A 72,089-nucleotide genomic window follows, 5' to 3' on the forward strand; every position below is an offset into this window, starting at 1 on the left:
TTTAAATACCTAATGGGTCTGTGGGCTCCTAATAGACCTAATGTCCAATACCCTCGCAGTCGTAGCGGAAGGAAACAAGACGCTGAGATTGAAAAAAAAAAACCATGATAAGATAAACATGTTTCGATCGACTCGAAAATCCAAACTTTTTGCCATCAGATCCATATTGTGCTTGATGTTGCATCCTTATTTTGTATGATTGTGCTATCCATAGTCTTTAAAAAATGCATAGCAATGAACCGTAGTCATGATCTTCAAAAGCATGTGACTGTGGGGCTTGTTGACACGACATAGTTGTAAAACCATCACTCTTCAAAAAAATATCACAAGTTATGTTAGGATTACGTGGTTGTAGTTCATTGGTTCTTGGTTTTGGAATGATAAACACAATGACTAGAGGTCAATCGACGACTGATGACCATAGTCATGTGGCGATATGTCAAGACTAATAGGCGCTTGTCTCTTGGATTCGTTGATCAATAATAGATTAGATTTGTAGATCTAAAAAGGAAAAAAAATAAAAGCAAAGTCGATGACTATGGCAAGCGACAACTTCTTTAATCCAAAGATCAAGGGTTGGGATCCGTATATCTAAAAAATAGTTGATCTAATCAAATTGTAGATTAAGATCGTGGCCATGGACCATGAGCCTTGATGTGGTTAAAGCACTGATAAAATAATTAAAGGAAAACGAAGTGGTCACAACAATTTAGCAACAAACCAATAGTATGAGTAGAAAGATATTTTTCCTATGATCACTCACAAACTTGACAATTATGTATTGATTGTCAAGGCCAAACATATAGGTTTAAAAGGGTAGGCAAGGGCTTAGGGCCATCAAAATAATATGGCTCTCAATTTTTAAAAGAAAAGTTATATATGTGTATTGGACTTGGATAGCAAGAAATAATCTTCATCTTAAGTGTGTAGAAGACCAAAAACAAATGGAACTGAAATCAATAAAATAAAACCACGACTCACCTTCAGACGAGAAATCATACATTGCTACATTGCTATTTATCATTGTTAGGACGCTATGTATACATGCTATCATCATTTTTATGTTTGCTATACACTTAATTGATAATTATAATACAAAATGTATTACGTTTGTTATTAGACTTTTTCATTAAACTAATTTATTATTGCTATTTCTTGTTATTAGCTCGGGTGAATTAAAAGGGTTTACAATATAAAGTTTTTTAAAGGGCCCCACTACTTTTTACTTTGCTTAGGGGCCATTAAAAACGTTGGACCGGCCCTGTTGATTGTAATGCATGTGTCTTCTTTTTTGTGATCGATCCAAATCCTATAAACAGGGAGTCCTTCATAGTTCATACTATATTAGACAAGCGATAACTATGTAGTTTAACTCGTTTTTCTTTTCCTTTTTTAAATAAAATAATCTTAAATTGTATAAAACCTTCTTATTATCTTTTCTATTACACACGTTGATACTTGAAACCATGATACCGAATATTATTCTGTGGTTTATAAGAAATATTTATTTCTTTTATATTTTAAACCTAATATAAGTGTAAGAAGACCGATGAATTGACATATATTAAAAAAAAAAAAAAAAAAAGCAGACTGTAATGTGGTAGTGATTCTATTAAATTACTACCTACATTTTTCACTATGATTAAAATAAAATCACGTAAGAAACCACATGTTGGCTCATATGACACCTTACGGTGTTACACCTTCAAGAGCTCATGCACTTATTACTTAACATTAAATGGATAATGAGTCATTTTCATCTCAACTTTAAGTCTCTTTGTGTATTATTTAAATAAAATAACTTTTCTACATTTAGAGACCGGGGAAAAGGTTTCCCACCGGGTATTATTTTGAGATCCAAAATTGTTAATAATGTCGTTAATCGTTATTTGTTATCTTATACTAAAAGATATTTAAAGATCAGGAGACACATAGCTTTCTTCCTAAGTAATGAGAAAAATGATTAACTTTTATGTAATAAAATTATTGCTAATCTACATATCTATATAGTAAATTCTGGAGTCGTTTATATAGTTATATGTCTTTTGAAAAGGGTGTCTCCGAGATTTTGAGTGCCTTAAGCGGTACTAAATATCAGTGGTTATGATTATTATTCCTTTTTTTTTGACCAAAAATCCAAGTATATTACAGCCTTCAATTTACAAATAGATCAAAATTAAAAATGAAAATTTTTTTTTGAAGAGGCAAGGATTAGAACTTGCGTTGCGTCAAACGAGTAGTAATACAAGTTTTCAACTCGTTGTCTCAATCAGCTACACTAGATCAATACTATTATTTCATTTGCGTTTGAATATATATATATTTTTAAATTATGGGCATCCAACCAAGATCAGGCCCTAGACGGTAGCCGAGCCCCGTAGTCCGTATGGGGTCTTGGCCGGCTCTAACTGTGAGCCTTTGCATTGGTGTCTGTCTGAGTCTAATGTTCATAATATAATTGTCATTTATAGACTTACGAAACCGAGAAACAATAACGAACTAGAATACGCCATTGAAATTGAATAAATCATACACACCACTTGAATATTCAAAAATTTATATTTACGTCAAAATTTTATAGAAAACGCTTGTCGAGAGTGTCAAAAAGCCAAGTCAAGCTTGAAAACCTTCATATAACCCAAGTAGAACTTTGGTCATACAATTTGAAATGGGACAAACTCAACATCTGTTAAGCTAAAGAAGACGAGCTTAAGTCGAGTCGAATCATACACACCCTTATCAACAAGTGGTAAAATAACAACAATCAACTTCGTCGACTAGAAACACCTGGATGTATTTTGGGTCATCCATGGGCTATGGCAATGATGGTTTTTGTCATCTTATTTCACACTCAATAATAATGAAATATAATAACCATTATTATTATTATTATTATTATTATTATTATTATTAAAGAAACATACCGCTACAGTATATTTTAAAATTTTGCATCTTTAGTCCTTAAAATTTGGATTGTTTTAATTTAGTCCTCACAAGTTTTAAATTGTTTCAATTTTGATCCATGACATTTCTTTTTGCTAAACTTTGTTTACTTTTTACTGTAGCATCCCAAAATTTTCATGGTTTTAGTATGTACTTTAACATGTGTTTTTCTTCCCATATAGTTTTTTTTTATTACTTATAAATTTAAGTTATTGATTCTTTGGTAATGTTTAGCATATGATATTTTAAGAACACTAGTATGTCGTTACGACATGCTTATATTTTTATATGTCATGCGTTTAAAACGAAGTTGTATTCGCAACAAGTTATTTAAGTTCCGATGAAAACAAAGTTTCTTTCACAATATAATATTTTTTTTGTATTGTAACCACATACCGAGTGTCGGTACCACATCATTGCCGTAATGAGCCGAACCAATACCAACCAAGTTCTTTTGATTGTTAGATCAACTTTTATTTTATTGTGCCAAAGTGATATTCGTTACGATGTGTTTACGTATTCATGCTTTAATATGCGGATCAGTTATCGAGTTCCCCACGCAAAGCACGTTGGAAACATTCTAGTTATTTTTATTTCATAATAATTACATAAAACTAGAATTAAATAATAATAATCCGTCTTTTCACATCTTCATTTAATTTATATAATGTTGACTGTTGAGAGTCATCTCCCCCACGTCTAAAAACTGTTCTCATTCAGTCAGTTGGTTTTTTTCCATTAAAACCACTCTACTATCTTCTTCATCAAGTCACCAAACCCTAACCCTAATTTCAATTAATGGCGATTGATCTCTACTCCGATAACTCCGCCGGCATGACGGCAAGCCCCAGGATATCCTTCTCATACGATCTCTCACAATCCGACACCGTTCCGGTGGAGCAGCTCCTCCGGTCATTCTCATCGTCAAGCGTCGACTTCAATTTCTGCGTTAACGAGAACTCCGACCACCACCACGCTGCAGACGAGCTTTTCTCCGGCGGTAAAATGCTTCCGACGGAAATTAAACAAACGACGGAGACGGCGATGGTGATGGTGACGGACACGCCGCCGCCGCGGCCGGAGAACGAAAAGCTACGGTCGCCGGAGATTCTGCCGGCGGAAGAGGATGAGTTGAAACCACAGAATTCGAAGTCGTTTTGGGGGTTTAAACGGAGTAGTAGCTGTGGAAATGGTTACGCTCGGAGTTTATGTCCGATTACGTTATTATCACGGAGTCATTCAACCGGTTCTTCATCTTCAACCGCTTCGAAACGATCCTCCGGTTCGGTTTCGTCGAAAGACGGGTTTAATCAAAAGAGTCGAAGCTTCCAGAAACCCTCGGTTTCTCAGAAGCCTCCGTTGAGGAAAAACGGGTATGGGTACGGAAACGGTAGTGGAAGTAATAGGATTCGGGTCAACCCGGTGCTGAATTTGGGGTTTGGGTCATTGTTCAACAGCAAGAACAAAAGCAAAAAGTGAGAGTGGATAGAGCATTTGGATAATGACTTGATTTGGGTGTTAATGAATTAATTAATTAATGGTAATCAGTGATATATAATATTTGACCGATATTGGACTAATATTTGACCGATATATCACCGATACTTCCGATATAAGTGTTTTAAGTCTTGAGTATAAACTTTTAGTGTTTAATGTTATTGTTTTACGTCTTAATCAATTATTACTTGCTACGATTGTTAGTGTTTTGCGATTTGCAAAAGGTTAATTTGTTAATGATAGGAGACTATACTTAATTATTATTGTTAAAATGTTATATATATGAATTTTACATGATATTAAAATTACCGATATCTCACTGCGATAACTGATATCTGATATCAGTTATCGGTCAACTATTTTTCCGCATTAATTGGTTAGGTTATTTTTAGGATTCGTGGGTGGGGGTGGGTAGGGTGGGGTTGATGGATAATTGAAGGCACATGGTGTTCTGGGTGTTGAGAATAACAGGTAAGATCGCTTTCATGGGTTACTTTGTCTCTATCATTATGTGTTACTTTTAGGTAACCCTTTTCATATCTTCTAATCCAAAATAATATTATCAATCTTTAGAATTTTGTATATTGTGGATGCTCCTCGTTGTATTGTATGGGTTTTGTTTGTAATCATTAACTCAAGTTTTGTTTGTAATCATTAACTCAAAAGTTTTCAATTTGCATGTTTCTTTTTTCTTATTATTATAAAACAAGTATTCAACTATGTATTTGCGAATCTAAAAGTGTGCTGAATTAGTGAATTGTTTATATATGGCTATTAAATTTACTTTGTACAATTGACAACAAGGTTAAAAGTCATGAGCGACATTATGATTTATGTAAATTGTAGTTATCGGTAAACGAGGTCAACGCTCCGTTAGAGTGAGATTATTACTCTATGTAAAAGATAAAAAATGGGCATCAAATAACATATCATTTTATCACATAAAGTCAATTATCTGACAGGAGACTCGGGAAATATGCAACGGCTACAAAACGTGAAAACGGGTTACATTTGCCACTTAGCTCACCGATGCCGGAAAAGTGGGTATGGCTTGCGACAATGTTCCTCGGTCACTTGTTGCCGAGTTGATTTGGTGATTGTGCTTTTGTAGTTGTTAAAAAGAAAGTTAAAATTTTCCTCTTTTAAATCTGTTTCATATTTTATTTTTCATTCGTTTCTTTTCTCTTCTAACCATTACAAAATCATTTGACAGCAAAAATGGAATTTAAAATTAAAAGTGTATTTGGTCAAAAAAAAATATTATTATTATTATTATTATTAACACTATCTTCAACAGTTCTAAAAAAGACAGAATTACAGAAATTGTCCTTTATCTTTCACTCAAATTTCACTTGTGGTCCCTGATCTTCAAAATTGATCTTTTTTGTCCTTTACGTTTCAAAATCCAACAGCGTTCGTCCTTTTCGCCTAACCCAGTTAGATTTTCTCGTTAAGTCAGGTCATGTGCCTTGCACATGAGGGCAAATTAGTCATTTTACCTATTAAATTAAATTAGTCTTCTTCCTCCATAGCCATCAAGGTTTCCGGCAGCCACCACCAAGCTCTCCGACAGCCACTGCCGCCGCCGTCTTCTCCGACAAAGAAAACCACCTCCACCTCCACTCCCACCGGAAACCACCTTGGTCAACCGCGTTCTGGTCCACCATGTATATATATATATATAATATGCATTAACCCAGTCACTCCACTCTCCTCTCCCCTTTGAGTTGGTCCACAACCACCGTAGCTTAATCTCCGGCGAGCCATCACCACCATTTTCTCCGACAAGCCACCACCACTGCCACCGGAACCCACCATCACTAACCACCCTTACACCACCGCTGCCATCACTAACCATCGGCAGCCACCTCTGCCATCCTGTCTGAGCCGGATTAGTCTCCTCTGAAGAAATACCCAATTTTTAGGGTTTGTGGCGGCAGGTCTACTAGAGACATAGGAGAGATTCCGGCCGTCTTTTCTCCTCCCAGAGGTTGGGCGTCGCTGCACAAGCTCGCCGTCTATTGCTCAGTTCGTCATCATTGCGAATTTATAAATAAAACTAGGGCAGTTTGTTTGTTGTGAATGTAAGGACATAAACAGCCAGATAACATTTGCTCCTATTTCAAAATAACGGTTCCGATTGCAGATATAATAGCTAGGTCAATGACATATATACTAATAATTATGAATCAGTTTGTTTGTTGTTAATAAGGAGCGGTTTTATGCATATGAATTATTTATAGATCGGGATCCATTAGCATACCTACAAAGTTTCTGATGGAACGGAGCTCAGCCGTCGGTCATAATTCTGGCAACAACGATCGGAGATATAGGAATTACGGTGATACACTCCGCGTAAATTCTTGATTCGCGATGATGATGAACTGATGGTGGCCGGCGGGAGACACGATGATGGTGACGAAGAGGTAATAAAGCAGTTTTGTGGTGGTGGCCGGAAAGCTTGACTATGGAGGAAGAAGAAGGGGGAGGAGAGAGAGAGAGAGAGAGAGTAATATATATTAAATTTTTTATTGTTTTTGTTTATTTATTAAAATATTATTTTAATTTAATAGGTAAAATGACTAACTTGTCCTCATGTGCAAGGCACATGACTTGACTTAACAAGAAAAATTAACTGGGTTAGGCGAAAAGGACAAACATTGAAGGATTTTGAAACGTAAAGGACAAAAAAGATCAATTTTGAAGATTAGGGACCACGAGTGAAATTTAGGTGAAAGATAAAGAACAATTTCTGTAATTATGTAAAAAAAAAAAAAGGTAACACAGCCTTCATTATAAAATGAGAGGTGATTTTCTCAATCATTCGGAATGGAATTCTTTAATTTTTTTTATTGGAAAACTTTAAGAAGTCACATGCACACATCGACTTAAGGTGCTATTTGAAACCGACCGTACATAAGTCACCTTCTTCGCCCTTTCTTAACCCACAAATCATTTTCAAGATCAACCGACAATAATTCAACTAACTAAATTTTAAGCCCTATTTTATATATTTATTTGAACGAACATTCATTGCACCAGTTCCTTTCGGTTTTGGGGATTTTAAAATGTTGACTAAACGGCTACCCCCTATTTTACAATGAAGTTTTTATTAACCAATCAACGTGGTGACAAGTCTTTGGAGTTTTCCAATTATACAAGTCAAAACATATTTTACTTTATATAAAAAGTAATAATATCCTCCAAAATTTAATAAAACTTATAAGTTTGTAAATGTTTACGTTCTCTTAACCTTTTCCATAGTTTGAAAGTCACTTGACATATTTGCCACAATAACCTTTTTCTCTTAAAATTAAATTAGGAGTTGTTTGGTTGTATTTTAGTGATATTATTAAAATATTATATCTAAATCAGTCCGCTCCTAAATGTGTTTGGTTCACTAAAATGACATATTTGAATTGGTTAACAAATTATCTTACCCATTAAGTTTCAAAATGATGCTGAATGAAAATTTTATAAATTTGTCTCTTCATGGATGTTCATAACCCTCATAATCCTCTTAGTCTACCGTCGGTGCACCACCTCCTCAACCCACCACCACCTCTACCATCAATCACCACTACATTGGCGTACTAAACACTTACTGAATCATAGTTTCTTAACCATTTATACATCCTACTGACTATCACTAACTGGTGTAGAGATTTGCCAAACGTCCCCTTAATTTATATATTTTATACTTTGAGATATAAACTCAACCCCAGAACCGGAAATGGAAAAAAAAACCTGGAACTATGTTTTTTTATAGCCGGAATTTTAATACCTAAACCCACACCTGACCCTACCTCGTAGGGTACGGATAGGGTATGTATTTCGTGTGCAAACCCCGTACTCAGAACCGGATCCGATTTCTACTCGGAAATACCTGAAAACCGACACGGTTACATACCCTAAACCGGGTTTCTCAAATACCCGATCTATATCCAAATTACATGAAAAACACCAGAAAAATATCACAAAAAGGTGCAGCCTGATGTTCGGTTTATTTGTACATATATTAGTATGTTAACTTAGTCGTTTTACTCGTTTAGTTTAGAAACTTTGGTACTTCATATGTGTTTATTGTGTTTCAGGTCACAGGTACTTAACGCGCTTAATTTGAACCTGTACGAGCACGAAATGAAGATGTGACATTCGTCAATTTCTGGTCTTGTTTGTATTCGTTTTTGAATTTGTTTATTATGTAAACCGACCCGATTTGTAAACCGAAGCTTATGTTATAATCAAAATGATGGATTTATGTTACAATATTGTTTCACACTTGTTGGGTCTTGAAAACATCCTACCTTTATTTTTATTTTTATTTATTTATTTATTTATTTTTTAATTATTTTTTTTTGTTGTTTTGTGTTTTTGTCTTGATCCATTTTGCATGAAAACTCTTGTGTCTCACACCCATATTTGACCACCAACATTACCCTATATATACACCACCTTTCCTCTTCATTTTCCCTTGCTACAACTCAAAAAAAAAAAAAACTCTCTCAAACATCAAAGATTCAAGGTTATCTTCTTAAGTGTTCTTGAAGGTTTTTAGTCTTTCATCTTAATTAGTTTATGCAGCCTTATTATTACTTGTTTATGGTTGTGCAACATATATATAACATACACCCATTGTTTACCTTTGGTAGTTACTTCTCCGATTCCGGTCTGTTAGGTTTCGAACTTCATAAGGCAAGGCTTCATGGAGGACTTCATGTCCTTGATATATATACATCTATATAACTTGTTCATACATATTAATCTTGCTTATTTTAGTTTGTTGGTCATGTTTACAAGTTCCATGGTTATGGGTTTTTAAGAGTCTATGCTTCAGTTTAACCGTAAATAGCTCTAAACCGTAAACCGAACTTTGTTACTAGTTTTGTTAAATAATTGTTTAAACATACTTATTGTTAGATCTAAGTTTCTAAAATCATTTTTACAAATTCTATGGTTATGGGTTTGTAGAATCTTACCTCGGTCTTAACCCGAAATACGATTCGAACCGAAAATCGAACTTTTGTTTAAAGACTTTATTGTTAACTTTGGGTTGTAAAACTTATAGTATTTTTATATTTGTACATTATTATACAAGTTCTTTAGTGTTTGGACATGTGGAAACCAAACCGATTCTTACTCGCTTAAGCCACACAAGTGTGTTTTTTTAGCCATCAAGACGTGTATATTTCTTTAAAAATAGTTACAAATTGATTTTTAAATATTTTCTTAAGTACTTGAAAATGTTGGATCCAACTTGATCTCATAACAAAGTTTGGACCGACAAAACCGAACACTCGCTTAACGTGCGTTGTTAGTTCTAAAACAATGGAATTACATACTTGGTTAAGTCTTATTAAATTTTATTGAGTTATCTCATAAAATTCAATATTTTGGACAGTTGACTTTGGGTTTGACCAATTATCAAGACCCGAACCGACAACCCGAACACTCGATAAAAAAAAACCCATTTTAGTATCTTTATTCCGAAGGGATTTGCATTCTTGCATTTTATCCACCTTATTACTTAACATAGGTTGAGTAAATATTAAGGTTAGATACTTTAACCTGGTTTCGAGCAAACTTACATTTTTAAAGGGTTATTATTATAAATTCTTAAATAGTTACATTTTAAAACCTTGAACTTTAATTATTTACATTTCTCAACATTTATTTTGTTTAAAGACCTTCAAGACAACCTTTCTAAATTCAAGACTTCTTTTCTTTTTAGGCATTGTGCGTTAAACTCGCCGTTCCGACAAATCTTCAAATTATCATCTTTCAAGTTTACTACTTGAAGGTGAGTACTTCATACCCCATTTTCCATCTTTTATTTTGGGGGTGACATTTCATACTTATTCAACAAAATGGTTTATATTTGAATCTTAAACCACAAACGTAGTTGTATACTTACATAAATAATTGCTCGATTTGGTGTTCTATGCCTATATGCCTATGTGTTTATCGCCTTTGGTTGGTGGAACTATAAAATCCTAGACTATTTGGCATCCCCTTATAGCAAGGTGTCGTTAACGTAATGCAATTAACGATAACTATAAAATCCTAGACTATTTGGCATCCCCTTATAGCTAGGTGTCGCTAATGTGTTTAGCGATATCTATTTATCCAAATTACCACTTTTATTTATCGTTTCGTATGCAAGTTTTGTGGCTATTTTTATTATATACTAATATGATTAAACTTATGAATTGCTCACCAACCTTTGTGTTGACAAACTTTATTTTTTGAAATGTTGCAGGTTTGCATCTTGGTTGATTTATGATCGTGAAGAAAACGACATCAAAGACCTTAGGATATTAGTAAAAATGAACAACATCAAATTTGCCATATTTTGTGATATCTTGTTTATGGTTATTTTATGGATAATTGTTATGTGACATTTTCGATGTTGTGAAATGAAATGAGTTTATTAAATACTGTCACTTTAATTAGTGTCATGTGCTTATGGACAATTGTTACACCTCGGCATGTTCCGCCGCCCTTGGTCGGGGTGTGACAGATTGGTATCAGAGCCCTGACAATAGGATAGGTGGTTAGACGTAACGACCTAGTACTGTTATGCTTAGGGTCCTATACGTGTGCTCATACGTGTTTACTCTATTTTGATTGTTCATATCGCATATTATTTATAAACTTGTTTAGAATTCACCAATATCCCAAATGTTCTCATACACACACTTTCATAGTATTTCCAAGGTATCCTTAACTTAAAACGCAAAAAGTAGATTTTCATTGTGTTTTATGGATTACAAGATTAACTTGGATCCCGTTGTTTATAATCCATTAAAGGTTGCATTTATATTGGGTTCGTAGCCCTCATTGGAAGCGAGACATTATAAAACGACCATTTGACAAAAAGATTCCAAGAATCGAAGGTGATTTACTTACCTGGAATGGTGGGATTATAGTGCTCGTTTTCTAGGCCACAAACCATGTTATACATGTCAATACTTTAAGTAGTCGAATGCGAGCGTTCCGGTCGCCATCCTAATTTTTCGGTGTCAAAACAATAGAACTACGGTGATTCGTGGACTAGTGCTTTGACATGACGCTGTATCCCGATTTATGGTGTTATTATCGTTATTTGAGTCGAAAACATGAAAAAGTTGCGGTGATTCGTGCACATGTTTAGACTCCAACGTTGTGTTTTATAAAATTTTTTTTGAGTTGGAATATCAAATCATGGTGGTTCATGTACGATTTTCCGACTCTATAAACCTCAAAATCTCAAATTTTTTAAGCTTTAACCCCTCAAAATCTCAAAATCATTTACGATTGTTTCCGGTTTGTTGTTTATATACAAAGATTTATATTTTATCTAACACTAACATCTACTTCTCACTAACTCTAGGATTCACAATCAAAAAGAAAATTTAACTTCACCTTATTCTTATTTTATACACTCTCATATCCATTTCTTTTTACCTAAAACTTATTCCATTTTAATATAATCTTTTAGCATGCCTCCACTAAGACCGCGCAAGAGCACCAACCTACGTATGGCTGCTTTTATCGTCAAGCAAATGGCCGCTGTGATTCCCGAACTTGTAACTCAAATCCAAGCTACCCAACCTCCTCCACCCGTTGTTGCACCCGTTGGACCCAAACCCGTATCCTACCCATATAAGCAATTTACTAGTGCCAACCCGACCGAATTCTGGGGTACGACTGTGCGACTACCTTGTTGCAATGGTTCGAGTCTATGGAGAATGTGTTTAGATATAGCGAGTGCCCCGAAGCGAAAAAGACAAATTTCGCTTCAAGCATGTTTAAAAAAACCGCTCTAACATGGTGGGGTAGTGTCATGCATCTCCAAGGGTCGGAAACGGCTATGGCTCTTCCATGGTCCGACCTCAAGGCACTCATGATGAAGAAGTTTTGTCCCAAACACGAACTTCAAAAGCTTGAGGAGGAATTTTGGAACCTCAAGCAAGATAGTGGTGATAATGCCGCTTACTCACTCTGTTTCCACGAGTTGAGCATTCTCGTCCCTCATTTGGTTACCCCGGCTGAGCGTGAGCTTGACAAATACATTGGGGGTTTACCTATGCAAATCCGGGACTCAGTCATGAGTAGCAAACTCGTGAATCTTGAGGATGCCATTACTCTAGCCGGTGCGCTATCGGAGAATCATGTGAAAGCGGTTACCCTAACCCTCAAGAAACCAAACGAAAAAGCCAAACCCGAGCCCGCAGAACAAGCCAAGTTTGAACCCGCACCACAAGCCATTAACTACTCCAACTCTTCCCGTCACAACAATAACAACAACAACAAGAAACCCAAAACCAACTACCGAAACTATGCCGTTACCCAACCCCAACCTCAACAACAAACCCAAATTCCACCCCAAACCCGAAAACCCTATACCGGTACCGCCCCACTATGCAACATTTGCCAACTCCATCACCCACCAAACATGCCTTGTCGCCATTGTACCATTTGTAACCGACTTGGTCATCTCAACACCACATGCCGATCCACACAACGAACCCAACCTAACCAACCAAACCAACCAAGAACTTTTCCCTAAAATACTCAACATCAATATGCACCCTACCCACCAAACCAACCTCAACAACCCCGAGCTTGCTACAACTGCGGTGACCCTAACCATTTCCGCAACAATTGTCCTCGCCTCATCCTTACTAACCAAACCATGACCGCACCTTACTACCAAACTCAAGCTTACAAAGTTCAAACCTACCAACCTCAACTTTCCCAACACAATGCACCACTCATCCAACCCATCCAAGCCATACAAGCACCACCTCCTCCACCACCGCAAGCACCTCAAGTCAACCAAGGCAATCAAGGACGAGCTTTCATGATGAATGTTAATCAAGCTCAAGCGGCAAACGATGTTGTGAACGGTATGTTTTTAGTGAACCAACATTTGGCTTCAATTTTATTTGATACGGGTGCCGATAGAAGTTTCATTTCTTTGAAATTTGAGTCAAAAATTGTCGTGTCTCGAACCAAGCTTTTCCAGTCCTTTTCTGTTGAAGTCGCACCATAAATTCCGTCGTCCGCGATTGTACTCTCGTTCTTGCTAACCATAAATTCTCCATCGATCTCATCCCGATGCAAATGGGAAGTTTCGATGTCATAGTAGGCATGGATTGGTTATCTTTGCATCGTGCCGAAGTTGTTTGCTTTGATAAATTCATTCGCATTCCGCTTGTCAACGGTAAAATCCTTAAGGTCTTCGGAAAAGCTACTTCGAGAAGTCTTAATCTCATGTCGTGCTCTCAATCGCAAAAATACTTACGCCAAAAGTATGCTCCGCTTCTAGCTCTCTTGGCTACAAAAGACAAAAAGGAAAGGAAAATCCAAGATATTTCTATTGTTCGTGATTTCCACGATGTCTTTCCCGACGGTGTCACCGGTCTTCCACCCGTTCGTCCGATTGAATTTCGAATCGATCTTGTGCCCGGCGCGATGCCCGTGGCCAAGGCTCCTTATCGTTTAGCCCCGTCAGAAATGCAAGAATTATCGAACTAACTCGAAGAACTTTCCAATAAAGGTATTCGTCCTAGCTCTTCTCCTTGGGGCGCTCCTGTTCTCTTCGTGAAAAAGAAGGATGGTTCGTTTCGTATGTGCATCGATTATAAGGAACTTAACAAACTCACCATCAAAAATCGTTATCCCTTGCCACGAATCGACGACCTATTCGACCAACTTCAAGGTGCAACTTGCTTCTCCAAAATCGATCTTCGATCAGGTTATCATCAATTGCGTGTTCGCGAAGAAGACATTCCAAAAACCGCTTTCCGTACTCGATATGGACATTTCGAATTTTTGGTTATGCCCTTCGGGTTAACAAATGCACCCGCGGTGTTTATGGACCTCATAAACCGCGTTTGCAAACCATTCCTTGATAAATTCGTTATTGTCTTTATTGATGACATTCTCATCTTTTCCAAATCCAAAGCCGAACATGAGCATCATTTGCGTTCCATTCTCGAACTTCTTAGAAACGAACGATTTTATGCCAAGTTCTCCAAATGCGAATTTTGGCTCGAGCAAGTTCAATTTTTGGGACATATCGTAAACAACAAAGGTATTCGTGTTGATCCCGCTAAAATTGAGGCCGTTAAGGATTGGAAAACTCCAACGACTCCCACAGAAATTCGATCCTTCCTCGGTTTAGCTGGATAATATCGACGTTTCATTCGAAACTTTTCCAAGATCTCTTTGCCTCTTACCTCCCTCACTCATAAAGGAAAACCATTTGATTGGGGTTCGAAGCAAGAAAAAGCCTTTTGTACTCTCCAGGACATGCTTTGCAATGCTCCCATTTTAACCATTCCCGATGGAAACGACGATTTCGTGGTATTTTGCGATGCCTCTCATCAAGGTCTTGGTTGTGTCCTCATGCAACGAGGTCAAGTCATCGCTTACGCATCAAGGCAACTTAAGGTCAACGAGAAGAACTACATGACTCATGATCTCGAACTTGGTGCCGTTGTTTTCGCTCTCAAAATCTGGAGACATTACCTTTATGGTACGAAATGTGTGGTTTTTACCGATCATAAAAGCCTTCAACACATTTTTGACCAAAAAGATCTCAATATGAGACAACGACGATGGGCCGAATTACTTAGTGATTACGATTGCGAAATCGTTACCATCCCGGTAAAGCGAATGTTGTCGCCGACGCCCTAAGTCGAAAGGTTAATGTTAAATCCGTTCTGCTTCTAAGCGTTGTCGTTCAAACCGATCTTCAAATTCGAATCTTCCAAGCTCAACGTACCTCCGTTGAAGAAGGTAACATTTACGACGAAATGTCATGTGGAGCCGAACTTCAACTCGAAACCAAACCCGATGGTCTTTTGTACTTTCTCAATCGTTTGTGGGTTCCAAATCGCGTGACCTTCGTACTTGTATACTCGACGAAGCTCACATTTCGCGGTATTCCGTTCATCTCGGTGCGGATAAGATGTATTTCGATCTCTGTGCTACCTTTTGGTGGCCGGGTATGAAAAAGGACGTAGCGTTATTCGTATCTAAATGTCTTACTTTCTCAAATGTTAAAGCCGAACATCAAAGACCTTTTGGTCTACTCGAGCAACCACTGATTCCCGTTTGGAAATGGGAAGACATTGCTATGGACTTTATCACTAAATTACCCAACACCCAAAAGGGCAACAATAGCATTTGGGTGATCATCGATCGTTTGACGAAATCTGCTCATTTCATTCCAATCCGCGAGAAGTATTCTGTCAAGCAGCTTGCTCAAATCTATGTTCGAGAAATCGTGTGCCGACACGGTTTACCATTGACTATTATCTCTGACCGTGATGCTCATTATACCTCTCATTTTTGGCGTTCACTTCAAGAAGTTTTGGGAACACGTCTCGATCTTAGCACCGCTTATCATCCTCAAACGGACGGTCAATCCGAACGTACAATACAAACTCTCGAGGATATGCTACGAGCATGTGTTCTTGATTTCAGTGGGAATTGGAATTCTCACATTCTGTTCATTGAGTTTTCTTATAACAATAGCTATCATTCGAGCATTGAGATGGCTCCTTTCGAAGCTCTTTACGGTCGTAAATGTCGTTCTCCGATTAGTTGGAACGAAGTCGGCAAAGCTCAAATCACGGGACCCGAAATGGTTCAAGAAGCCACCGACGTTATTGATCGAATCCGTAAGAACCTCCTAGCCGCTAGAAGTCGTCAAAAGAGTTACGCCGACAAACGGCGAAAACCGATCGAATTTAATGTTGGCGATCTTGTCCTTCTAAAAGTATCTCCTTGGAAGGGGGTAGCCCGTTTCGGTAAGAAGGGTAAACTAGCTCCTCGTTTCGTTGGTCCTTTTAAAATCCTTGAGCGTGTGGGAAAAGTAGCTTATCGACTCGAACTACCGGAAGAACTTACCGGTGTTCATCCGACATTTCATGTTTCGAATCTTAAAAAGTGCTTAGCCTAGGGTAATATCCATATACCTCTCGACGAAGTACTTGTCGATGAGTCGATGGTCTAGGTTGAACGACCCGTTGAGATCATGGATCGCAACAAGAAGAGAACCAAGCAGAGCCGCATTCGGTTAGTCAAAGTTCGATGGGAATCATAGCGCGGCGCGGAATTCACTTGGGAGCGAGAAGACAAAATGAAAGAGAAGTATCCACATTTTTTCGCAGCATCATCTTCGTCTTAATTTCGGGACAAAATTTCCTAAAGTAGGGGATACTGTGACATTCGTCAATTTCGGGTCTTGTTTGTATTCATTTTTGTATTTGTTTATTATGTAAACCGACCCGATTTGTAAACCGAAGCTTATGTTATAATCAAAATGATGGATTTATGTTACAATATTGTTTCACACTTGTTGGGTCTTGAAAATATCCTACCTTTATTTTTATTTTTTTATTTTTTTTTTGTTTTGTGTTTTTGTCTTGATCCATTTTGCATGAAAACTCTTGTGTCTCACACCCATATTTGACCACCAACATTACCTTATATATACACCACCTTTCCTCTTCATTTTCCCTTGCCACAACTCCAAAAAAAAAAAAACTCTCTCAAACATCAAAGATTCAAGGTTATATTCTTAAGTGTTCTTGAAGGTTTAGTCTTTCATCTTAATTAGTTTATGTAGCCTTATTAATACTTGTTTATGGTTGTGCAACATATATGTAATATACACCCATTGTTTACCTTTGGTAGTTACTTCTCCGATTCCTGTCGGTGAGGTTTCGGACCTCATAAGGCAAGGCTTCATGGAGGACTTCGTGTCCTTGATATATATACATCTATATAACTTGCTCATACATAATAATCTTGCTTATTTTAGTTTGTTGGTCATGTTTACAAGTTCCATGGTTATGGGTTTTTAAGAGTCTATGCTTCGGTTTAACCGTAAATAGCTCTAAACCGTAAACCGAACTTTGTTACTAGTTTTGTTAAATAATTGTTTAAACATACTTATTGTTAGATCTAAGTTTCTAAAATCATTTTTACAAATTCTATGGTTATGAGTTTGTAGCATCTTACCTCGGTCTTAACCCGAAACACGATTCGAACCGAAAACCGAACTTTTGTTTAAAGACTTTATTGTTAACTTTTGGTTGTAAAACTTAAAGTATTTTTTTTATTTGTACATTATTATACAAGTTCTTTAGTGTTTGGACATGTGGAAACCAAACCGATTCTTACTCGCTTAAGACACATAAGTGTGTTTTTTTAGCCATCAAGACTTGTATATTTCTTTAAAAATAGTTACAAATTGATTTTTAAATATTTTCTTAAGTACTTGGAAATGTTGGATCCAACTTGATCTCATAACAAAGTTTGGACCGACAAAACCGAACACTCGCTTAACGTGCGTTGTTAGTTCTAAAACAATGGATCTACATACTTGGTTAAGTCTTATTAAATTTTATTGAGTTATCTCATAACATTCAATATTTTGGAAAGTTGACTTTGGGTTTGACCAATTATCAAGACCCGAACCGACAACCCGAACACTCGATAAAAAAAAACCCGTTTTAGTATCTTTATTCCAAAGGGATTTGCATTTTTGCATTTTATCTATCTTATTACTTAACATAGGTTGAGTAAATATTAAGGTTAGATACTTTAACCCGGTTTCGAGCAAACTTACATTTTTAAAGGGTTATTATTATAAATTCTTAAATAGTTACATTTTAAAACCTTGAACTTTAATTATTTACATTTCTCAACATTTTGTTTAAAGACCTTCAAGACAACCTTTCTAAATTCAAGACTTATTTTCTTTTTAGGCATTGTGCGTTAAACTCGTCGTTCCGACAAATCTCCAAATTATCATCTTTCAAGTTTACTACTTGAAGGTGAGTACTTCATACCCCATTTTCCATCTTTTATTTTGGGGGTGACATTTCATACTTATTCAACAAAATGCTTTATACTTGAATCTTAAACCACAAACGTAGTTGTATACTTTACCTAAATAATTGCTCGATTTGGTGTTCTATGCCTAAATGCCTATGTGTTTATCGCTTTTGGTTGGTGGAACTATAAAATCCTAGACTATTTGACATCCCCTTATAGCAAGGTGTCGTTAACGTAATGCAATTAACGATAACTATAAAATCCTAGACTATTTGGCATCCCCTTATAGCTAGGTGTCGCTAATGTGTTTAGCGATATCTATTTATCTAAATTACCACTTTTATTTATCGTTTCGTATGCAAGTTTTGTGGCTATTTTTATTATATACTAATATGATTAAACTTATGAATTGCTCACCAACCTTTGTGTTGACAAACTTTATTTTTTGAAATGTTGCAGGTTTGCATCTTGTTTGATTTATGATCGTGAAGAAAACGACATCAAAGACCTTAGGATATTAGTAAAAATGAACAATATCAAATTTACCATATTTTGTGATATCTTGTTTATGGTTATTTTATGGATAATTGTTATGTGACATTTTCGATGTTGTGAAATGAAATGAGTTTATTAAATACTGTCACTTTAATTAGTGTCATGTGCTTATGGACAATCGTTACACCTCGGCATGTTCCGCCGCCCTTAGTCGGGGTGTGACAGAAGACCCGGGATGTCCAGCACGCGAAACGAGGCAATTATTTGGACCGGCTGAGTGAAGAGACCCATCGCGTAGTTCGATGGGTGTTGAAGGTGGGGCATTGCGCTACGCGATGCCCTGTAATTTGACTGGCGATGGACCAGGAAAGGAGACCATCGTGCTACGCAATGGTCCCCTGATTCGTGAAAGTTAAGGTTTCTTTTATATATCACATTTTGACGACCCTAGACGCCATCATCGAGTTCCAGAGCAGTTTCCAAGAAGAATAGCAGCCGATCATAATTTCCATTCATTTAGAGTCCATTGATATGATCCATATCATCATAATCGAAGACCGAGAGATGCCGAGACGCGGCTAGAACCTTCGAGTCATACCCGGGATGTATAGTTTATAATCTTTCAGTTATTTTCTCATGTACTAGAATGATTGATTGTAATTATCTTGATGTTAATCTATGAGTATTGATGTCTAGTATTATTGTGCACAACGTCAGTTTAGGTGTATTTCAATCAGAACGATTAGTGTGCCAGTTGCTATGATAATTGCTTATAGGATTGTTTTGACCTGTTAATTGTGAGAAAGCATACGATTGCCCTTAGTTGAGTCACATTGGCATGGACCGTTTGATAACCAGTGCCGTGTGCTAGCGAGTGTGGATGCCTAAAGTTTAACCGGTTAGTCAGTCTGTAGTTGACACAAGATAGTTTATCTGTTAAATGCATGAGTTTGCTGTTAGTTTGCTTACTTGAATTCCCGGGTGTGATTTGCTTTGTTTAATTGATTGAATACTTGATTAATTGTTCGTTTATTATAAAACTCAAATCGATTGCTAGTGTGATCAGCACTTTGATATAGTTCACTTCATAATGTTAGGAATCGATTTCACTTCACACTGACCACATACTCCTCGTGGTTCGACACCCTACTTACCCTGACTAGCTTAAGGTGATTAGGACACTGATTTAATTGTTTTTGACTAGATAGCAACAGTTTAGCATCACAGCCTCTTAAAATTTCCAATTTTATAGCGCAAAAATAATCAGAAAAAAACCCGAAAATAGGGTTTTGTTTTTTCATTACCCGAAAATAGGGTATTCAAATACCCGATTCTATATTGACCCGAACCCGAGTCATAGGGTATGGTTTTTAAAGACAATACCCAGACCAGATATGGCCAATATCAATTTTCAATAATACCCGAAACCGATTCCATATCCGAAACAGAGTATTAGAAAAACCTGATTTGTGTACCTATGTCTCAAAGGCCAAAACTCTTGAACAAAACAGAAGCCTGGTAAGCTGGTATAGGCCCGGCCCAATGGGCTGCTTGTTAAAGCAATGACATTAATCCCTAAGTGTTTATAACCACATTTTGTAAACAAAAATTTGAGTTATTCTAAATAAATGAGATAATTATCGAAGAGAATTTTCAAAATAAACCAGAATTTACCACTTTTTTTTTTTAATTTCATATTGTTGTCTTTAGTTATAGATTTTTATGCAATGAAGAAAAATTTAGCTGTTTGTAATATCTCATATTCTAGCAACATTGTTTGTAGGATGGTAGTATGGTATACATATAGTAACGTGTTGTATTTAAAATAATATTCTTCTTTTCATTGTCTTATGAATTCAGTGACGGATATAGAAAAAAAGTTAACGGGTAGCGTGGGCTAAAAAAATGTTGCTCGAGGGTAGTTGACTAGCTGATACAAAAAACGAAGAAGTAAAAAAGAAAAGTTGCACTAAAATGTACTTGTGTTAAAAAAGTTTAGGGGGTAGTGCGAGCTACCACTCAACCTATGCTAGATCCGGCCAGCCTATGATCGTTTTCATTAACACCGTCTAGACACCAAATTAAACATTGGTTCTTCCACCTCCCTTGTTTTGGCCATTAATGGCGTTTGCAGCTGCAATAGAATAATATTTCTTCAGTTCATCCATATTCATATAGCTTCTTTCTGCAAACAACCCACCACTCTTGTTTTTACTAGAAACCGAAGACTTACTACCTAACAGTTTCGCATTAACATCATATAACCTTGAAGAACTCTTTAGGGGCAGATACTTGAGTTTATTTTCCGGTGGGTTTGTTGTTATGGATTTTGATAGAAGTTTTGACCGGAGTCCAAACTTTTAGTTTAGATCTCAACATGTTAATAAAAACCGACACATTTAGCTTGGCAATTTTAAAATTGCGTCCGACTAGCTTGTCAATTCAGGGTTGGCTAGATCAATCTAACTGACCAGTGACCACAAAACAGTTTGATGGTTTGTAGAGCTAGCTAAACGGTATTGTCTTGATATCACTTTGCGAAATCAAGTTGTCGACAAATACTAAAATGCAAGTTTTTATGTAATCAATTAAGTTTTATCAATCAATGAGAACTTTTTGCCAAGAAAGGGATTAGGAGTGCTGTTTGGATTATTCCTAAAAGAACAAGGAATAAATCCGGCACGATAGCATCAGATTCAGTACATAGTACCTTTGATTGATGATCCTCTGTTATTATTGCAAGTGAAAAAAAGCAAATGAAACAAGTCAAAAGCATGGTGTGACTTTGTAGTGATGTAATGGATTTTCCTTGCCCTTAAAATAGTAACCAAATTTAAAAGATATACAAAAAACAACATTTAAAATGATCAGTTGATTACTTTAAAAGTGGACAAACTAATTACCTAGAAGTGTTTATCAATCTGTAAAATGTAAACTAAACATAACTTTTACAACTGATATGCTCCTTAAACTTTGTTATATTTGTATTTCTGGCCTAAATTAAACCTTGTGATCCTATCATTGAATCCGTACGATATGAGGCTCCTCACCGCGTCTACCCCTTGTTCCAGGGCTTTATCTATCTGTAAAATTATTAACAAAATAATGAGATATTAAATCCAGATTCTGACAAACCAAACTTGAACAGAAGAAGTTGGAACATAATTATTAATCGATTGATAAATATTGAAGCAAATTGAACTACTTATTTCACCTCTTTTCGTTCCGTCTCACTAAATTTCTGCAATAAGAAGGCCTTCATGTCCATGGTGCCAGGTGGATCCCCAATGCCTACAAGAACACAAGTTTTATACATATTAAAGAAAAAACACAAGGATCAGCATTTTTTTAATTCAATATTTGCTCAATTATGACCATACCTATACAGAATCGTGGGAATTCACGGCGACCATCCAAATGTTCCATCACGCTCTTCACTCTACATAACAGAAACCAAAAAACAATGAAGTCATTTAATTAAAGCTTATAATTTTTAGTTTATTCTAAGAAAGGTCAATAAACGTACCCATTATGATACCCGTGTCCTCCCCTGGGCTGAAGCCTCAAAACACCATTTGGTAAGCTTATCTCGTCATATATCTAAATAGATAACACGAGAGACACATATATAGATTATAAGGTGTCTCATACTTGTAAGTTGTATATTAATTGCAATGCTCGACTTACTAGTAGAATATGACGCAGTGGTACTTGATAATACGCAGCAAGAGGCCCAACCTTGTTGAATAAGAGATCAAAATGAATATTAGAGGTTTCAATAAATAATAAAAAAAATGTACAAAGTAAACTTGATGAATGAAAACCAACCGATTCTCCACTGAAATTCATATATCCCTGAGGCTTTGCTATCAGAACGGGCACCTCACCAATTGAACCTGTACTGATTGCAGAAAAGAAAGTTTATAACTTTAGAATTTAGATTAACATATTTTAGAAGATTGTAAAGCATGAGCTTGGTTAGGGGTGTGCATGGGTCGGTTTGGTTTGGTTTTGGGCTAAAACGAACCAAAAACCGAAATGTCAGTTTTTGGGATTTGAAAACCGTTCGGTTTCGGTTTTTAGTTTTGGGTTCGGCTCGGTTTCAGTTTTTCCGTTTTGCAATTTGGGTTTGAAAATTTTGTGCAAAGAAGAAAGGCTGGCCAAAAGTAATAAAATTGGGCCTAAATGTTTTTAGTAACTTGTAATCAACTGATTATTATTATATATTTGGGATCAAATATATGGGTTAAACTGTATAATACACCATTACAAATAGGGCTGTTTAAAAAGCTCGAGGCTCGAAGCTCGGGCTCGTGGCTCACTCGATAAAAGCTCGAATAAAATTAGCTATAAAAAGTTGTTTTGAAACATCCTGAGCTGATTTGGATCTTTTTTGTAACCGAGCCAAAATCGACTCAGGCTCGGCTCGTTGGCTCGATCTTAAGCTCGTTTAACTTCAAAATCGAGCTGGAGCCTAGCTAAGTTACCTTGTTCAAGCCCGAGCTCGAAACCACTCTGGCTCGACTCGTGAACAGCCCTAATTACAAATTCCATAAAATTTAGAATAAAAAATAAATATCTCGGTTTTAGTTAAACGCAAAACTGAAACCGAACCGAAAGTTTGGTTTTTACGAAAACATAAAACCGTCTGTTTTCGTTTCAGTTTCGGATCGGTTATTCAGTTTCATAACACATTCTAAAAATCAAAACAACAAATGAATCAGCATGCATACAAACCTATTCCAACTAAAGCCTTAGACTGTATAGTATTCATCACAATCTTTTCTTCTTGCGATATCCGATCAATCATTTCAAAACCAACCTAACAACATAACCCATCATTCAAAACTCAAAACATATCAACAAACAAAACCCTAAACCCTAAACCCGAATAGGGATGGCAATGGGTCGGGTTTGGGTATTCCCAAACCCATACCCGGTTATAAAAGTCCATCCCAAAACCGTCCCAAACCCGTCAGGTTTTAATCGGGTAAGTACCTGTCGGGTTTCGGGTTTTCCTATCAGGTTTTGACAAAATACTCTTCGGGTATACCCGGCTTAAAACCCGTATGGTTTCTACCGAGGTTTTGACAAAATAAACTAATCGATTACAAAGATGGTTACCATAAAGGTAAAATATCTCAAATAATTGGCATAAACAAGTTTCGACAAATAATATATTTGGAATATAGTATATATATAATATAATAAGCTATATCGGGTACATCGGGTAAATGGGTCTATGTTATGGGGTAATCGAGTATATTAGAAATCCCAAACCCGTCCCAAATTTCAAAACTATTTCCAAACCCTAACGGGTCGGGTATTACCCATCCCATTTATGTTGGGTTTCGGGTTTCATTGCCATCCCTAAACCCGAAAAACTTACATTATGCCGAGTTCCGTAATACTTGTTCCCAGGATTCCCCAATCCAACAATTAGCCACGGAGTATATTCAAGTTTAGCCCCATTAGGTTCAGCTAACGCAGCTGATACTCGAAGCCGATGCCTTTTAAGATTTGAAGGACTTTGAGTGTGCCAAGTGGGTTTTGGATAAGATAAGCAGGGCTTAGGGATAGATACAGATACAGTGTACAGCATTGACCTAATTGGTATAATTTGAGTTAATAATATTATCAACTGTAAGTAGCTATAGCTATAATAAAGGAATATGAATTATTGGGAGTACCTGGTTTCTAAAGCAATAATAAGCAGAAGAAGATATTATGATTTATGACGGTGCCAAATGAAATATTTTGGGTTCGGATTTTTGAGAAAATAGAGTCTTCCCCTGCCTAATTGATCTAATGATAAAGGAGTTATCGATTAAGAATTTTGATAATATTTTGTGCAAATATTACCTGCTTCGGAAAATTTTCAAAATAACTCTCTTTTAGAGAAGATAGACTCTTCAAAATAGTCTTTTTTTTCTTTAAAATATTTTAGAATTTGGGCTGTTAAGACGCATCGAGAAAAGATAAAAATAAAGAGGGAGCATGCCAAATTTCGAACGAAAGTTAAGGAGGAGACGAGATTTGGGGAAATGACGAAGGTAAAGTCCAAATTTTTTTTGAAATCTTGAAGCAAAAAGTTCAAATTTTTTCAAAACTTTTTTTTCTCAAATACCGTCTTGAGAGACTGTTTTTTATGTTTTCTATATTTCCCGTCCATATTTTTAAATTCTTGGAAAAAGAGATTTTGAAATCTCGTCTTGAGAGACGAGATTCTACCACCACCACCACCACCACCCACCGTTCGCCTTCTACCACCACCACCATCCGCCCCCCACCACCCACCGTCCGTCACCACCACCACCGTCTACCACCTGACGGTAAGATGAAGATGAAGATGAAGATGAAGATGAAGAAGGTGAAGATGATGATGATGATGATGGAGAAGTCGGTGGTGGTGGAGGACGATGGGTGGTGGTGACGGATGGTGGTGGCGGACAGTGGGTGGGTGGTGGGGGTGGATGGTGGTGGTGGTAGAAGGCGAATTGTAAGGCCCCGAACCCGGTAGCCCTACTTTAGCGTCGGATTTACTCATAAACACAGTCCTTCAAATCAGAGTTTATTAAAACTTTTCGCGGAATATAAAACATCAATCATTTGTTACAAAACATTAAATCTTTTCTTTGATACCATAACACAAAACTTTATATTTAAAACATCTTTACTTCTTTCTTCAGATGCCAGCCGTTCAATCCATGCCGTGTGTCATCCTCATGCTAACTCTATAATCAGCTCACCTGCGTGCATACTAAAAGTCAGCTACGCTGAGTGAGTTCTAGTTAATCAAGCAACTTATCATACAACCACTTCATACAATATATACGTATCCGAAGACACATAGTCCACTGTCTAACATGCCACTGTTTAACCACTTAATTACCCCTACAGCTTAGCCACTTAATTACAAAGGCACGTATAGGCTTTCCCTATCACGCACTCACGCTATGCCACTTAATAACGAAGGCACGTATAGGATTTCCCTATCACGCACTCACGCTATGCCACTTAATAACGAAGGCACGTATAGGCTTTCCCTATCACGCACTCACGCTATGCCACTTAATAACGAAGGCACGTATAGGCTTTCCCTACCACGTACTCACGCTATGCCACTTAATAACGAAGGCACGTATAGGCTTTCCCTATCACGCACTCACGCTATGCCACTTAATAACGAAGGCACGTATAGGATTTCCCTATCACGCACTCACGCTATGCCACTTAATAACGAAGGCACGTATAGGCTTTCCCTACCACGTACTCACGCTATGCCACTTAATAACGAAGGCACGTATAGGCTTTCCCTATCACGCACTCACGCTATGCCACTTAATAACGAAGGCACGTATAGGATTTCCCTATCACGCACTCACGCTATGCCACTAACACCCTTACTAGACTCCTGCTACCTCTAACACACTCTACCTCAACCTGCCTTGGTCACACTCATATTAGTTTAGTATTTACGTAGTGAGCAAGCCACATCACAACATTCATACACACTATCAACCACTTGGCAATCACTATCCTTGGCGATACGTGCAATATCCGAAGATCGTTCACGTACCGTCAAGCAATCAATCGTATCTATCACAAATACCATACACGACATACACATAAAATTATATCCTTTCATTCATACTTTCTTACTTCCATGCTTTCTTACTTTCTTTTGTATTAACTTACTTTCATATCTTAAGTTATAAAGAGCATTACGCCCTACATTCCTCGAGTATTATTAGGGCTCGGTACCCTTTTCGTAACCATACAACCATACGTTATCATTTCTTTCTTCTATTATCTCTGTCGTGTTCATGCACATACACTTACATAACATACTTACCTTACACATAGCGTTACAACCTGACAGTACGTGCAATATCCGAAGATCGTTTACGTACCATCAAGCAATCATTCCTACATATCATATCATTCACATAAGGCATACACTTATCTCTTAGGATAAGTGTATTAACAAACATATCGAGTATGCACACAGCCCCGAAAACATAGCACATAAATGGGGCTAGAAACTCACCTGGGTCCTGTTACGCTCGCCGTTGATCGTAATTCCTTTCTTTAACTGGGCTCGGCTAACTGTATAATATTTACACATATCAATTAACTACTACTACTCGTTTTGTATTTCTATCTATATATGACCCACAACGAACGGGGGTCCGGGGGCAGCGCCCCTGGCAGCGGGGTTCTAGGGGCGGCAGCCCCTAGCGGGGTCCAAGGGGCAGAGCCCCTGGCTGGGGTTAAGCTGCCAGGTCAGCTTGGAAAAATTTTATTTTCGATAACTGCCTTAACACATTTTCCATTAGGTTTTTAATTTATTTTCAAAACGAACTTCACTTCAGGCGAAGTTAAACCTCGGGCGAACTTGGCTTCAGGCGAAGTTAAAACTTAGGCGAACTTGGCTTCAGGCGAAGTTAAACCTTAGGCGAACTTGGCTTCAGGCGAAGTTATCCTTAGGCGAACTTGGCTTCAGGCGAAGTTATCCTTAGGCGAACTTGGCCGTAGGCGAAGTTATCCTTAGGCGAAGTTACGCTTGAAGGCGAAGTTACGCTTGAAGGCGAAGTTCATCAGGCGAACTTAATCTTGCAGGCGAAGTTGTCGCGCTGCAGATCTGTTTGCCCATAACTCCTTCGTTTCTTAGCCAAATAACTCGATTTTGGTACCCACGGAATCGTATGATCGGCGCCTACAAATCCCAACCATCAAATCGGCCTAAAATCGACGTTTTAGGGGTCCGATTTGGGCAGTTTGGGTTTCGGGTCCGGTTAACCCATCCAATCCTAACCATTTTCAGTAATATTAGCTTTGTTGGATTTGTTCTTACCTTACCAACTCAGATCTATCAACAAAATCTCGGGTCTCGGCTTCGAATCTTGATCGGTTAGAATGTGTGTGTTTTGAGGAGTGTGTGGAGTGTGTGTGGAGTTTGGTGAGAAAATGAGATATTTTGGGATTTTGGGGGTATTTATATCCCTGAAATCCCATTCTCATTTAACCTATCACAATTAACCCAAGTCCACAACCCACATCCATTACCCAACACTAGCCCGACTCATACCAACTCCTATTCAGTTATTTATTTCCTGATAACCCGAGCAAACTTTCCATCTATTAAATAGTAATATAATTAATATTACCTTTGAAATTTCGGGATGTTACACGAATGGTGGGTGGTGGTGGTAGAATCTCGTATCTCAAGACGAGATTTCAAAATCTCTTTTTCCAAGAATTTAAAAATATGGACGGGAAAGGTAGAAAGCATAAAAAAACAGTCTCTCAAGACGGTATTTGAAAAAAAAAATTTGGAAAAATTTGAACTTTTTGCTTTAAGATTTCAAAAAAAATTTGGACTTTACCTTCGTCATTTCCCCAAATCTCGTCTCCTCCTTAACTTTCGTTTGAAATTTGACCTGCTCCCTCTTTATTTTTATCTTTTTTCGATGCGTCTTGACAGTCCAAATTCTAAATAATTTTGAGAAAAAAAGGGCTATTTTAGGGACTCTCTCTAAAAGGGGCTATTTTGGGAATTTTCCCTTACCCCCTCTACTTTGAAGTTATGTGTTTATAGTTCTCTTATGCCTCGTAAGTGGTAACGCAAGTGCAGTATTTGAAACGTCTTTCTAGTTATATCGTGAATGACGATCAAGTTGTATGTTTCTCGGGAGTATTCTATCTATAAACTCTCTCCTAAATTTTGTATCTTTTATATTTCTTGGATATGCCTCAAACAACTGAGTATACATCTCCTGCCAGCCTAAACATTTCCTTGATCTTATAATTTTTCATGTCACATCACACTCACCTCTTAACTTACTACATTTTCTTGCCCACAAAATGACCAATATGACAGGGATGCACTGGCCTCTTATGTGGTTGCCACCCGCTTTCCCCTCCTGTGGCTATCATTGTTGGGTATAAGTGGATTTACAGGATCAAATTTCACGTTGATCATTTACTTGACCGATATAAAGCTCGGCTTGCTGGAAAGGGCTTTCGTTGTGCACAGGGTAATGATTATGCAAAGACGTTCAACTCGGTTGTCAAGCCAACTGGTTTTATCAATTGTTTTTCGTGTAGTTGGAATATTAGGTAGATTGATGTTATTGCCTTTTGAAAAAATGTAGATGATGCTATTAATGCTTCCTTTTATGGTAATTTTACATATACAACAGTCCAACACATATGACATAACAAATATACATTTAAGTTAACCACTTGACATATGATATGTTAACAACTTTTTCTATAGAACATACATTTAAGTTAACCACTTGACATATGATTTTTGGCTGTAAAGAGAAAACATAATGGATTTCTAGTTTAAAGTATTAATTTCCTGACTGACCCGTCGGAGGGAAGATCATCTCTTCGGCCGGCTGACATTTTGGTGTTTGGATAGATAGGAGGAAAACATGCTTGTGTGGATTTGACAGGGGTTTCCCCTTTGGTGGGTTTAGGGAGTAGTGGTTTCACAGCCGGTCAAGCTGCTTTAAAAGCTGCTTCAGGCAAGGTGACCAAACATGAGAAGGCATGTCTTGACAACCAACACGTTTTTATTCCTTTTGCTTTTGATACTTTTGGTTTCCTCACGCTTGAAGCTGTGGAGTTACTTACCTGTGTCCAACGGGTCATGCATAGTAATGTTATGATTCCAAGATCCGCAAATGTAGTTTTTAAAAGATCGGGTTTTGCAATTCAAAAAGGGGTAGCGGCGCAGCTTGTTGCCTGCTTGCCTTCTGTTTTGATGTAATCATAAACTAAAATCTGGAATTGTTTGTGGATCATAATATATATATATATATATATATATATATTTATAATAATTATTATTGTAAGTATTAATTTGTTACTTGAGCTATATTTATTAGAAATGGATTTTAGCATCTAAAGTCCCTTTTAATTGGCATTGATACTTTTCAGAATTGTATTTTTGTTTGTGAATCCGAGGAAGAGAAGTCTCGGAAAAGCCTTGTGGAAGATGACTCAAAACGCCTAGTCGGAACTTGCAATGATTCAAAGCTTCCTTCCAACATCTCCACAACTTTATCTATAGATGGCCGATCCGATGGATCAGACTGAATGCACCACAGGCTCACTATCATCATCTTTCTAGCCAACTCCTCTTCCTCTTCATCATTAACTTGCTCGTATATCCGATCCGGAAAATAGTCTTCACTCGTGCTTGTTGAGCTACAACTATTATGTTTATGCGCACCTGTCATCTCAAGAACCATCATCCCATAACTATACACATCAGACTTATGTGACGCGCCTCCAAGACTCCTACAAAATACTTCAGGAGCCATGTAACCTGCGGTACCTCTCACACCTATTACAGACACAATACTCTCTTTCCTTTTACACAACTTTGCCAACCCGAAATCAGATATTTTTGGGACAAACTCTTCATCTAGGAGAATGTTATGTGGCTTTATGTCAAAGTGCACGATTCTTGTGTTACAACCTCGGTGCAAGTACTCTAGACCACGTGCAATCCCTTTCGCAATTTGGAACAACGTGTTCCAGTCTAAATGCGATCCGTCCCCGCGTAGAAACTTATCTAACGAGCCGTTTGGCATGAACTCATACAATAGTGCTCTTTTCTTCCCTTCAATGCAAAAACCCAAAAGCGTGACTATATTGATATGCGAAGTTTTACTGATGCTAGCGACTTCATTAATTAAATCTTCTCCGTCTCCTTGAGCTCCAGCCAATAGCTTCACTGCAACTAGTCGTCCGTTAGGCAACTGTCCCTTGTAAACGCTTCCATACCCTCCTTGTCCCAGTTTCTCAAGAAAGGAGTTCGTCATTTTCTTGATTTCTGAATACTTGAATCTTTTCGGGGCCAGAGTTCCATAGTTCCTTATAAACATTTCAATTTGATGATTTGCAGCCTTTTGAGTTTCCATTAACCGGTTTCCTCGATAGAGTATGATCACAAACAACAAGACCATAATTCCAGTGATGCCACACGAAACACCTACACCAGATGTTCAAACATTAGTTAGCCGCATCCATGCTTTCCTTATGCATACATTGTTCATAGATAATAAGTTATTATTCTGCGTAGTGTTCTTACCGGTTACAAGTTTCCATTTCCTGTAAAAGTTATTCTGCACCGCTCCGTTGGATCCTGTTTAGCCAAAATGTTATTTTGGCGATTTTCGATTTTACATAGCGGATGATATATATTGAAACCACTAAACTATAGGTCAAATTTGGTTATTATCAATTAGTAAAATAATTATCACATCTAGAATTAAGTTACCTTAACAATATTATTGTGTATATGCATATATACCTTCACATGTGTCTTGATTCTCATTGTCACATTCACATGCTAAGGAAAAACTCTCATTAGCAAAGTAGCAAGCGAAAAGCGCCGACCGTTTCGAATTAGACCCACACCTCCCACCAGACTGAACACACTGATCACACTCGTCATCATTCGCGGTCCACTCCAAATTAAATCCAGCTTTCAAGGCTGATCCTAGATCACTCACTTCATCATTTGTTTCTGCCAATCGTTTAGCCAAAGACCGAATCACCGGTACAGTAATCTGAGTGTTGCATTGCACCGAGTCATTGATCATCATGTTGCTAACATTAATCATATTGGTTCCAATAACATAACTGTTATTCTTGGTGTCATTCACTCCACAACCGAAATTGTGACCCGACAACAAACCCGAGGAGGAATCACATCCATAAAATAGAGTTACATCTTCCTGATCAAAGTTATTGTTGTTGAAAAGATTCGAGTCATAGGTGGTGTTGTGGATATACAGATACTGAGGACAATAAGTGCTCCAGAGGTCGTTTCTTGCGATGGTGATCGTTCGATGGCTGGTATTAATTTTAAGGACTCGGAAGCTTAGTGATTTATGATGGAGTATGGTCACGTTGTGTTTGCATGTTATCTTAAATCCCGGGTGGCCACAGTAGGCCGGACGGGTTAAGCCCCAGAATGGGTAGTGAAGTGTGGTTTTACCACACTGGACCAACTGACCACAGACTTTGTATGGTTCGGTTCTTCGGGACCAGGTGGCTGGGAAGTGAATGGTGGCTATTAGAATAACTGTTAATGCAAAGAGGGTAGAATAAGGGTTCATGGTGTGGCTGGGCTAGCTATATTGAGTACAATGAATAATAATAATCAAAGTGATAGAAAGACAAATGGTTGATGGGATTTAAAGATTTTTTCCTTAAAGATGTTCAAATGGTCAATGTTTTAATATATTATAAACATTTGACTAATGCTAAGATATTATTATATTATATTTGTTATAAAGATGGAGGTTAGGAATGTGAACAGTATTAGTGCACTATTTGCGTATGGTTTGGGGGAATTAAAGTTTTGATTATGTTAGTTTGTTTAAATGTGACATTCGTTAATTTCGGGTCTTGTTTGTATTCATTTTTGTATTTGTTTATTATGTAAACCGAACTGATATGTAAACCGAAGCTTATGTTATAATCAAAATGATGGATTTATGTTACAATATTGTTTCACACTTGTTGGGTCTTGAAAACATCCTACCTTTATTTTTATTTTTATTTATTTATTTATTTATTTGTTGTTTTGTGTTTTTGTCTTGATCCATTTTGCATGAAAATTCTTGTGTCTCACACCCATATTTGACCACCAACATTACCTTATATATACACCACATTTCCTCTTCATTTTCCCTTGCTACAACTCCAAAAAAAAAAAAAAACTCTCTCAAACATCAAAGATTCAAGGTTATCTTCTTAAGTGTTCTTGAAGGTTTTTAGTCTTTCATCTTAATTAGTTTATGTAGCCTTATTAATACTTGTTTATGGTTGTGCAACATATATATAATATACACCCCTTGTTTACCTTTGGTAGTTACTTCTCCGATTCCGGTCAGTGAGGTTTCGGACCTCATAAGGCAAGGCTTCATGGAGGACTTCGTGTCCTTGATATATATATACATCTATATAACTTGTTCATACATATTAATCTTGCTTATTTTAGTTTGTTGGTCATGTTTACAAGTTCCATGGTTATGGGTTTTTAAGAGTCTATGCTTCGGTTTAACCGTAAATAGCTCTAAACCGTAAACCGAACTTTGTTACTAATTTTGTTAAATAATTGTTTAAACATACTTATTGTTAGATCTAAGTTTCTAAAATCATTTTTACAAATTCTATGGTTATGGGTTTGTAGAATCTTACCTCGGTCTTAACCCGAAACACGATCCGAACCGAAAACCGAACTTTTGTTTAAAGACTTTATTGTTTACTTTTGGTTGTAAAACTTAAAGTATTTTTTTTTATTTGTACATTATTATACAAGTTCTTTAGTGTTTGGACATGTAGAAACCAAACCGATTCTTACTCGCTTAAGACACACAAGTGTGTTTTTTTAGCCATCAAGACTTGTATATTTCTTTAAAAATAGTTACAAATTGATTTTTAAATATTTTCTTAAGTACTTGGAAATGTTGGATCCAACTTGATCTCATAACAAAGTTTGGACCGACAAAACCTAACACTCGCTTAACGTGCGTTGTTAGTTCTAAAATAATGGAACTACATACTTGGTTAAGTCTTATTAAATTTTATTGAGTTATCTCATAACATTCAATATTTTGGAAAGTTGACTTTGGGTTTGACCAATTATCAAGACCCGAACCGACAACCCGAACACTCGATAAAAAAAACCCGTTTTAGTATCTTTATTCCAAAGGGATTTGCATTCTTGCATTTTATCCACCTTATTACTTAACATAGGTTGAGTAAATATTAAGGTTAGATACTTTAACCCGGTTTCGAGCAAACTTACATTTTTAAAGGGTTATTATTATAAATTCTTAAATAGTTACATTTTAAAACCTTGAACTTTAATTATTTACATTTCTCAACATTTTGTTTAAAGACCTTCAAGACAACCTTTCTAAATTCAAGACTTCTTTTCTTTTTAGGCATTGTGCGTTAAACTCGTCGTTCCGACAAATCTCCAAATTATCATCTTTCAAGTTTACTACTTGAAGGTGAGTACTTCATACCCCATTTTCCATCTTTTATTTTGGGAGTGACATTTCATACTTATTCAACAAAATGCTTTATATTTGAATCTTAAACCACAAACGTAGTTTTATACCTTACCTAAATAATTGCTTGATTTGGTGTTCTATGCCTATATGCCTATGTGTTTATCGCTTTTGGTTGGTGGAACTATAAAATCCTAGACTATTTGGCATCCCTTATAGCTAGGTGTCGCTAATGTGTTTAGCGATATCTATTTATCCAAATTATCACTTTTATTTATTGTTTCGTATGCAAGTTTTGTGGCTATCTTTATTATATACTAATATGATTAAACTTATGAATTGCTCACCAACCTTTGTGTTGACAAACTTTATTTTATGAAATGTTGCAAGTTTGCATCTTGGTTGATTTATGATTGTGAAGAAAACGACATCAAAGATCTTAGGATATTAGTAAAAATGTACAATATCAAATTTGCCATATTTTGTGATATCTTGTTTATGGTTATTTTATGGATAATTGTTATGTGACATTTTCGATGTTGTGAAATGAAATGAGTTTATTAAATACTGTCACTTTAATTAGTGTCATGTGCTTATGGACAATCGTTACACCTCGGCATGTTCCGCCGCCTTTGGTCGGGGTGTGACAGTTTACTAAACAAGTGATCATGAATTAGGGGTGTGCATAATCAGGGTCGGACCGAAAAAACCTGAAGAACCAGCCCGAAAAAACCTGAAGCCAGACCAACCCTATATTCTAGTCAATTGTGTTCGATCCTAGTTTTTTTGCCAAATCGGTCTTGGGTCAGGTTCGGGTAAAAACCCGTGAAACAAATAAGGAAACCGAAGGGGCGATTGCTGTTGTTAACTCACACAAAAGCCAGACCTAAAAGTATACCTAAGAGGTATGATGGTGGCTTTCATCCAAAAATATAAATCGAATTCAGCCTTCAATCTTATGCAATTGCTTAAATATTGTGGTTTTCCATTCCAATTGTTCCAACTACTACCCAAATCAAGTCTACAATCGATTAATTGGGCAACAAAATTCGGTCCCGGTCTAACCAATTACTCAAATTCTAAAAAGCGGTACATAACCGAGACCGGCCACTTCATATGGGTCCGACATTCGGTTCTTGAACTTTTGCGTTTCGGGTTTTTGGTCCGGGTCAGGTAATGCTCGTTCGGGTCGGGTTTTACTAAACGCTCACCCCTATCATGAACAAAAGATTTTGTTTTTTTAGTTAAAGGAATTTCATATAATAGTAACCAAATTTTAAAAGTGTTTTAATTAAGTAACTTAAGTTTAAAAAGTGTTTCAATTAAGTCACTCAACTTTCATATTTTATTAAATTAAATGTTTTAACATGATTTTTTAGTATTTTTCTTATTTTTTTTTCATATTGAAAATATTTTTTATCTTTCGTTGGATGTCGACATTGAGTGACGACATGAATTTTATTTTTTTTTTAAATTTTAATATAATTAATGTTTTTTTATTTTTAAAATTTAACTACATATATTGTCAATCCCGACCCCATATCTTATCCTCCATTGCTTTCTTGACGCACAAAAAAATCGGTGAGGCTCAATTTGAAGTGTTAGTGACCCGATTTTGCGAAATTTTGCATGAATAACCTAATTGGAACAATTTTGAAATTGGTTACTATTCTATGACAAATGTGAACACGTGTCTAGCTCGTCCATTAAGCTACGTTCATTTGTGTTTCTCATTTACGTTTGTTTATATGTGTTCATTTACGTTCATTGATTTGAGTATTTATTTAAATTTATTTGTTATTTATTAGTTATTAGTAATACTAAATTGACTTATCATGCGTGATCAACCCACCATCTCAATCAAACTTTAGAATCAAGCCTTGAGTAATTTGGGTAATCGAGTAACAAACAAAGAAGAACATATTGATTTTTCTTCGTTTATTTTCAATTACTTACGTACATTTATAATATTAACGAGTGTATATAAACGAACACAAACATGTTTAGTTTTTTAATATACGAACATGAGCAAGAAAATCCATTTGTTTACGTGTTCGAATTCATATTCATTAATTAGCTCACGTACACGGTACATGCCTAATGGAAGTAAAAGAAACAAGTAGTCAAAAGACCATATATAAAGTCTCCGATTAACTTTCCAAAAGTGATATCTTACCAAATATTGGCTCAAATATTCTTGGTCAACAAGAAAATATATATACTGTTTAATATAACATAATAATAATATATTCCTTCTATTAAGTGGTGTAAGTGTTTGTGTCGAGAACGCGATATTTTAGGGGTCCACAAACACATTCATGATTCATGACTTGGATCGTCCTTGTGCATGAATGCTTAAAAGGTACAAAAGGTACGTAGACCACAATTAGTTTTATTAAAATAATAGTTATATGTAAAATTATTGATGTTATAAGTATTAACGTATGTCAAACCGTGTGTAGTGGATAAAGTCTTTATAGGAGCGTTTTAAGTCATGTGACATCAAGTCACCAGAAGGGCGTTTTACAACAAAGTGGCGTAGTGGATTGAGCCCCTTCAAATTATTACCTCATTATTATTTATTTACCATTTTTGTATTAAAAAGAAAAGCAACGACTAATATGCATCGTCACCCTTCTTCTCCCTTTTCGGCGCTTTGTAGGAGACGCCCCCCACCTCAAACCAGCCCATAGCGTCCAAGGGGGTGGTGTTTCCAGCGCTATGGGGGCATTTTGGGTGGACAAAATGTCCCACTACGCACGGTTTCATAGGGCATGATATATCTTTCAGCATTGCATATGTTTAGGAAAGATAAATTAAAAATCAACCAAAGTTATGAATAAGATGAATTCATAATTAACTTATTAAATATAAAAGATATATAAATTAGTTAAAATATAAATAATGCTAACTAGCATTAAACGAATAAAGGAAAGTAAAAGAAGATCTCAAGGTTTTTAGGATAAGTAGTGAGTTTATTTTGTGTAAAAAAGTAAGATTAAGCTGTCGCAAAGAAACAACACTAACATACCATCCAGACATCACTAGTCTGTATGGTTCAATGGTCATATATATAGGTGTAATACGGATTGTACGAGAAGTAAATCATACACCTCGTATGATCGATGTGTTGGATTGACATAAAAACGACTTATTTGACCATTAACAAAGTCAAACGAATGCGTCGTTCACATGTCAATTTCCACCTATCATACAACTTGTATTATATAAGATTCTTTAATGCACTTAATTAATATTACACCTATAATGTGACGCGTATATATATATATACACACACACACGAGGATGGATATGTTTGTATAGCATGCCCTAAAACTAATAAATGTGGTTATTACAAAAACCATTCAGTAAAGATCCACTCCATGTCTAATCCACTCACCCAAAGGAATTAGTGCTCTATTGACTTCTCTAAGAAAGATTACCACCAAACATAGCTCCGTGAGGCACTATGCCACCACCGTTGACCACACCACGCCAGTCTTTAGTTCTCTCATGGAAATTACACATTTTCACCACCATTGACGAAGAGGAATGAAGTTGAGCTATTGATTGAGGGGTTATGCTGTAATGGTTTCATTATTTGGTAGTGAAAAAGAAAAAGATAGCGTTACATTACTATCACGTAAACAAAGTGGTTTCATTAACCACATTCAGATAAGTGTGTAATGATTTCACTCACGACATTAACTTTTAGATCATTAATGATTAACTAAACATTGTTATTCCCTTTTACTAACAGTTATATATTTGAATAACGAATTTAATAAAACTAAAACAATAAAACACAAACAAAACATTAATTTTATAAAATACTAACAAAGAACATACCGCACCAAACAAATTACTAAAATTATTACTAGCGGTACTTAACCCCGTCAAGTATTTGATCTTCAACGCGATGTTTTTCATATCAAGGGTTTTTTGTTTTTCTTCCTTAAACACGAGTAATTGATCAATTTTCGTGCCTAATTTACTAATACTCCTGGGCACAAAACTACAATTGGATAGTTTAAACTTTAAAGTCCCGCTCTGATCGATTTTACTATTTTAGGCACACAACTATAGTCTATAGTTAAACACATAAAAATGTTAAATTCTTAATATGATCAAGTAAGACGAAAAATGTATGCTTTCCTAAACCATAAACAAAGTAGAATTGGCATGAACTCCACAACGAGATCTGATGAAAATAGAGGATTATGATAATAGTTAATCTACAATTCTAATATGTACATTCCCTTTAGAACTTGTTGTCATGTGTTCTCAAACCATAACATCCTACATAACCACCAACACAAAATTATTTTCAAGATTCATGAATGTCCGATCAACCACTAGAAGAATTTGGTAGAACTACCCATCACTTTGTTAGTAATCCTGTAATCTGGCGACGTTGGTTCCGTGTCATGACCCTTCAACAAACCACCATCATCCACCACAATATCGACCACCTCCAGTTTTCGAGCATTCAAATCGTCATTATGAATCCCTCTTAAGGTTTCCTCTACTTCTTTCATTGTTGGCCTCATATCTCTTTGTTGTTGTAGACACCGGAATGCTAGTTCAGCCACCAGCGCAGTCGTCCTCCTCACCATATTCCCATTTGTCTCAAACCCGATATTCTTGTCAACCAACTCATCCAACCTATGGTTTTGAATCTTGGTTATAGCCATATTGGACAAGTTTATATCGAGCCGGTGCCTGTTGGTGTCAACCGCTTGTAATGAAGAGATGAGCTCTATCAAAACAACCCCAAAGCTGTAAACGTCACTCTTGTCAGTCAGCTGATAACACTGGTAGTATTCAGGATCAACATAACCAGGTGTCCCTTGTGGGGCGGTGGACACATGCGTAACATTTTGGAACAATCTTGACAACCCGAAATCAGCAACTTTGACTCGAAAACTTTTATCCAACAAAATGTTGGCAGTCTTCACATCGCGGTGAATGATGCCCGATTGGTGTAGGTAAGTTAGTGCGGTGGCTGCTTGTATGGCAATGTTGAACCGCACAGGCCATGAAAACAAACTCGAGCTTGAGTTTGCTAGTTTTCCGTGAAGATGATCGGCTACTGTGCCATTGGGGATATACTCATAAACTATAAGCAGTTCTCTGCTTCGTTTTGAGGTGCACCCGTATAGTTTCACGAGGTTTTCGTGTTCTAACCCTGTCAAGATCCTAACTTCGTTCACGAACTGTTCCACGCGTTTGAAATTGTTTTCGTATAAACGTTTGACAGCAACTTCTCGACCGTCAAGAAGCTTACCTGAAAACAATATTCAAAGAGTTAAAACAAAATAACAAATGCCTCATACTTCCACAATAAACAGGTTTATAAGTAATTAGCTTGATATTTTGAAATAATGAAAAAAACCATTTGAACTTATTTTTTTTGAAAAAAAAATTTAACTTTTAAAAGTTTCCACCAGTCATAGGAGGACATGTGTCACCAATCACTGACAGGTAGACCCTCAATTAAAATATTGTTTTCCGGAGTGAAATCTCTTAGTTTAAAAGAAAACTCTTTTTTTTTTCTAGTTTGTAGGGCCTTAGGCGCAGCGGATTCTATTCTGCTGTGCCAAAGGATCCAATATGCTGCGCGATATTGAAAATTTGTTGCGCCAAAAGACACCAGTTACGCTCTGGTTGATTGGTAATTTTACAAAATTAACAGTTTGTTAATTTTCTCGGAAAAAACGGATATTTTCGTGTTTTCCTTAAAGTTTTACCGTAGTACACTGTTCCAAAACCGCCATCTCCAAGTTCTCTAGAATCATTAAAGTTATCGGTTGCGATTTCTAACTCTTCATAGGTAAAAACTTGAGCTCCAAAATAAGAGCTTTTCCCAAATTCTTTAGACGTTTCTGATGTTCTTGGCGAAGGATACGGAGGGATGCTGGACGAGAAATTAGAATCGTCACTAGTTAGTCGTTTGCTTGAAAACTTTGTGAGAATGGCTTTGCTCTCGGTTTGAGCGGTTGATGCTTCCTTGATGATCACACGTCTTTTTCTGCGTTGTCGGCAAACAAAGATCGCCCATCCGATGCCAACACCGATAATAACCGCTCCAATGACTGGAAGTGCTGGAATATAAAGATGGAAGAGTCATATTTTAGTTTCTTGAAATAATGATGGATGAAGAAACTTTAGTCTGTTTAATGAGAGTAAAATGCATACCTATATTCAGATAATCAGTCTTTGATTTTGAACTCCCTGCAATTATATAAAATTTCAAGAAAGTTTTAGTCAAAGATAATCAAAACAATAATTTGGAGGTTTATATTTAAAATTAGTTCTTTAGCATGTACATGTATTGACAAGCCTTTGATGCAAGAGGTTGTGTGAACAATAATCCTATTAATAGCTACGAACACATTCCAACCAATTCCCAAAAAATATAAATTTGTATCATATTTGAAATATAAATTTGTATCATATTTGAACTAGTAACTAATCCCAACATAGAAGTACTGAAAAAACTTCATGATAACTAATATCTAATAACTCATTAGATGATAATATTAGACATGCTACTTTTTTTATTCATATTAAGAATATCGTTATTCTTCATATGAATACTACGACTGAAAAAACAAAAATAAAGCCCCTTGTTGGGTTTGAACCAAGGGCTTACGCAACTTACTCTAGTATTTGGTTAGTGCTCTTAACTATGAGAAGGCAAAACGTTATGTGCCCAATTGTTACAAATTCAAATGGGTGGCTTGTAGCCAGGCCCAGGGGCCCATGGCATTACTTTTAGGTCGCGTTCGTTCACATAATTCGTGGGAATTCAAAGAAATTGGAATTAAAATCCCATGACATAGCGTGTTTGTTTCGTTGAAATTAGAATCTTAATTTCATTTTAGCGTGTTAGGTTGTCAAAGTATTGGAATTAGAATTGAAATTCAATTCCTTCAAATTCCCTTTAATAAAGGTATTCTAAATTATTCCAAATTGTGAAGGATTTCAAGTAAATTCATTGGAATGTTTTCTCGAGATTTCAAATAAAAGTTTCATGTATATAAAATTCCGGCAATAAAATATTATGAAAAGTATCACAAAACTGGTGTTTGAATACGTTTTTTTAATAGTTAGGTAAATTACCTAACACCTCTAGATTCCTAGTTTTATCAATATTATAAACAAACCGGCCCTATAAATTACCTAGAATAAACTAACAAACATCTAGAATCAAACTTAAATAAACCTCAAATAAAGAAAACAGAGTTAAACGAGTCACAACACGAATCTGGAAGTGAAATAATACAAAAAATGTATTCACCAAATGACACAAATACAACTCGCTTACCTTGATTTTAATTTTATCCTTTTACGTAGTAATACTCAAAAATTGTTTATGTAATAGTGAAGATACAAATGTGCAGCTATAAAACATGATACATTTAAGTTTTAAAGCCGGGCTTAAAACACAACTAATTTAGGAACGTAAAACGTATTTTCATAATAATATGAGTCCCTTCATCTAGCTATCAAATGGGGTAATCCATCACTTGTGGCCAAGTGATAAGAAGCTTGGGTTATGTAGTGGAAACTCAAGTGCGATTCATTTTTTATGGATTATGGCAATAAAGGATTTGAGCTAGGCCTTGTGTAAGGTTGTTAGTTCGAATCCTGTGTCCACCCGTATTTTCGTCCCACCGTGTGTTACATCAAAGAGTTCTGCTCTTGTGGTGACACAATGACTGTCATGTGGCAGCCGACGATATGGTTTCCGAAGGAACGCCAAAGTCAAACTCTAAAGTCAGCGTAAGCCCGGTTAAAACAACATAGTTTAACCATATTAAGGTAACGGGACTCTCCAATTTGGAAAGTGCGGTGGCCTAAACCAACACAACAAATTCGCTGTTCCCAAAAAAAGAAGAAGGCGAAGGCTACCACATGGGGTTTATCCGTTTCTATAACATGAATTTGAATTTCTTCATCTAGACATTGATTTTTTTTTTTGAAGATTTTCACCTAGTTGTCCCGATTTATTTTATTTCGTTTTAATTGTAAAAATATGTGAATCATTTATTTTATAATTTACATGTTTATTTAACCATTTATAAGTAGAGGTAACTCTACATATGATAATTGTAGTCAGTTACTTTAGAAGTGTTTCTATACATTTGGAATTGTTCATGTTTGAATGGAAATAGAAGTGGAACGAAAAGAATACCTTGCAGTTTATCACATTCACCTAGTGATGGACCATTGTAGCAATAGCAAATGAAACTATCATTATTAGGTTGCACCCCACACGAGCCGCCGGATATTATGCAGGCTTTACACTGCTCACTCTCTTTGTCCGTGACATACCACTTCAAGGCAAACCCCTTTCCTAGGGCATCAACAAGGCTCGTCCGGTTCTGGTCAATATCGCTAGCAACATTTTCAAAAACCGAAACAACAATGGATTTGCCACATGACATACTCGGGTCATAGGTCACGTTGGTCTTTGTATTGTTTATGGTACATGGATACTCCAAAACCGTAATTTTAGGTGGGTATGGGTTAAGATGGCACCCGTAACCTAGAGTCAGGTTTCGAGTGCCAAAAGTGTAGTTAAAATTTGTTAAATCAATCGTTGTGTTTACGAGTCTTGATGGACATATTTCTCCCCAATAATCCATCCTTGCGACCGTGATGGTATGTGAGTGGTAATCGAACGCTATGACTCTATATTTTAGTGACTTGATTTTAATAATGGGGATGTCGTTGTCACAATTTAGTTTGTAAGCTTGTTTACCGCAGCAGTTTGGACGGTTATCGCCCCAAAACGGGTATTTGATGTGTCTAAGGCTACCACACGCAAATTGTTCGCCACAACGCTTGTAACGTGGATTGGCGGCACATAAACATGTTGGGATTTTTGTTAGGATCCGTAGGAGGAAAAGAATGAAGTATGCATAAGGGGAATTGTACATATTGAAATGGTGAGATTATAGAAATTGCAAATTCCATCTTATTTATGTTTATCTTTTGACAAAACAAAGCACTTCTTGACCATATAAAGTATTTGATGTGTGTAGAAACTTGTTTTGGTTATGTTTGTTACAAGGTAAAGCAACAAATAATACAATGCCAAAATTAAGAATACGAGGATATATCATATATAGATATAGTTTACTTGTTGACCGGTAAATGAAATTATTAAATGTACGACTCATTTATCATACTTTACCGATAGAAATTAAATGTATTATAAATAAATATGGATTGTAATTTTTTATAACTTTTAATTTATTATGTAAAATCTGTCTTATTATTTTTTAATCTTGTTTAGTGAACTTTTCTATGATCCTGTTAAACGTGTCATGCTATTCGTGTTACATAAAATGAATACATATAAAACACATCAATACGAAAGTAGAATTAGGAAAATAGTTGTGTACCCAGTGATGATGATGATGATGGCAACGTTGGTGGCGATAAACTAACATTAGTTTTGTTATTAACATTGGAGCAACTATCAGCCAAAAGCGGTGATCCAAGGCAAGCACATCTAGTTGCAGCTCTAGTCGCATCGTACACACAGAGACCACCTGACTGGATACAGTCTGTACACGGACCAGATTCCAACTTCCACCTAACCTCAAACCCGTCTTGGAAAGTCCGAACCAATCCCATTGATACCGTAAACGCAACTGGGAATGGCACTATTACACTAGTTCTACACATCCCGGGGCCTGTGGCCCCGGGATATAAAAATACTCGACTAGCCTCACTAATACCACACAAGAGTGAGTCCATTATCCCCCCAAAATCAAAAGGAATTGGGCATTCAAATAAAAAAGTGATGTTTGTATAGCTTGAGGTGTAATCAAACAACTCGCGATCGATGGTGGTGTTCACTAGATTTTGTGGACAGACCGAGTCGATCATATCTCCTCGTACAAGTTTCATAATTTGTGTCGTCGGGTCCATTCCAAGAACCCGGTAATTAATATTCATAATATTAATGGTGGCAATATTCGGTTGGTCACAGTTTAGCTCAAGACCCGGGTACCCGCATTGTACGGGGTCCTGGTGACGCCGAAAAGGGTACTGGAAGCCGGAGATGGACCCGCAACTAAACGAGGCATTGCAAGGGCCGTAGAACCCTTCTGAGTTAGCTAAATGGATTTTGATTATGAGGAAAATGAGTACTTTGGGGAGCAAATTATTCATGGAGGATGAATTGAAGACTGGGTTGAGTGTTGAAAGTGGGTGGTATATCAAGTCATGGTTGCTTAAAGGAATCACTCAACAACTACTACCATGTGTGATGTGTGAAAGAGTCATGGTTGGTTATTTTATTGGGGGTGTGGTTGTTTTATTATTAGATTAAGGGAGCACCAACCTGACTTTTGGTGTTATGTTTATTCAATTCTGTAGAGTAGACTTTTCATGTTTTTAACTTATAGACCAACTTTATGACTAGTCTCGACTAAGAATGGACCTACACGGTTATAACACATAAAAGATAAAACACAACCACCTTTTGCCCATTGTTGGGCTGGGCCTTTGTTGCTGGCTGGTTTTATGATGAAAGTAGATTGGGTTTCTAGAGAGCTTCGGTTTAGGCCATACCACACATGTGGCCCACTTTAGGCTTCCTTTTTGGCTGGGCCTATATTCTAGAGGTGCATAATTCGGTTAACCGGTTAATATGCTAACCGGTCTTTTTTATGGCAATTAACCGGTTAGGCCGATATTTTGGTCGGTTACTATTTGACTTTGACCGGTTAAAGAAACGGATTTGACCGGTTAGACTGAACCGGTTAATAATCGGAAAAAACCGGTTTTTAATAAAGTAATAACAAAAAATCGGTTAATTGGTTTGTAACCAGTTTTTGAAATCAATAATATAAACCGGTTACTAACCGGCGGTTAGGATCGGTTAGTAACCGGTTAGGATTGGACCGGTTAGTAACCGGTTATATTTTCAGGTAAGAACGGGTTAGAAACCGGTTGACCGGGTTCTGTGTGCACCTCTATTGCACACAGTTTTTAAATCGGAGAAAAAAGGGAGAATCAAGAAAATATCCATTTTGGTCTAGGATATTAACAAAAGTAGCTTAACTTTTTAAAATTACGGATATAATTGTTTGATTATTACTTAATTTAAATTTTTTTTGACTAGAATGAAATCTCAATCGCCCGTGCACGTATTAACTTTAGAGAGAAAAATCAAATTTCTTTTCAACTTGTGGGGTCTTTGGTGCAGCAAAATCTAATTTTGCTGTGCTATGAGGATGAATTTGCTACACCTAAATGATTGAATTTGTCACGCCATTTTGACTATATTGCATAAAAGGATCCAATCTGTAGCTCCAGATTGAAATCCACTGCATAAAAAACACTTATCGCACTTTGGTGGATGGGTAATTTAAAAAGTTACTGTTTTGTCCAACTTCTAAGTCATCCTATGGACGAGCTTTCTGAATACCTATACCCGTACTGACTTAGCATATTCGGTACAGGTATCGGTATCAAAATTTTAAATTTGCGGTGTTTGGTACACTCCCGTATACTAGTATTTTGATATTTTGTACATGCTCGGAATATGCGAAGGTTTGCTGGAAATTATCCATATTTAATATCTAATAAAATCTGCTTTACTTTATTGAGCTTTCTGTTTAGGGTTTAACTTCATCGAAAGATCGATTTTACTTCCCTATTCGTCATTGGTTCTGGTATTATGTTTTGGTTGTGGTATTAGTATAAATTAGGGATGAGTTGTCATGTAGATGTCTAGCTTGCATTTTTTAAGAATTATCACTGGTTTGACCGGAGTTATGAATCGAATAATTCTATTTATACTATGAAATTATAAGATACTTAAAAACATTTTGTCGCTTTCAAATATAGATTTATTAACTGTGATCAGTACAAAAAACAAAAAAAATAATGTGAATTACGTATCCACTCCACTCAAAAACATGAACTGACCACCATGGCCACCGCCTTCAAACACCATCCCCTCTGTAGCTAGTTTCCTTTGTGAACCATTAAGAAAACAGAAAGAATGGTAGATGTAAAAATATTAAACCCCGCATAAGCAAAAATTATATCAAAACGTAAAGCATTGAAAAGAATAACTAAGTTTACTTAGGATCCGCGCGTTGCAATGATGATGTTCAACAGGAAAAAAAGATGTAAAAACGTTGAACAACACACACACACACAAACGTTGTAATGATGCTGTTCAACAGGAAAAAAAGGGCGTAAAAACATTGAACAACACAAACACACACACGTTGCAGCGTGTTAACTCAAAAAATATAGAGAAACGTAAAACCAAAATTTTGTAAAATATGGAAAGTATAATGGATCAAAGTTAAAAGTGGAAAAATGTTGGGGTTAAAAATAAAACATGTTTTGTGACAAATTGGTTAAAGCTTAAAGTAAAGGATTAAAAGCCTAACAAAACTGAATAATCTAAAAAAAATATTAAAATAGCTCAAGTTACAACCACTAATATATAAAGTGCTGTTATTTGTACATAGATAAATGCCTTTCCTCGTAATTTACTATTCTTATTAAAGTTTATCTAACTGCTAAACAATTAAATATTTCTTCCAACTTTTGAAGCTTAACATTTACCATTGGGTGAGCTAGATCACTAAATTTACTTGCCCTTGCAAGTGTGAGCTAGGAAAAGTCTTCCCTTGTAGCATATATGCATTGTTAGTCCTCTCTCACTGGTTATACTCTGGGTGGACGAGGGGAGAGTGTTTTGGAAAGCCTTTCGGTAGATGATCAACTTAACACATCTAGTTGGAACTTGCAATGATTCAAAGCTTCCTTCCAACATCTCCACAACTTTATCTATAGATGGTCGATCTGATGGATCAGATTAAATGCACCACGGGCTCACAACAATCATCGTCCTAGCTAACTCTTCTTCCTCTTCATCATAACTTGCTTATATATCAAGTCTGGAAATAGGCTTCACTCGTGCTTGTCGAGCTACAGCCATTGTGTTTGCGTGCACATGTCATTTCAAGAATTCCGTAGCTATAGGCATCAGATTTGTGAGATGATTTACTTCGTCGATTTAAAGCTTGTTTTGCTGGCAAGGGCTTTCATTGTGCAAAGGGTAATGATTATGCTAAGACGTACAGCCTGGTTGTTAAGCCGACACTTTTCAACTGGCTTTATCGATTTTTTTTTGTGTAGTTGGAATATTAGGTAGATTGATGTTGCTAACGTTTTATGATAATTTCACAGAGACAACATATATGGCACAACCCCTGGGTCTGTTGACAATGCTTTGATGCCATGAATGCAATATACAAAGGAGTAGAATAAATAAAAATTCATATAGATTATATATATGAACAACACAAGTACGTGAAACTATTGGAAGTTAAACTAAACTGAGGGGTCCATGTGTCATTAGTAGAAAGTATGTTTAGTGTGTTATATGTATTTTGTTTAAAGTAGAAGGGTCTAGTATTTGCATGTGAAAGTCAGAAAATGAATTACAGTTATTTTTTCATGGCTATATAAACCCATCAATATCTTGTTGTAAAATATGATCGATACATATCAATTCAACAATACAAGAAAGTTTTTTGGTCTCTTGTTCTTCAATTAGTTTATCATCATATTATGTATGAATGTTCTTGATTTACCAACAGAAACAAACAAAAGTAGGCTAAATGACATAACAGAAATACATAATAATGGAATCAGATAATGATGTTGAAATAACCTTTTTTATAGAACACACGTTTAAGTCGACCACTTGATTGTCTTAACATATGATTTTTGCCTCTAAAAAGAAAACATAATACACATACATAAATTTCTAGTTTTAAATCATAAATTGGTACATGAACTATATTTATTAGCAATACATTGTTTGTTGAAAGGGATTTAAGGATCTAAAGCCCTTTTTAATCGACACTGATACTTTTCAGAGTTGTATTATTGTTTGTGAATTTGAGGGAGAGAAGTCTCGGAAAAGCCTTGTAGAAGATGACTCAAAACGTCTAGTTGGAACTTGCAATGATTCAAAGCTTCCTTCCAACATTTCCACGACCTTATCGATAGATGGTCGATGTGATGGATCAGATTGAATGCACCACAAGCTCACTATCATCATCTTCCTAGCTAACTCCTCTTCCTCTTCATCATTGACTTGCTTATATATCCAATCTGGAAAATTGGTTTTACTTGTGCTTGTCGAGCTACAATTATTGTGTTTGTGTGCACCCGTCATTTCAAGAACCATCATTCCGTAGCTATACACATCAGATTTGTGAGACACACCTCCAAGAGTCCTGAAAAATACTTCAGGGGCAATGTATCCTGGAGTGCCTCTTACACCCATTACAGACACAATACTCTCTTTCTTTTTGCACAACTTTGCCATCCCAAAATCAGATATTTTTGGGACAAATTCTTCGTCCAATAGAATGTTGTGAGGCTTAATATCGAAGTGCACGATTCTTGTGTTACAGCCTCGGTGTAGGTACTCTAGACCACGTGCAATCCCTTTTGCAATTAGGAATAATGTGTTCCAGTCCAAATGAGATCCATCGGAATGTACAAACTTATCTAACGAGCCATTCGGCATGAACTCATACAGTAGTGCTCTTTTCTTTCCGTCAATGCAGAAACCTAAAAGTGTGACTATGTTGACATGAGACGCTTTACTGATGCTAGCAACTTCATTTACAAAATCTTCTCCATATCCCTTAGCTCCAGCGAGAATCTTCACCGCAACTAGTCGCCCATCAGGCAACTGTCCTTTGTAAACACTTCCATAGCCTCCTTGTCCTAGTTTCTCAAGGAACGAGTTTGTCATTTTCTTGATTTCTGAATACTTATATCTTTTCGGAGACAAAGTTCCATTGTTCCTTACGGAGATTTCTATTTCATTTGCTTCTTTTTTAGTTTTCCATAACTTCCTTACATAATAAACTATCACAAACAACAGGAATACTATTCCTGTGATGCCACATAAAACACCTGCATGAGAGGTTTAAACATTAGTTAAGAAATGTTTTTCTTTGTGGAACCATTGCTCATTTAAACCGGGAGGTGCGTTTCTGTTTTCATGCTAAAAGTAGTTTGTGAATGTCTACTTGTTTATCCAATGTGACAATGTCCTTGTCCTGGATAAAAGTTGTTTTACATAGTGCTTACCGGTTACAAGTTTCCATTTCCTTTTAGATTTCTGAATAGCTCCATCGGATCCTGTTTAGGGGAGAACGTAAAATGTAGGTTAACTTGGTGACCGAGATCAGACCATGAACTATAAGTATTGTTAGCAGTAGCGGAACTATGCATTGAGTTAGTTTCTTTGAGTCATTAGTTAGTGTAGTAGTGGCTCCATCATTTAAGTATTTTCTTCTTTAAAATCGTTTGTACCATTTTTTACTTTTGAATAATAAATTACCATTATTTGGTTAAAAACATTTACACATTATATATGATTAGTACATGATTAGTTCAATTAGTCTGCTTTTTAAACATTAGATAAAAAAAATATAAAAAGAATGATACAAATCATGTCAAAACAAAGAAGAAGTGAGGGTTAAAAACATGTAGATTTAGGAAGGATGAGTCGATGAGATGTGTACCTGACGACGGTGGCGATAAACTAACATTTGTTTTGTTATTAACATCGGAGCAACTAGTTGCAGCTCTAGTCCCATCGTACACACAGAGACCACCTGACTGGATACAGTCTGTACACGGACCAGATTCCAACTTCCACCTAACCTCAAACCCGTCTTGGAAAGTCCGAACCAATCCCATTGATACCGTAAACGCAACTGGGAATGGCACTATTACACTAGTTCTACACATCCCGGGGCCTGTGGCCCCGGGATATAAAAATACTCGACTAGCCTCACTAATACCACACAAGAGTGAGTCCATTATCCCCCCAAAATCAAAAGGAATTGGGCATTCAAATAAAAAAGTGATGTTTGTATAGCTTGAGGTGTAATCAAACAACTCGTGATCGATGGTGGTGTTCACTAGATTTTGTGGACAGACCGAGTCGATCATATCTCCTCGTACAAGTTTCATAATTTGTGTCGTCGGGTCCATTCCAAGAACCCGGTAATTAATATTCATAATATTAATGGTGGCAATATTCGGTTGGTCACAGTTTAGCTCAAGACCCGGGTACCCGCATTGTACGGGGTCCTGGTGACGCCGAAAAGGGTACTGGAAGCCAAAGATGGACCCGCAACTAAACGAGGCACTGCAAGGGCCGTAGAACCCTTCTGAGTTAGCTAAATGGATTTTGATTATGAGGAAAATGAGTACTTTGGGGAGCAAATACTGGAAATTATTATTCATGGAGAGTATGTGAGCGTAGAAGACTCGGTTGAGGCTTAAGGAATCACTCAAACAGCTTCAACCATGCGTGAAAGGTGACCAATGTTTATTCAATTGGTGTATGATGTGTATAATTTTATTATTATTACTTATTAGATTAACGTAACATAAAGTTGATTTTTTAGTTTTATGTCGATAAACTTCTGTAGACTTTTCAGCGTTGACTTACTTTATGACTAAGTCTATAAGAAGAACTATTAAATTGAGCTTCATCCAACTTGAGCTTTAATATGAAATCCAAATTTTTGATGAGTCAAATAAATTTCTTATATTGGTGTAAGTAGTTGATTAAATTGAATTGTTATAGCATTGTAACTAACTACATATAATCATGAGCCCATATATGATAAAGATCAAACATAGTGACACGTTAAATCTGGCTCGACAACAATGGACCCATACCACATAAACCACCCGGCTATCCTAGTTGGGTTCTTTTATGATAGTAGAGCGAATTTCTGATTTGGAGTTGGTTATGGAGTTATTAGACTCATGTGGACTAGCTATGCGAACAAAGCGGAATATGGTCCAACTTAGAAAGGCCCGGACTTGGGCAACGTTTGGTGTGAGGAGCTCTAGACGAAATGGTCTTGACGAACCATGTCATATCATGACAAACATACAATAGTTATAGGCAGTTTGACCCAACCATCAATACCCTAATTCCAGTATTTAGGGCGCGTTCGTTTCACATAATAGAATGAAATTGGACTTGGAATTTGCACAGGATTTGGAATTTGAATGAATTAGATTTGGAATTTGAACATTCCAATTCCTTGACAACCGAAAACACCAAAATGGAATTAAGATTCCAATTCCAACGAAACGAATACGCCATGTCATGGGATTTTAATTCTAATTCCTTTGAATTCCCACGAATTCTGTGAAACGAACGTGCTCTTAGGGCGCGTTCGTTTCATGGACTTTTTTTAAAAGATTTGGAATTGGAATTGGATTTGGAATTGGAATTGGAATGGAATGGAATGTTTGAGAATCCCTATCATGTGTTTGGTTGGTTAATATGTACTGGAATTGGAATCTTCTTCATTCTCGGATTTTTTTTTTTGTTTGAAGAACGAGGGAAACGGCGGAAACGTTTTAGTTTTTTCACATTTTTCGTTTTGATTTATATTTTGAGTTATGATTTTTTTATTATTTTTTTGGAGGGGTTTTTACTTTCCATAACAATCCTTATAAAATAGTTTATAAGGTGGGATTTTAAAATCCTATGAAATATGGGATTTGATGGTATTTAGTTTCCATTCCTATGCTTTCATTTAATGAAACGAATATATTAATTCATGGGATTTACAATCCCATTTCTTAGAATTCCTTACTAATTCTTGAAACGAACAGGACCTTAGATTATTTGCTCCTAATTTCAGCAATCTTCATCTTATGTGTTAGAAATTTACTACAACACTCACAAATTTCAACCTATTTCCTCTACCCTATGGGAACCCACTTGTTTTTAATATATATAATCACGTTCTCTTAATGTGTTTTATCCTTATCTCTAGACTTCAAAATGGTAAGAAAAAGACTTCAAACTTACAAGTTTCATCACCTGTATTTACTTAACTAGTATAGGAATAATTTGCTTAAAACTTAAATTGGAAAACAATGCAATTTCTTAGACAACCAAAATAAAAGGTTACAACTTTAATATTTTAAGAAACTAAAACACAAACATGTGAAATTTGCATCCTACAAAAGCCTTTACACAGGCTTCAAAATCAAAACTGAACTTCAAACTAATGTTACATCTTCAAAATAAATGATTATGATTTTGGTAGCTCTAAAACTTTGTTATTTACATCCCCATTGTAAATATCTACCATAACCATCAACCATCAGAAGAATTTGGCATACAACTACCGTACAGTTTATTAGTTACCCCGTAATCAGGCGACGGTGGTTCTGTATTTTGATCTTTAAACAATGCACCATCATCCACCACGATGTCAAGAACCTCGGGTTTCTGAGCATTCAACTCATCATTCTGAATCCCTTTTAAAACTTCCACCACTTCCTTCATTGTCGGCCTCATACCCGACTCCTGTTGTAGACACCTGAACGCCAGCTCAGCCACCAAGGTGATCATCCTCCTCACCAAACCATTGGTCTCAAACCCAAGACTCTTATCAACCAACTCATCCAATGTATGGCTTTGAATCTTGTTAATCGCCATTGCAGCCAGGTTTATTTCAAGCCTATCTCTGTTAGTGTCAACCGCTTGTAATGAAGAAATGAGTTCAATTAAAACAACACCGAAACTGTAAACATCACTCTTGTCGGTCAACTGGTAACACTGGTAATATTCCGGGTCAACATAGCCAGGTGTACCTTGTGGGGCGGTGGATACATGTGTGGCATTGTTTGGGAACAATCTTGACAAACCAAAGTCAGCGACTTTGACTTTAAATCTTTTATCTAAAAGAATGTTGTGCGTTTTAACATCTCGGTGGATGATATCTGACTCGTGGAGGTAGGATAGTGCTTTGGCTGTTTCTATGGCTATGTTTAAACGCACAGACCATGTAAACAAACCTGAGTTTGAGTTTGACCTGGCTAGTTTTCCATGAAGATGATCTGCAACCGTGCCATTTGGAATGTACTCATAAACTAGAAGTAACTCTCTGCTTCGTTTTGAGGTGCAACCGTATAATTTGACCAAGTTTTCATGGTCTAATCTTGTCAAGATTGCCACTTCGTTCATGAACTGTTCGACTCGTTTATAATTGTTTTCATACAACCGCTTCACAGCAACTTCATGGCCATCAAGAAGCTTGCCTGACAAGAATCCAACAAGTTAATCAAAGGGACATAAATTCTAAATATCAATATTTAGAAAACAAAAGGGTTAATACGGCGAATACCATGGTACACAGTTCCACAACCGCCATCACCAAGTTCTCTTGAATCACTAAAGTTATCGGTAGCAACTTCTAGTTCTTCAAAGGTGAAAACTTGAGCTCCAAAATACGAGCATTTTGCAAACTCTTTAGTTGTTTTCGACGAAGGATATGAAGGGACACTGGAATCGTAAATAGATTGAGGGTAGCTATAGAATCTGTTGCTCAAATCAGTAGTCAGAATGGATTTGCTCTCGGTTTTCGTGGTCGATGGTTCTTTCGTACTGCGTCTTTTCCTCCTTTGTTTGCATACAAACAATCCCCACAAGATTGCAGCACCAACAAGAATCGCTCCAACGGTTGGAAGTACTATAGATTTCAACACACGAGCTATATTTAGATTCTTTTAATAATATGATCGCGATATATAGTAAGAAATTAAAGTAAGAATCATACTTATAGTTAAAATCACAGACCCTTTCTTGGAACTCCCTGCAAATAAACAGAATCATTAATACGACGAGCGTGAATCGATTAAAGTTAGTTTCGATTAAACAAGGCAAAACGTCGAACACCTGGTGGGCTACAAATCCGACTGTCGCAAATGCAAACAGACCGGGCCGTAGTATTATCAAATCCGCATTCTCCATCCAATCTGCTACACTCTGAACACTTATCGCCATACGGATCGCTATAAACAACCTCAAACCCGTGAGTCAACGCTTGCGCAAGAGTCAACAAGCTTCGATTCAGATCAGCACCAACAGTTCTAAGCAACGGAATCGTCACCCCGTTCGTACGATGAATCATCTTCAGTATCGGATCAATCGGGACCTCCCCGATCAAAAAATACGAATCGGTTAAATCCACACCGCCTACATCACAATAAAACCGATTCTGTGGCTGAATAACCATCGGCGACGAGCTACACCCGAAGAATATCGTCAAATCCACATTCTGCCCGCCACCAGCGTCGAAAATCCTCGAATCCAGAGTCGAATTGACAAACCTACCAGGACACGTATTGTTCCATAAATCCGATCGGGCTAGAACTAGGGTTTTATCGGTTAAATTGACTTCAAGAACGCGGTAATCAACCGATTCGATAGTGATCTCGGGGTAGGTGTTTTCGAGGCAGGTGAGGCGGAACTCTTGTGGACCGCAGTGATCTGGGCGGTTACCGCCAGTGAAAGGATAACCGAGGTTATCTATATTACCACATGAGAAACTCCCCTCACAGCCGGGAAAGAGGGAGAAATCGGGCTCGGTAACCGACTTTGTGAGGGCGCAGAAGCGGATTAAAATGACGGTAACGGTTACGGAGAAGATATTCGGAGGCATTTTGGGGGTAATGGGAGCAGTGAAATTGCGCCAATTTTAATCAGTTGGAAAGTGGGCGTTAAACTTTTGAATTTAACGGGAAAATTCCGAAATACTAGTCGTTTGTGACAGGCTCCCGGTAATTTTTAAATGGTTTTGAGTTTATATTTTCGAATCACTTTTTGTTTTTTATTTATTTGTGTTTAATTTAACTATTCCATGTGTTTTGTTATATAATTGTAATGTAATGTAATGAACAAAAGTGAGATTTAAAAGCGGCGTTGGAAAAGTAGGACAGAAAAACAAGGCCATGAGGTTATTTAAAGATTCAGAAAAATAGAGGTTGTATGGCACTTGGGTTCTGTGTTTTCAACATCATTTAAAGATTCAGAAAAATAGAGGTCATATGTACTGAAATTGATCGTTTGGAGATTGGAGGGATGAAACGGGTCAACTCATGAACCCATCTGGTTGACAGAGTATGGCCCGTTTATTTAAATCTGTTTGTGAGTATGACCCGAATCCGCATAGATTAATATACCCAAGCCCGTCATAAATAATATATATATTAAGTTCGTGTCACCTTCTTCGTGTAAAATTCACATCCTTAAATTGTGAAGAGGCGAGTGACAAAGAGCTTGAATCTTGGATGTAAGGGTGGAAGCCACAGACCCTAACCTTATTATGGAGCACACTATTGTAGATTTGCAGGATGTTGAGATGTTCCATACGGAGGGGTGGATATGCTAGACCAAATATAAAATATTATTTGGTAAAAAATTCTATTAATTGCAAATGCTATTTGACAAAATTTACGTCGAATATGAATTATTATTTATGTTTCAGAAAAAAAAAAAAAAAAAAGAGGGATTTTAAGTAGACATGTGATCAGAGCTATTGCTGTTAAAACACTAATTAAAGTAGAAAATTCACTAAAAAAGTTGGTCTACAATACATCGCGGGATACTTATAAATTGGTTATTTTATAATTGTTATTTATATTTTTTTATATACCATGAAGTCATGAACAAACAACTATGATTTGTATATCGTTTATTTGAAAGAACCACAAGTCCACAATTACTTAACTTCACTTTAATGGTTAAACTATTAGTTCACCCAAATTGTTACATGTGATGCGTTTTTTGGCATGTTACAAAGTTAGGAGTAGGTTTAGTAGAGTTATGAAAAGGTTTCACATATATGAAGTAGGTCTAAATAAAACAAACTAAAAGGTGATGTGAAAAGAAAACATATAAATATAGGTACAACATTTTCTTTAGACACGTTGTACATGTTAATAGTTTTTTGATGTGGAGATGAAAATTGCTATTTTATTAGGTTTGATTTCTTTATTTTGGAAGAATATTTTGTTAAAGATTTTATCGTCGTCGTCGTCATCATCATTCCTAATAACTATACTAGTAAAGAGCCCGTGCTTCACGGCGAGTGTAAAATACGACCACACTACGATTGATTATAAGTATTTAAAATGCTCCAATTTTCGTTTTTAAAAATGTTGTATGCTTTAGACGCTATCAAGTTTATGGTTTCATTATGTATGTATACGAATTGTATTTATAAACTAACTAAAAAATCACTAAGTTGCAAAAATGATAATTAAAAGGATTTCTAAATACAAAAGGCACATTTTATAATTTAAACAATAAATAAATCAGTTTGTGTTTTTTATAAGCACTAAAGATGTGGTAATTGCAGTATAATGAAATAGACCGTAGTACCCTTAACAAGGATGATATTTATGTTTATAGCCAATGTTGCTGAAATTAGATAATTGTACAAAACTTACGTATCTCATCAATCTTTTATTACTGAACATGTTTGTAGATGTACGGAGTGAGCAACTGAGAAGCATTGTAAACATTATACCAACAATATATTCTTTATTGCAACATAAAACATATATTTTATATCTTGTCTAGTCACATTGTTTCCCGCGCGGGAATTCCACACCACAAGAAGTTGCAACATGGTCAGCACCGGGCATCTTAAAATATTTACTAGTCTCGGGATCTTTATACCAAACGCAAAAGCACGGTTTCTTCTCCTCTAGATTATCACAACACGCGTCCGGCACTTGAACTTTTCGATCCTTGAATGCCACTACACACGGGTCTAATAAAGACGGGTTGCAATCTAAGCCTTTCACTAAACTCGTTCTTGGTAACAAAATTGCTATGATCATCATCGTTATAGAGATTAAGACGATTTTATTCATTTTCTTCCACACTAGAATATGTCGAAGGAAATTTGAGGAAGGAAGTTGATTTTCAGATGCTTTGGTTATGAGAAGTGTGGAGTTCAACGATATTTAAGCATGTTAAAGAGAGTCGTATCTAAATTTATTACAAAGCATCAAAGTAAAAGGCAAAATGAAGTGGTTTTGTTGATGTAATTGGATTACATATATTATTATATTATTACGATATCAAAAGATATTACAAAGGAAAGTGATATAGTTTCCTCGTGATGCCATGTGAAACATTGATCATGGTAATGTTTAGAAAGATAATCGATAATCATTATGTAATTATCTAAAAAATGTGCATTCTTGTTATGCTTGCGGTTTGAGTAAGCTATTGGACAAAATGTGTAACTAATGAAACATAAATGTGTTTTTGGTTTCCCGATTTTAATAGAATTGGAATTTGTTACTTATAATGTTTAGCGGGGTGACCAATTTAACCGCCATAACCGTTAAACCGAACCATAACCGACATAATCGAACCGATTTTAACCGATAACCGACATAACCAGTGGGTCAGTTAATGAGTTTTTAAAAACCGCCAAATACGGATCGGTTTTGGTTAAAGATAATTCCAAAACCGTCATAACCGAACCGAATCATTTATTTAACCAACAATATGTTTGGGATTAACTTCCATCAAACATATTGTTAGATTATATAATTTTAAAGTTTCTGGTTCAATGTTTGTTATCAAATTAAGTTGAGTTTCATTGTTCGATATTCTTTTTTTGAATATTTGGTATTAATATTATGGATTATATACTTCGTAATATAATGTCATATCGTTTTTTGTAATAATTGGCACCAAGCTTTTAGGCCAATTACATTGGTTTGGTTACGGTTAACCGACCCATAACTGACTCACTACAACCAACAAAACCGATTAACCAAAACCGTCATAATGGGTCGGTTATGGTTATGATTATCCATTAACCGACATATCGGTTTTGCTCAAAACCGTCCCAAACCGACCCATGCACACTTATTAATGTTATTGATTGGCAGCACTAAACTAGTGAGGATGGAATCGAGGAAATGTGTTGTGGGCATCCATGTTGGGAGGGCGTTCCCTTGGAATAGTTGGGTTCCACTCAAAGTAAACTATTTCAGCTGGTTTGCCAAGCTTGATGAAATTCTATAAAAAAAAGGGCGTTGTCATTTCATGGTGTATCTTTGGATAATCTTGATTGTATAAACTATGGTTTTATGCAAGAGTCGTCGGATCATTTATTGATTTCGTGTTTGGAAGTTAAAGCTATTTGGTGGTAAGTGTGTGTTTGGCTAAAAATACAAATACCGGTTAGAGTTAACTCGGTCGAAGAAATGCTAAATTTCGTATACAACAAGGTGGTAACGAAGATCTAAAAAAGGCGATTGTTGCGCTGTTCCTAGTTACTTTATGGAATTTGTGGAAATGGAGAAACAAGTGTGTGTTTAATAATCGAAGGTATTCTTCAAACATGGTGGTGGATTTGAGTATTTGACTAAAGTGGAAATTAGAATTTGGTTAGATGCCAGATCTAATTTTAGATTAGTTGTTTGATTAATTTTTTTTACGTCTCTTGTCTTTGTATAGTTTTGGTTCCGCTTGTTTTTGTTCGTCTTGGGGCCTTTTCATTAGGGGCCTTGGGCTTTGGTTGGGATAAAAGTTACTTTTAAAAAAAAAAAAATTGTTGGAATTAAATTTCTAACTTCAACTCAAAAATAACCCATATAATCCATATAATTCAAAAGTTAATCCATAATTAATAATACAACACTACTCATCTTTTGAAAAATAATCCAAAAATATACTCGTTTCAATGTTAATCGCTAGGTTAAAAGTAATATTTGAAAAATATAGGCACAAAATATAAAAAATCTCTTGGACTTTAAACCGGTTTGCAAACCGTTATTTTAGAAAAAAGCCGCCCAAAAATACCGGACCCAAACGGCCTGATATGCGAAACCCGGTATTACCGGTTCAACCGGCCGGTATGAACCGGTATTTAAACACTGGGCACAACCCTTCAAACACATCGGTTCATTTTGTATATATAGATCGATCATTGTGAAGAACATAAGACAAGTTTCAATAAGTAGTTTATCAATTGTAATATACTAATAGCATGTTATTCTAAAAAAAGATATCCCCCGGTAATTATAGAATGTAGTGATATTATTATCATCTATGTCTATAATAATATAAACGAAATTCTTTAAAAGCTCTCTGGTTACTCCCTAAATTTTCTAAAGTCATCAGATTGCTTTATTTGTAAATGGAGGTTTCTCATGCATTTGACCCAAATTCACGGGTATGGGTTTCACCAAACCCAGATAGCTCTTAAACAGGTTATAACATTTCATTAAATTAAAAATTAATCTTACCAAATATTTGATACGAAAATCCTATAAAATAGTGATATACTAAAAATTAATATCTGCTTTTTTTTTTAAAAAAAAGATATTATTTATAATTAAGAAATAATTTTATATTAAAAAAAATAAGCGGGTTATGGGTCACCAAATCTAGATAGCTTTGAAACGGGTTATAACATATCATTTATTTGTGAAACTCTTTCATCATCAAACCCTGACCGGGTGTTTGGGATTCTTTATTTTTTCCTTCTTGTAACTTATTAACTTTTATAAGTTAAAAATATGTTGGGTAATGTGACTTTTTTAAGTTTTTAAAGAAGAAAAAGGGAAGTTTTGATAAGTTTGGAGGGAGTAACTTATCAAAAACAACTTATATAAGTCAAAAGAATATGCAAATAAGGAAATCCTAAACATAGCCTAAGTATATTATTAACTTTTTTAAAATAAAGAAATTTTAAATTTTAAAAATAAATATTAAAAAACAAAAAATGTAAAACAACCCCCGTAATACGGGGGATAAAACTTAGTTTATCATAAAGAAAAAGGAAAAACATGATACAAAGTAGAAACATGGTAATTTTTTTGTTTTTTGTTTTTTTTTTGTTAATTATAATTTCTTAATAGGCTAGAAACTAACGTTATTCAAAAGAAGTGGGCTTTAGAGCTATCGGGCTTGGGGCACTTGTGTGAGGCCTGCAGGCGAAGGAATGCAAAATTGTCAAGAAAAAAGAATAAAAAAACTAGGGCCATTAAAAGTCTAAAACTGGTTTTTTTTCCCAGATAAAAAGGGCGTGGTTCGATTTCAAACCCATTCCGGTTTATTTTTCGTTTGACTGATTTCGTTTTAACCGGTTTCAGTTGAGGCGTTGATAACCCGATTAAAAACCACTGGTCGTTTCAGTTCCTAACCTTTCTTGCCATATTAATTTCAGTACTGGTTCTGGTTATCAAACCGATCATTTTCTACACCTCTATCTGATAGACTCGGAATAAAAATAAAAACTTTTAATTCAATGACATGTTGACTGGTTTTGTGCCACCACTTTTTCATTGGTGGTAAGAGGGTAGAGGAGAAAATTGGTTCAGGAGTTGGAATCGAGCTGGGGAATCCAGTACCGAAGTGGTTTGGAATGACCTGACCCATAGGGTTGAAATCAAGTTGTAAGTTGTAACCTTTTACATTGAAACCAACCCAGTCAAATTCGGCATGAGCATGTCAAAACTCGGTTTCAAAGCCTTTTCACACTGATCAAACTGGATCCTCACCCTCCTCTCCAAAACATGTTACAACTCGACCAAGTTTGACTAGCGCTTAGTTTTGAATTTCGTTGACCCAACCCAAATCGGTTTGTACCCATACAATTTGTATTCAGATTACGATTTGACCCACAATAACATTGGATGCATATACTTTTTTACATGTAAAATTCATAAATGTAATAAAATCTTAAAAAATGAAACTCACTTAATTTCAAATTACTATGTTTTATAACTTATTATTACTTTTATATAGATCTACCTCTATTAAAAGGTAACATAAATATTTTTATTAAAATACATAAATAAATACAAATTACCAAAGGATCTTTGGCATAACTGATCAATTCAATGTCACTAAAAAATTCCATTTTTGTTGTTAAGAGCAAATCATTTACATTGCACTTGATTTATATATACATGATTTTCATTCTATTTTCTTACAAGGAATGCATGTTTCCCTATTTCGCTCATTATCATCATTGTGTGAGATATCAAGTATAGATCTATTATGATTATACAAGTGGAAATGCCCCTTGACCAATAAAAAAAGGTTTAGGAGTGTCACAATTCAAATTATCAGTATAGTTTATTATCAGACAATGCGTTAAAGTTGGAATTATCAAATCCAATTTGCCTAAATCATATGCTAATCTATTTACTAATTTAATCAAAGGTAGGGAAAAAGAAGGAGAAAAAAAACAAAAGTTCATTATTTAATTTATCGTCATTTTTGTCATGTAATGCCCGTATATTATATTCAAATATGAGTATTATGTAATATCACATTATCCAAGTGTGAATCTCTTTGCTCATATGGTTATTCATATATTTATATAAAAAAAAGATTATATTAAATAAAAAAAGTATGAGTGAGGAGTAAGGGTGTTCAGTGAACGGTTTAACCGCGAAACCGCTCAAGCCGATCATCGGTTTGGCTTTGCGGTCGGTTTTTTTTACGTACGGTCGGTCGGCTTCAAAATTTTCGAACCGTAATGAACGGTTTGGCTTACGGTTTTTATTGAAAACCGTCCGTAAAAAACCGGAGCGGACCGTAGGATTTATTTATATATATATTTTATTTTTTTATATTAGATTTATATAACTATTTATAATATATCATATGTTTTAAAAATTAGACTTCTTGTCTTAGCCCACTATAAGAAGCTAGTGTGTAATTTAGCCCAACTTTACTAAAAGTCCAGTATCCGTCATGTTTTAGACTTAAATTCTAGGCAATATGATTAATTATGGGAAACTTGCATTTTGGTTATTTTATTTTTGGACAGCTTGAAATCTGAACTTGTGAATTAGAGTTTAAGTTTTTGACAGCAGCATATTAAAGCCTAAACAGTGAAACCGGCCGGAGCCAAACCGTTAGTAACGGTTTGGTTCGGTTTGGTTTTTATTTTCAATGGTTTGGCTTCGGTTTTTGATTAGCAAAAACCGTACTAACGGTTTGGCTTACGATTTGACCCAAAAACCGTCAAAACCGGACCGTAAACACCCCTAGTGAGGAGAGCGTGAGACCCCTAAAATTTGTCCATAAGTACCATCCTTGTAGAAAGACAACACACTCCTGATGTCATGCTCATCTGCTCAAGCGTTGACTATATACATGTCCTATGATAGTTCGATTTATAAAAAGAAGATTGATTGTAAGTGTTGTTGTTTTGTGGTTACACTTACATTGCATGTATCTGTTATCTATGGTAGATAAGGTTTACTTAAAGTATAAATCCAAATCATGCCCTTGTCATCATGCATATGACAGGTTTCACGACTTCAACATACAATTTTATCCACGGCTAGCTTGTTATCAAACAACGATAAAATTCTCATATTTATGTCACGGCCTTGTCACACTATTCGTGCCTCAAGGTTCTCTTGTCATGCTTAGAACTTGACCTACTTGAACCCAAAATTTGCCAAAATCATTCATAATAATAAGTGTTTTTGGCAACTGAGAGTGCGTACGTAGTGTGTGCCTTTAGGATCGATAGCCCACATCAACGCTATCGTTGTCTCTTCTACCTTCTATCGATGACTCCTTGCAACCCTAGCTATCCTATCTCTGGCCCGTAGTTGGACCAGAAGAAAATTGTCTAAAAGCAATAAATATTATTCAAATGGGAACTTTGAAACGATGATATTTGATAATTGAGGAGTATTTTATGTAGAATAAAACAACTAGCCAACTCCTAAATTGTAATTAATTTTAATGGATTGGTGATATAGTTTAGAGTCGTATATGAGGACAAAATAACGAATATGATGTTTTCATAATATCTCATAAGCGTACCAATCTAATTGGACGGATTTAAAATAATATTAAAATGATAACAATATTATCGTATTAATACTATTAGTTTTTATCCTTCGTATTACGGAGGCTGTTTTACATTATTCGTTTATTTATATATTTTTTTGTATTTTAATTTTATTTATTATAAGGAAGTTAATAATATACTTAGGTTTTGATAATAAAATGATTTTACAAATAAATAAGATGCTACAACACAGTTTAAAAGCTATCTGGGTTTAATGAGACTCATCTTATTTTTTTATTATAAAATTGTTTCTTAATTATAAATAAAATCTTTTTTTTAAATTGGATATTAATTTTTAGTATATCCTTATTTTATAGAATTTTCATATCAAATATTTTGTGAGATTAATTTTAATTTAATGATACGTTATGATACGTTATATACCCGTTTAAGGGTTATCTGAGTTTGGTGAGACCCATACCCGTGAATTCGGGTCAAATACATGAGAAATCTCGATTTAAAAATAAAACAATCTGATTTGCTTGAAAGAAAGTTGAGAGCAATTAGAGAGTTTTTAAAGTTTTCATTTATATATATATATTTAAGATGAATTAGTTAATTGCACGGTTGCTCAATGTCATTCACTCACTAAAATACACGAGTCTTCCTTACTTAACATCAAATTTATAAAGTTATATAATTTATAAAGTTAGGGGGTGTTTGGTAGAGGGATTTGATTGGGAAGAAATGGAATTAGAAATATTTCTTTTGTTTGTTTTCGACTTTTCATTTTTATTTCTCTTTCTATTTCTCTAAAACTAGAGAATTCCATTTCTCTTTAAAACAAAGAGAAATCCATTTCTCAGCAGCCTCCTCATAGCATGTCACCACCTCGTCTCCGGCCACCACCCCGTCTCCGGCCACCACCCGACGGGCCACCACCTCGTCTCCGGCCGCCACCTCGTCTCCAAGTCTGCAACCGCCACCTCGTCTCCAAGTCTGCAACCACCACCCCGTCTCCGCCGTTCGCAGTGGTGAACACAGAGATGGTAACCGGTTGTAGGTTGCAGGTGGTACGTGTGAACGGAGATTAGGGTTTCAAGTGGTGGTTCGTGGTAGGTTAGGGTTTTCAGATGGTCGGGTGATTGTGGTCGCAGGTGGGTGACAGTGGTGGTGGAAATCGGCGGTGGTCGCATGTGGCTTCTAATTATCATCATCATCATCGCCACCACAACCACCACCACAAAATCTCCAAAGAGGCAGTGATGACAGATCTGAGCCTCCTTTTTCTATATCTTATGTTCCAAAAATTTGAATCTTTTTAATTTCTTGTGTACTGTGGTTGAAGAAGGGGATTTGGTGGGGGCAGCCGGTGGTGGTGGGCTGTGGTTGAAGAAAGGGCTGTGGTGGTGGTGCTGGTGGTGTGGGGCTGTGGTGGTGGGGCTGGTGGTGGTGGGGCTGTGGTGGTGGGTATGGAAGAGTTCTCTGTTTATTTTCTCGTGTACCAAACAAGAGAAATGATTCTCATTCTCCATACCAATTCTCTTTCTCTACAATTCCATTTCCATTTCTATTTTCTCTCCTTTTCCATTCTCTGTACCAAACACCCCCTTATATTTTTAGATATAGGAATTATATAAGGCGGGGTTGCTGGTCAATCTGGACAAAGGCTTTTAATTAACATACAAAGGATCTGATTTCAAGGGTTGGGAAATTGAAGAGGTAGGTCCCAGCAGAGCCCAGTTGGACCCACAAGACTCACCTTGAAGAGGGACGTCTGCGCAGAAACCAACTGGATCCGCAGGACCCACCATGCTCAGAGACGTGACGTCCTTACGCGCAGTACGCAAGCTGCTCCCGCAGGAAATGCCTCCCAATGGTGAAGGACTCTGCCTGTTCCCGCAGCTGCGGATACAAGCCATCAGGGAAGGCCACCCGCGCAGCAAGGCTACACGCACAAGGCACTTAGCTCTCAATCACTCAGTGTCACCTGAAGGAATGAGCAAAGCCGGGAACAATCCCGCACAAAGGCGGGAGGGGGAATACTCCCGCCCAACTAAGCCAGTCCGTACGATACGGGAAGATCTTCTGTACTGTACCTGACGAGGTATGGGCAAAAGATCTGACTAAAGATACGACAGCTTATTGACAACAGTATGGCGAGCAGCATGCTCCTGTACTGTATGTCACTATTAGCCGCTGCCTACTCACCAACTCCTGTCATACCACGTGCATAGCCGGCAGTTGGTGGAAAAGGAATAGTACACAGCAGGCCTGGTCACTGTCAGCCGCTGCCTACCCACCAACTACCAGCAAGGCACGTGCGTAGGCCACAGTTGGTGGAACAGGAATACTATTCAGCCGGCCACACCTCCTTGGAAACCTACCTTCGGCTATAAATACCCCAAATGGTATGATCATCTTATCATATCTTATCACATTACCATCATATTATCATCATATTATACCTGATATCTGCTCTAGCAATCTCTTAATATACATTTATATTTAAAGAGCAATCTAGTCTGATTCTCACGCCGGAGGGTGGTCACAAGGAGGAACCCCCCCTTCTCAGTGACAAGCTCACGGTGTCTGTTTTGCAGGTTATCAGACGAACCATCTTTTCTGGGTCTAACCCCTCGTGGGAAACATCTATCTAACCCCCAGGTTACCCGTAATCTGCCCGGGGTCCGGTTAGTGTTTCTTCATTGGCGCCATCCGTGCATAAAAGCTAGAACTTCATTTCTTTTCAGTTTTTTCAAACTTCTGGAAAGATGGTTAAGGAAACTCCGGTAACCACAATCCCAGCTACTGGGGGGAATATCGGCTACACAGTCTTTACAAACACTACCCCGGTTACCCAAGCCGGGGCAAGTGAAGTAAATCTTACGAACACTACCCCAGTTACCCAAGCTGGGGCAAGTGCAGTAAATAATCGCTCACTGGGATTCACCGATACCCAGTTAGAGAAACGAACAAGACTCCCCCGCCAAACACTCGATGAAGTTAAGGCATGGGCGGAGGCACGTCAGAAGGAATTCCAAGCTGAGTTGGACGAACGCTTGCGTTCCGTCCAACAGGCTGACGAATTCGAAGAATACTTGGACGATGACTCGGAGGAATCCGACACCGACGCGAACCCTCGCCATAGGGCAAAAGGGAAGCGTAAGGAAACGGACTCCCAACCGAGAAGGCGTTTTGGAGAAGCCTTCAAACCAAAAAACACAGGTGGAAATCCACGTGACTTCTCCAAAACATTCAGACCAACTGTGGCAAATGCGGGAACGTCCAAATTTGCAAGGGACATTGCGGAAGCAATCGCCCCAAAAAGTGCCAAACAGATGTCCAACATCGGCACTTATGATGGTATATCTGATCCAGATGATCATTTGAACAGATTCATAGCGGGGGCAACCGTCAGTAGTTGGACGGAACCTACGTGGTGTTATATGTTCCAAATGACGCTTGTTGGGGCTGCTAGAGCGTGGTTCGATCGTCTACCGGTCAACCACATCTACGACTGGGCAGACTTCCAACAGAAGTTTAGCCAACACTTCAGCCAACAACGAAAGTATACCGAAGAGCAATGGACAATCCTGAAATGCATTCGAGAAAAAGATGAATCTTTGCCAGACTTCATCACTCGCTTCAACTCAAAGAAGCTAAGTCTTGGTAATATCAGCGAAGATCTTGTTCGCGCTGCCTTTATCCAGGGCGCGAACGACCCAGAGCTCATCCGCACCTTAACGGGTAAAGATGGCATGCCATCCACATGGGATGCCATCATGACAGCAGCTAAATGCTTTGCGGAAACGGAGAAGCAACTGGGTAGAGATCTCCCACAGAGCACAAACCTCTACCCCAGAAAACAAGAGAAGACAACGTCCTTACCACCCGATTAAACAAAAAGCGGAAGCTAGGCATTTGGCAGTCAAGGGTAAACATTGACACCTCATCCGGCTTGCAACATCGGTTAGGCGGAAGGGATAACGTACGGTCGAACCAAAACTCCAGATGGACGCCACTCACCAAAAGCGTCACCGAGATATTCGCCACTGAGGAGCTCCCATGGCCAAAGGCTCCAATAATCCGACATCGTCCCAACGCTGATCGGAGCAAATACTGTGACTTTCACAGGACAAAAGGCCACAACACTGAAGAATGCACAGACGTAAAGGATATGGTCGAAGCATTTGTCAGAGATGGGACGCTCTCGCACCTCGTGGCGCAATGAACGCTGAGCAGGCTGATGCGTGTAGAACCCCAGCTGGGGAAAACACGAATAAAATTGCAGCTTCAATGTGGAGACTACATGCTGCGTAAAGAACGAGATCCCGAACCAGGTATCGGCTCGATGGCACTCCCATCCCAACAACATGGAAGGGAGCTCAATTACACAGTTTGCATGTAGATCAATTCCAAATTTGTAAAGGCCCAGAGCCACTTCTAATGGAAATGATTCTCCTTAGAACATCGACGCTGATGATTTTACATTTATACTTTATGAACTATCAACACTGATGCCGGTTTTCACCGCATACATAAGTGTGAAAGTCGTTGCATGGGGAAGGCGGCAAAACCCGCATAAACCCAAAAAACGGCAAATCTTCACGCAGGTCAGTTGAAGGGGAAAAGTTCAGTCATCCCACTAAATGAAAGTGCCGGTCTATCCGCATGAATCATGATAGAGGAAACTGAACACTAACCTATTAACAACCGCGCGTCGAACGGTTAATTTATTCAACACGGATATGCCGGTTTTCACCGCATAATTACGGGGAAAGTCGTTGCGTGGGGAAGGCGGCAAAACCCGCATAAACCCAAAAAACGGCAAACCTTCACGCAGGTCAGTCATAGGTAAACTTTGGTCAACTAAATGAAAGTGCCGGTCCTAACCGCACAAATCATGAGAGGAAACCAAACCTATTGACAACCGCGCGTCGAACGGTTAACTTATTCAAGAGAATTTCTAACAAAAGGATGAGGAAAACCTACACGCAGGTCAGATTTAGGTAAAGTTTAGCCATCCTACTAAGTGCAAGTGACGGTCCTACCCGCACAATCACGAAAGAGGAAGCAAAACTTCAACCTATTATCTACCACGTTCAAAGGTTAACTTATCCTAAACACTTAGAAATTTCAAAAAAGTTGAGGAAAACCTACACGCAGGTCAGATATAGGTAAAGTTTAGCCATCCTACTAAGTGCAAGTGACGGTCCTACCCGCACAATCACGAAAGAGGAAGCAAAACTTCAACCTATTATCTACCACGTTCAAAGGTTAACTTATCCTAAATACTTAGAAATTTCAAAAAGATGAGGAAACCCTACACGCAGGTCAGATTTAGGTAAAGTTTAGCCATCCTACTAAGTGCAAGTGACGGTCCTACCCGCACAATCACGAAAGAGGAAGCAAAACTTCAACCTATTACCTACCACGTTCAAAGGTTAACTTATTCTACACTTGGAAAATTGCTAATTTAAACTAAAGTATGCAAGTCATATAACGTTTATAAAGCAAGGAATCCAGAGAAAGTAGCGGTCTTACCCGCACAAAGATTTATATTTCATAATATTCATTACAAGAATGGCCGGGTAACTACCCGCCTACAAGAAAATAAATCTATACAAGCTAAATCTATCCTAGCAGTGGGAAGGGATCTTCAGGATCAGGCTTCAGGGCCACTTCCACTTGGACCAGCACCATCAGTAGAGCGTGGCAGTTCAAGGAAAGCTTTAAGGATAGCTAGCCCATCATCAGCAGCAGCAACTTGGTTCACCTTCTCCACCACCGGATGCGGGAATGCGGCATACTGATTCACTGCTTGGTCGTAAACAGCTTCAGTATCAACATTATACAAAGGGAAGTTGGAAGGCGGGATGCCTTTCTCAACGAACCCTAGACCAAGCAGGAAGCCGGCCTTTTCCCCATCCTCGTGAGAAGCGTTGAGGGCTGCGCTCATAGCATCGTCATAAGACGTATCAGCAAAGACCCGATGCACAACCTACAAGAAAATATACAAGTATCAGAACCTTTTCTATTTACAAAGAAAAGCGTAAAGACATGAAAAGCATACCTGAGACAACGCTTCTCGAAGAAGCCATTCCTTGGCAACCAGAGCTTCTTGGAGGGCAGCTTGAGCTTCGTTACGGGCGCGTTCGGCTTCACTCTTGTTGAGGTTGGCAAGCAACACTTCTTTAGCCGCAGCCTCTTCGACGCCCTTTAGCTTCCGCTCAGTATGGTCAAGCACCCCCCTCTGGTCCAAGATCTCCTTGAGCTTTTTGGCGTCTTCCATCGCCAAGGCATCATGAGCCTGCTGGAGAGCCTCTAATTTGGCTTTAAGCTCTTCATTCTCCACGCGTAGAGGCTCAGCAACAGCTTCAGCCTTGGTGGCCCTCTCGGTTGCGTTCCTTGCAGTTTCCTTAGCCAGCCGAAGCTGTTCATTAACAGCTTGGGCAGCCTTGGAACGGGCCTCGAGCCGGGCCTGAACTTCAACCTCGAGGGCCTTGAAGGCCTTCTCCTTTTCCGCAGCAGCTGCGGTAAGCTTTGCGTTCTCCTCCCGGACAGCCCGCGCCCGAGCTACTTCTTGAAGATGAGCTGCTTTTAACTTGTCGTTTTCACGACAAAGCAGCTCGACGCGCGGCTGCATCCGGGCCAGGAGAACCCGAAGCTCATTGGTTAGCCTACCCTCCTGGTAGCTAGCCAGGGCTTCCCCCAACGCACCACTGGGAGCAGCGTGACGAGCCCACTCCACGCACTCCACAGGTGTGCGAAGGGTTGTTCCTCGGCGGATGTTCCATCGTGGAACATACACTTCATTGGAATCCGACACTGCAAAAAACATAAAGCAGTTAGGAAAAGATGATAAAAATATGAAAAGGGCCAAAAGAACCCTACGCACCTGTAGGGTCAATAACAGGCCGATAGCCGCCAAACCCATCACCTGAACCCAACGGAAATCCATCCAAGAGGTCAGGCAGATAGGAATGAGGCAGAGGTTGGCGATAAGCCCCAGGCATACCTGAAGGATCGGCCGTCGTGGCCGATGACGGAGGCGGCATGGTAACAGCCGTCGCGGTCGCCGCTGCGGAATCCGCAGCAAAAGTAACCGCCGGCTCAGTGAAAGATGCGGTAAAAATGGCACTGACAGCCGGCGGTGACGTCATCACAGCTGGAACAGTCGGCTCAACGGAGTGAGCAACTGAACCAGTGGAAGCAGGCGCAGGCGCAGCCGCCTGGGTCGTCGCCTCAGGTAGGCTGACCAAGCCTACCGTCATGGGCGGAGGGGTACTCCTCTGCGCTCCACCCTGGAATGCGTCAACATCCACGCCTGCACAAAGAAGATAAGTGTTAATGATATTAAGCTATGAAGTTAAAGATAAAGGAAGTTTGTACTTACGGGTTTTCTTGAGCCTAAATGTACGGACAGGCGGGGATGAACCCGATGGAGCCGGCCTCTTCATGCCGCTCACCATTGTCATCCGGGGCTCTCCGGAGGTGACAGTCGCAGCCTCCGGAGCGGTGGTCTTATCACCACCGGGGTTCCCCGCCACCTCCTCGCTCTCGGCCTCTGAGTCAGACCGAGGCACTGGATCGGCAGTGGAGGCCACCTTCTCCTTCCCCTTCCCGCCGACAGCCTTCTTCTTCCGCACCAACGGAGGACCATCTGCGGATTCCTCATCAGAACATACGATTAGAGGAATTCCAACAGAGGTTTCAACATTGAGGGGTCGAGGGTTGAATAGCGCCTTACCTGGCCGCCTGGCGCTAAGGATCTCGTGGCCTAGTGGGTAGACCTCCACGAACCGATCCGCCGTTTGTTCTAGGATTGGCAACTCGTTCTCGTCTAGAGCGCGAGTACCCATCCGAGCGGGACCGTCAGCCTCCTGCGGGTACATGAGCGACTGCAAGTCGTTCCCCTCTGAAATAAACAGGAAAGAAGTTAGAAGAAATTCTAAATCAACAAAAAGAAACAGAGCATACCGTAAGGAACAGAGTTCGAACCGTATTCAAGGACGATTGGGATCTTTTGCGCATCCGCATCCTTCCACACCCGGCTCATCCCCAGCATCACCATCCCGGACTCCGCAAACCGGTAAACCGGAGATTGGACTCGGGATATCTTCGAAAACCATTCCGCCTCCTGGTAGTTGGAGGCGTGAAGGCTGGGAAGTGCTTGCCCATTCTTGAATTTCATGGCAAGGGGGATGGCGCGAGCGGAAATGTAGAAGAACTCCCGCTTCAACGAGCGAAGACTGCGCTCGGTTGCGCAAATCTTCAAACCCTTAATCCGGGTTATCAGAGTATACCACCCCTGGATGCACCTCCAGGAGTAGAAGGTCATCAGGCGGTCGACATAGGGCTCAATGCCCAGAATCCGGCACACCCACTCGAAGTGGCGAATCTTGGCAATCGCCATCGGATGCACCTCGGTCAGGTGCACACCGTGCCTCTCAAGGACACGGTAAACAAACTTTGTCAATGGGAACCTAAGATTCCCATAAACAAAGAATGCAGCATATACCCCGATCTTGCCTCTGGGGGCATCATACACCGTCTGATGGGGTTCAGGAAACTCAGGCTCGAGAGACTCGAGCATGAACTTCCTGACGACGTACTGATACAGATCGACAGGCAGAGCACACTGGCACTCGCCAGCAGTACTCTTGTCATCGGCAAACACCCCAGCCTCCTGGGCTGTAGATTCGAGATCACGAGAAGACATCTTGCAGATGAAAGAAGAAAACGATTTCAAGAGAATGCTCGACTGAAAGGTGAGTATTCGCCGGAAATCGTTTTGAATATGAAGAGAAGAGTGAAAGTGTGGATTACAAAGAACCCTCTCCCCCTTTATATACTAATCGCAATTAATGCGATGAATTTAATGCGGAAGAGAGAGAAATCGAAGGTGCAATGAAACTATGACACGTGGCGAAAAGCAAGCTGGCAACAGCTGTTGAAAGGACGCGTACCATTAATTTCGCGGCCACGCGCCCGAAAAATCGCGCCCACGCGCCTGAAAAAGCGTCTGGAATGACCATGTACTGTCACGTCACCATAACTTCCTGCACGTCCTGACACAGTCAGAAGAAACCGTCGCACGACGTTTCAGAGGTTTGGACTGTTCTTATCCTTTCACCAACTCTTCGAATTTCAAAATTCAAAAAGATTCAAAAGTAAGCGGGAAAATACCCCTTACCTTGGCAACCAAGTAACCATAAGACGGGTGCGGGTACAGTGTTAAGGCAAAACCCTTCACATACTTAGTACCTGCAGGGAATTGAAGCCTAGAATACCTTGGCAACCAAGTAATTATAAGACGGGTGCGGGTACAGTGTTAAGGCAAAACCCTTCACATACCTAGCACCCGCAGGGAATTGACGCCAGGAATACCTTGGCAACCAAGTAACCATAAGACGGGTGCGGGTACAGTGTTAAGGCAAAACCCTTCACATACCTAGCACCCGCAGGGAATTGACGCCAGGAATACCTTGGCAACCAAGTAACCATAAGACGGGTGCGGGTACAGTGTTAAGGCAAAACCCTTCACATACCTAGCACCCGCAGG

General features: G+C 37.6%; 4 protein-coding genes and 2 pseudogenes across 5 annotated transcripts; 1 reads left to right on the plus strand and 5 right to left on the minus strand.

Annotated features, from left to right (window-relative positions):
* The first annotated feature begins 3,723 nt into the window (after positions 1–3,723).
* Positions 3,724–4,422, plus strand: LOC143556008 (uncharacterized). Its single transcript, XM_077045447.1, has one exon. It carries the CDS (start codon positions 3,742–3,744, stop codon positions 4,420–4,422), a length of 681 nt encoding a protein of 226 aa, XP_076901562.1. The 5' UTR covers positions 3,724–3,741.
* Positions 4,423–21,729: 17,307 nt separating this feature from the next.
* On the minus strand, positions 21,730–24,376 carry LOC143555992 (chloroplastic group IIB intron splicing facilitator CRS2-B, chloroplastic-like). Its single transcript, XM_077045434.1, has 8 exons — positions 24,164–24,376; positions 23,512–23,596; positions 22,603–22,670; positions 22,462–22,512; positions 22,301–22,374; positions 22,155–22,213; positions 21,989–22,065; positions 21,730–21,857 (listed from the first exon to the last, which is right to left on the minus strand). The coding sequence occupies exons 1-8, from the start codon at positions 24,374–24,376 to the stop codon at positions 21,741–21,743; spliced, it is 744 nt and encodes a 247-aa protein (XP_076901549.1). The 3' UTR covers positions 21,730–21,740.
* Positions 24,377–24,506: 130 nt separating this feature from the next.
* Positions 24,507–31,919, minus strand: LOC143556010 (LEAF RUST 10 DISEASE-RESISTANCE LOCUS RECEPTOR-LIKE PROTEIN KINASE-like 2.4). The gene is made up of 5 exons (XM_077045448.1): positions 31,109–31,919; positions 30,887–30,940; positions 29,786–30,787; positions 25,072–25,183; positions 24,507–24,579 (listed from the first exon to the last, which is right to left on the minus strand). The coding sequence occupies exons 1-5, from the start codon at positions 31,917–31,919 to the stop codon at positions 24,507–24,509; spliced, it is 2,052 nt and encodes a 683-aa protein (XP_076901563.1).
* A 6,145-nt stretch (positions 31,920–38,064) lies between these two features.
* LOC143556011 (LEAF RUST 10 DISEASE-RESISTANCE LOCUS RECEPTOR-LIKE PROTEIN KINASE-like 1.4 pseudogene) lies at positions 38,065–44,015 on the minus strand (annotated as a pseudogene). Its single transcript, XR_013139304.1, has 3 exons — positions 43,241–44,015; positions 39,575–39,928; positions 38,065–39,111 (listed from the first exon to the last, which is right to left on the minus strand). The product of XR_013139304.1 is annotated as an LEAF RUST 10 DISEASE-RESISTANCE LOCUS RECEPTOR-LIKE PROTEIN KINASE-like 1.4 pseudogene (transcript).
* Positions 44,016–47,594: 3,579 nt separating this feature from the next.
* On the minus strand, positions 47,595–50,153 carry LOC143556012 (LEAF RUST 10 DISEASE-RESISTANCE LOCUS RECEPTOR-LIKE PROTEIN KINASE-like 2.4 pseudogene; annotated as a pseudogene).
* A 1,747-nt stretch (positions 50,154–51,900) lies between these two features.
* Positions 51,901–54,388, minus strand: LOC143556013 (LEAF RUST 10 DISEASE-RESISTANCE LOCUS RECEPTOR-LIKE PROTEIN KINASE-like 1.4). The gene is made up of 4 exons (XM_077045450.1): positions 53,623–54,388; positions 53,504–53,539; positions 53,072–53,416; positions 51,901–52,985 (listed from the first exon to the last, which is right to left on the minus strand). The coding sequence occupies exons 1-4, from the start codon at positions 54,386–54,388 to the stop codon at positions 52,039–52,041; spliced, it is 2,094 nt and encodes a 697-aa protein (XP_076901565.1). The 3' UTR covers positions 51,901–52,038.
* Between the last annotated feature and the right edge of the window lie 17,701 nt (positions 54,389–72,089).

Source organism: Bidens hawaiensis, unplaced genomic scaffold (genome assembly GCF_021521415.1).
Source record: "Bidens hawaiensis isolate Kalapana, Puna unplaced genomic scaffold, B.hawaiensis_p1.1 tig00018424_1, whole genome shotgun sequence".
NCBI lineage: Eukaryota > Viridiplantae > Streptophyta > Magnoliopsida > Asterales > Asteraceae > Bidens > Bidens hawaiensis.

Coding starts and splice junctions, on each gene's coding strand:
- LOC143556008 (XM_077045447.1), top strand. CDS start 3,742: ATGGCGATTGATCTCTACTCCGATAACTCCGCCGGCATGACGGCAAGC.
- LOC143556010 (XM_077045448.1), bottom strand. CDS start 31,919: ATGAACCCTTATTCTACCCTCTTTGCATTAACAGTTATTCTAATAGCC. Junction 30,941..31,108: donor GAATCAAGACACATGTGAAG/GTATATATGCAT, acceptor TTGGCTAAACAG/GATCCAACGGAGCGGTGCAG. Junction 24,580..25,071: donor GGTGGTGGTGGTGACGGACG/GTGGGTGGTGGG, acceptor CTTTATCATTAG/ATCAATTAGGCAGGGGAAGA.
- LOC143556013 (XM_077045450.1), bottom strand. CDS start 54,388: ATGCCTCCGAATATCTTCTCCGTAACCGTTACCGTCATTTTAATCCGC. Junction 53,540..53,622: donor TCGGATTTGTAGCCCACCAG/GTGTTCGACGTT, acceptor GTTTATTTGCAG/GGAGTTCCAAGAAAGGGTCT. Junction 53,417..53,503: donor GTCTGTGATTTTAACTATAA/GTATGATTCTTA, acceptor TGAAATCTATAG/TACTTCCAACCGTTGGAGCG.
- LOC143555992 (XM_077045434.1), bottom strand. CDS start 24,376: ATGCTGTACACTGTATCTGTATCTATCCCTAAGCCCTGCTTATCTTAT. Junction 23,597..24,163: donor ATTACGGAACTCGGCATAAT/GTAAGTTTTTCG, acceptor TTATGTTGTTAG/GTTGGTTTTGAAATGATTGA. Junction 21,858..21,988: donor GTGAGACGGAACGAAAAGAG/GTGAAATAAGTA, acceptor ATAATTTTACAG/ATAGATAAAGCCCTGGAACA.